The sequence below is a fragment of the Candoia aspera genome, chromosome 13 (assembly GCF_035149785.1).
Source record: "Candoia aspera isolate rCanAsp1 chromosome 13, rCanAsp1.hap2, whole genome shotgun sequence".
Classification (NCBI taxonomy): domain Eukaryota; kingdom Metazoa; phylum Chordata; class Lepidosauria; order Squamata; family Boidae; genus Candoia; species Candoia aspera.
The window spans coordinates 5,552,229-5,622,285 of record NC_086165.1 but is presented as its reverse complement, the minus strand read 5'-3'; the positions used below and the strand labels follow the sequence as shown (position 1 = coordinate 5,622,285).

The 70,057-nt window shown below is 45.7% G+C and overlaps 4 protein-coding genes across 6 annotated transcripts; 2 read left to right on the top strand and 2 right to left on the bottom strand.

Annotated features, from left to right (window-relative positions):
- Positions 1-4,540: 4,540 nt before the first annotated feature.
- LOC134504908 (cytochrome P450 1A5-like) lies at positions 4,541-8,636 on the bottom strand. Its single transcript, XM_063314341.1, is given in 5 exon segments — positions 4,541-4,689; positions 5,534-5,660; positions 5,964-6,041; positions 6,043-6,876; positions 8,613-8,636. Coding segments are annotated over 5 exon segments (1,212 nt in total).
- Positions 8,637-23,505: 14,869 nt separating this feature from the next.
- LOC134504702 (cytochrome P450 1A5-like) lies at positions 23,506-33,066 on the top strand. The gene is made up of 7 exons (XM_063314020.1): positions 23,506-23,694; positions 26,919-27,773; positions 28,339-28,465; positions 29,108-29,197; positions 29,293-29,416; positions 30,527-30,613; positions 32,236-33,066. Exons 2-7 carry the CDS (start codon positions 26,940-26,942, stop codon positions 32,522-32,524), a joined length of 1,551 nt encoding a protein of 516 aa, XP_063170090.1. The 5' UTR covers positions 23,506-23,694; positions 26,919-26,939; the 3' UTR covers positions 32,525-33,066.
- Positions 33,067-34,766: 1,700 nt separating this feature from the next.
- On the top strand, positions 34,767-46,787 carry EDC3 (enhancer of mRNA decapping 3). The gene is made up of 7 exons (XM_063313983.1): positions 34,767-34,823; positions 36,013-36,190; positions 36,811-37,121; positions 40,509-40,841; positions 44,742-44,895; positions 45,019-45,236; positions 46,265-46,787. The coding sequence occupies exons 2-7, from the start codon at positions 36,027-36,029 to the stop codon at positions 46,597-46,599; spliced, it is 1,515 nt and encodes a 504-aa protein (XP_063170053.1). The 5' UTR covers positions 34,767-34,823; positions 36,013-36,026; the 3' UTR covers positions 46,600-46,787.
- A 2,310-nt stretch (positions 46,788-49,097) lies between these two features.
- On the bottom strand, positions 49,098-65,740 carry CLK3 (CDC like kinase 3). Of its 3 annotated transcripts, XM_063314250.1 has the most exons (14): positions 65,684-65,740; positions 62,360-62,511; positions 60,053-60,119; positions 59,207-59,419; positions 56,862-56,955; positions 56,532-56,598; positions 53,698-53,814; positions 52,885-53,051; positions 52,310-52,404; positions 51,782-51,911; positions 51,420-51,502; positions 50,580-50,659; positions 50,152-50,242; positions 49,098-49,530 (listed from the first exon to the last, which is right to left on the bottom strand). In XM_063314250.1, the coding sequence occupies exons 2-14, from the start codon at positions 62,509-62,511 to the stop codon at positions 49,345-49,347; spliced, it is 1,542 nt and encodes a 513-aa protein (XP_063170320.1). In that variant the 5' UTR covers positions 65,684-65,740; the 3' UTR covers positions 49,098-49,344. The 3 variants fall into 3 exon arrangements, with proteins under 3 accessions (XP_063170320.1, XP_063170319.1, XP_063170321.1); XM_063314249.1 differs by lacking the exons at positions 60,053-60,119; positions 65,684-65,740 and having other exon boundaries at positions 59,207-59,423; XM_063314251.1 differs by lacking the exons at positions 56,532-56,598; positions 56,862-56,955; positions 59,207-59,419; ... (1 more) ...; positions 62,360-62,511; positions 65,684-65,740 and having other exon boundaries at positions 53,692-53,987.
- Positions 65,741-70,057: the final 4,317 nt, after the last annotated feature.

Below are 70,057 nucleotides of genomic sequence, written 5' to 3'. Positions count from 1 at the left end.
GGGATCCGCTGGAGCCCCTCTCCCAGCTTAGGAGCCTTGACTGCCCCTACCACCAGTGGGACCCCTTTGGCCTTCACTTTCCACATCCTCTCCAGTTCCTCCTTCAGGCCCTGGGGCTTCTCCAGCTTCTCATGCTCCTCCTTCCTGATGTTGCTGTCCCTTGGCACCACTACATCTATCACCACCGCTGTCTTCTGGTCCTGGTCTACTACCACGATGTCTGGTTGACTGGCCAGTACCTGCCTGTCTGTCTGGATCTGGAAGTCCCCCAGGATCTTAGACAGACAGATTCAGTGCTTTTGGTTCATGGGCAGAGGAAATAGACAGTTATGCAGCTCTTGTTGCATAATTCTTGGGAGGAGAGAAGGAGAGTGGAAGGGAGAAGAGGAGGAGGTGATGGTGGAGGAGGAGGAGAAGAAAGGGAAAAAAAGAACAAAAGAGGGAGGAAGGGGTAATGGAGAGGAGGACGAGGAGAAGAGGGGGAGGGGAAGGAGAGAAAAGGGAAAGGAGAAGGGGAAGAGAGAAAAGGAAGAAGGTGAATAATTTTTGAGACTCTATAATTGCCATTATTGTGATATTTATTTCAGCCTAATCTTCCTCCTTTGCAATTTAGAACTCTACACTGTATCTACCAGTATATATATATTTTCAAATCCTTGCAACTTTAGACAGTTACCGAGGCTGAAATACAATAGCCCGATGTTTCTCAACCTTGGCAACTTCAAGATGTGTGGAGCTTGCTGGCTGAGGAATTCTGGGAGTTGAAGTCCACACACCTTAAAGTTGCCAAGGCTGAGAAACACTGCCACAGGCAGTGTCATTAATGCTTTCTCGGATCAGAATATTTTTTACTTGTTTGTTACATTTATATCCCACTTTTCCTTCAGGAGCTCCAAGCAGCTGATTTGGATCCGGGCCATGAGGTTGAGAGGCCACCTGGAGTCTAGTCCATCTGAAGAACGTTGGCTGGAGGAAGGCTGCTGAAAATTCCACCTCAACAGCCCTCAAGGTTTTCCAAAATAAATATATTGATTGATTGATTGATTAGTTGACAGAGTTGATTGGCTTCTCTGGCCAGAACAATGAATTGTGTGTGGGGGGGGGCAGCCTCAGTGCATTATTCCCTTCTCACTATTTACCTGTTCTCTTCTGAAATAGTGTTTGAAGGGCGTTTTTTAAAGTAATTTATTTGCATTCCTCACATTCTAATCCTGGGATGACTTTTATGCTTTGCCATCGCTTTCCCCTGCTGTTTATTCACTGTATTGGGTGGTTTTTCTGCTTTTAATTTATAACTTCGCCAACCACCTGGAAAACTTTGGGGATGGGGCCAATCAGAAGTTTAATCAATAACTTAAATGGCCATCTGGCTACCATTGCAATGCAGTGGATCTGGCCTGGCCTGTTTAAGGTTGATGCTTTGGTATAGATGCTTAACAAAAGAAATGTTTTAGTGTGATGTGACTAAGCCCCCGCTGAAGGCATTCTGTGAACCACTTGCCCCAGAAATCTCTGGCCCCAGTCATTCCTCCCAAGCTTGTGTGTGTGTGTGAGTGTGCGCCCGCACACACACCCTTGGAATAGCTGTATAGGTGACTGGAAAGACCAGTTTGATGCCCCGGCCTTAAACCTTCCTTAAAAATATGCGTGCGCAAAGGCAGTTTGTCTGCTCCTTTCCAGCATGGGGACAAACCACTGTCCATCGTATATATTTTCTTTCATGCTTGCATCATCATTGCCCTTGGATGACCTGGACCTCACATTTACAATGCCACATCTTGCAGGAAAATGTGTTATTCCGGGGCAGAGGGTATGTTCTGCATAGAAGTGGTCTTGTGTTGAGTCCTTGACTTCTTGGCGTCTCCAGGCAGAGCTGCCAAAGGCTCATCTGAAATCCTAGTGCTGGGGGTGGGTGGGGGGCTGGGTGACCGTGTTAACCAGGTTAGTGTCAACGAGGTGCAGCTACTTTTATGCAAAAGCCTTCTGTGGCTATTCAGTTCCAAAGTCTGTCAAGATTCATTCATTCACTCATTCACTCATTCATTCATTCATTCACTGAATTTCTGTTACTGCCCATCTCTCCCAGAAGGGGGACTCTGGGCGGTTTACAATAAAACTGGGAGGTTTACTTATTCATTGGTGGCTTCTAGTCCTGCACTTCAAATGACCCTGATGCGAAAAGAGATGATTTTGCTCCCTTGGGTGGATCTCGGATGGGAAAGACAGAACATTGGGTGATGCCACATTGATCTGATCCTTTTGCCATGCACATGTAAGCTTTCTCACCCCAAAGAGTGGACCAGCTGTTCTTTGGGATCCAAGAACCTGAGCTGGAGTTGTTATAACCAATAACCAGCACAGCATGAGTCAACTTGTTTTCCAAACCAGTCTTCTTTAAATATACCCATTTCACACAACTCTGTGGAAGATGGCTGGTTCTTGCCAGTTGAAAAAGAAGTGGAAAAGAGACCACCGTTCCTCCCACTTTGGACTCTAGTTTGATCCATCACATGCATGTGGTCCCCACTAAATTGTGGTCCCTTCAGAGAAATGGAGAGAAAACAACAAACCCACAACCTCTTACTTAGGTTGTATTAATGTATGTTTAACAGTGGTCAAGAGCAGGATTAGACCATGTCCTATATTCTTCTTAGAAAGCCAGTTTGGTGTAGTGGTTAAGGCACTGGGATGGAAGCCAGGAGACCAGGAGTTCCAGTCCCGCCTTAGGCACAAAGCCAGCTGGGTGACCTTGGGCCAGTCCCTCTCTCTCAGCCCTAGGAAGGAGGCAATGGCAAACCACTTCCGAAAAGCCTTGCCAAGAGAACCACAGGGACTTGTCCAGGCAGTCTCCGAGAATCAGACACGATTGAACGGATTAAAAAGATACATATTCTTCTTATATGACATTGCAGGAGTATTATTTCTTTCTGCACTCCAGAATTGCTCCTTGTCCTCCAAACTTAATCTTGAAGCTGAAGGACCTGCAGTGTCCCCAGCCACCAGCCAGTGGCGCTGTTGATCCAGTCTGGCACGCCCAGGAATTTGGAATCCAGACAGCCTGCTGGTCCTTCAAAGCTTGCTTGATGTTAAAGAGGAAGGCTAACAATGCCACTTTTATTTTGAAAGAAAAGCAGAAGCTGAAAGGTGAGAGGAGATAGATGTACCCATTAATAGCTAGTATTGCGTAACTCCTCATTCATCCTGCTCTGCTGGGGAAACAAACAAATAGGGGAGAAAAAGTCCCGGGGAAGAACTAACATCCCTAGTGGCAGTATTGGCACCAACTGGGGGAGCTGGGGGGGGGGGCAGGCAGAACTGTGTAAGGAAGAGAAACCAGAAACTGCCCTAGTTTTCCCTCCTTGCCCTCTTTAGATAGCACAAGAGAGAGTGTTGACATCCCTCCCCCAAGAAGGAGGGAGCCTCATGACACGAGTGGGCCAAAAGCACGTGCAGACTTTTCTTTGGGTTGCTGTGTCTGATTCAATTGTTTCCCAGACTTCAAAGCAAGAGACCTCCAACATCCTCTTGTTGGAGGGAGATGGGCGGTGATAAAATTTGTTAAATAAATAAATAAATGGCCAAGAATGGCTTTGGGCCCCTCTAAGCAGGAGGACCAGGCACCATGTTGAGATGGGACAGTGGGAGGTGCCACCAGCCCATCCAGGAGCCACCAGGCCCAGGAAGTCTACCTTAAAGAGCAGTGGGGGGGTTTCACAGGCCTTCTTTCTCCTAAAATTCCTGCCCTGGCTTCCCGTCATCCGTCTCTTGTCGATAAGCCCTTGAACGTCTCAAATCCTCTCGAACCATATCAAGTTTTCTTTTTTTCTTCTTGTTGGCCACCAGGAGGTTATATAAGAAGCCGCCGCCACGCATCCAATAATAACAGGCCTCCCTTTCCAATTTTCCCTTGGATAAATGCCAGAGTCATTACCCAACCAGCCATTCAGTCTACGTGTATCCGTGCAAAGTCCCACACACCTCACGAGCCTGGGTGTTGAATCAACCCAGTTGCCTCTGGAATTGGAAAGGTAGATAGTAGCAGAAACAAATAACTTGGATTCCTTTGTTGTGCTAACCTGATTGTTCCAAGCCCATCGTGGCCAAGATACCAGAGAAGGTTTCCCTTAGAAATTTGGAAATCAAAGGAAGGCTGGTCTCCCATTTCCTAAGAGGAAGGCTTTCTATCGCAAAAGTTTGGGGCATTTTTGTTTAGAAGAAAAAAAAAACCTAGGGTGAAAGGAGTTGCAATCTAGGTTCAGAAACTCTGCCTGAAATCCAGGCCAGTCAATGTAGCTGAATGGTGGGATCACAAGGGATCAACAAAAAAAGGGTGTGTGTGTTTTTTTTAACTTAGCTGTAGCTATAGAAATCACAGCCATGACGTTTAGCCTGATGGCCGAGAGCTTTGTTAGGTTTAAACATGGCTACTGATTTTGGTTAGGTTCATAATGCAGCTTTTCCCCAGACAGACGATACAAACATATGCCTAAAAGACTGAGATACCTTTGACGGGTGGGCTGGCGATTCATCCTTTTTGCCATTAGTCCATTCTTTTTGGAAAACGCTGTTTCGCTTGGAGGTGCTTGCATCGCTTGTGCCTCACGGAGAGGCTGTAGAGAGGGGTCATGTCTACCATCACCCCATCAAGAACGCCGAATTGCAGTTCTTGCAGCAAAGTGGGTCTTGCAGCTTCCGGGTCCAATTCAAGGTGTTGGTTATCACCTTTAAAGCCCTACATGGCATGGGGCCAGGTTACCTGAGGGACCGTCTCATCCCTGTTACATTACCCGCCCCACCCGCTCATGCAGAGAGGGCATGCTGCGGACCCCGTCAGTAAGAGAATTCCATCTGGCGGGGTCCAGGAGGCGAGCCTTCTCTGCAGTGGCACCCACCCTCTGGAATATTCTGCCTCCGGAGGTGAGACAGGCCCATTCGCTCCCGGACTTCCAGAAGAACCTTAAAACCTGGTTCTGCCACCTTGCTTGGGGTGGGAAGGCCACCAGTTCATCTTGGGAGTGGCTAGTATTATAGATCTCTCCCCAACAAACAAGATCTGCACTGCTTGGATTTTATATTTATATTTTATATTTTATATCTATTTTATTTTTATAGATCTATTTATATTGTAATTTATGTGTTTAATTGTGATTGTAAACCGCCCAGAGACCCCTTTTCGGGAGAGATGGGCGGTGATAGAAATTTGAAATATGTCTCCCCCCTTTCCTTTTACACTCCGGAAAACTAGGGAGGGTCCCTTCTGAAATGCTTCCCATGCCCTCCCTCCTCCTGTGGGCCGAGACACCTTTTAGACGCCAGTTGTCCAGCCTGCGGCTCTCCCTCCTGTCTCCCAAGGTCATCCCCACAGGGCATTACAGAAACGCTCTTAAGTAGGAAATAAAAATGATATCTGTAGTTGGGGAATCTGTAGTTTCCTTTCAACATGGAAATTCTGCTGATTTTATCAGCATGGGTAACTGCTACTATAATACTTGTCTGCCAGGGGTTGGATTAGACCCTCAGGTGAAGACCTTACCAGCCCCCAAAATGTCATTGGCAAGGTTCACAATTTCTCTGGTTGGGAGCTGAATTTTCACTTTTGGGTCCACTTTCTGTTTCCGGCTTTGCTTGATCAGAGAATCAGTGATGTCACGGAGGTGGTCCTGAAAGGGAAGGTCAACAAAATTTGTGTTGGCTGTGCAATCACCACGTAAGATGCAACATCAAGAACAGCCAGCTTTTGTTTTGGGAAGCCCAGCTTGATAGAGATTTAACAGAGCCACAATTTTTCATAGAAGAGATGAGGGAGCAAAGGTTTGATTTCTTTCTTTTTAAAAAATGTACAACTGGTTGTTCATCAGATTTAGAGTGGAATTTGTATTAAGAGTATAGAAAAGGTTGACGATGATAATGGGGGTGAATTTATCAAACCCCAATAATGTCGAAATTCATATACCTGGAAGAGCGTAATGTCTCAGCTTTCTGAAGCTCTCATAGTGCTCTTTAATATTCTTCTGCAGGATGTGAATAAACCAGTTATTGTTTACATATCTTATACTTTTTCATGCTCCTGTTTGGAAGATACCGAAGAGCAGGGATGAAGTCACATAGGTTTCCCGAGGTTGCAGTTTCCACAATCTGGTCGCTGTGGTCCACAGTGCTAAGGAGCTCATCATTGTAGTCATAACGCTTGCTGAAGCATATGGCTAAAACCACATTGGCCACGGAGACCACAAGGTAAGGATAGGGGTCAAGACAGTTCTTTGCAAGCATCACCTCCTGCAGTTTTGTGGTCAGATAGTTGACCTCCTTGGAGACATGATCTTCCAAGAGGCAGGTGGAGATGGAGATGGAGATGGGACTGGGCGAGGAAGCAAAGGTTTTCAAGGCATCCTGGGCAAGTTTCCGATGGGCAAGCCACACCTCTCCAGAATCCCTGCTGAAAGACAGGCTCTGGCCATCTGCCACACTGCGGTAGCTGTAAATGTCAGAATGTCCCCTGAAGTCCTCTGCTTGCCTCACTAGAGCTTGCTTGATGGTCTCCAACCCACTTAGCACCAATATTGGCATTGTCCCAATGTGGATCATCAGGATATCTCCATAGGTCTGGCTCATTCAAGTCAAGCTGAGCTGGGGGTTCTTCCCCACTTCCAGAATGTTGCCAGTCAAGGGATAGCCCCATGGTACAGGGATTCTCTTTAGACCCTGAGGAATCTGTTTCTGGAAGGACTGGAGGGCAGCGAAGAGGAGGCAGAAAACAGCCAGGGCGATTAGGACCTCTGTAGCTGAAACTGTACCCAGGATTCCCGTGGGTTCAGTTTCAGCTACAGAACCCAGGATTGCCACATGACAAACCTGGATACTATAGTCTTCAAAACTCTGTTGAAATTGGAGAAAAGATAGGGCAGGAGGTACAATTAGGAAGGCGAAAGCAGTAATAAAGTCTAGGGCTGCTCCAATTTTCACTCTGGAGAATCAGTTCCGAAATGGACATTGATTGATTCGACTGAAATACTAAACCAAAGCAGAACTGAAATCATATTGAACGTCTGAACTTCTTCAGCTTCACCTCCGCTCCTGGACACCTTTTCCCCAATCAGTTCAATTTCAATGACTGAACTGGATTGGATTGGCATGAAGCCATGGACTGAACCTGATTGATTTCTCAAACTGAACTGGTGGGAATTGATGGCCTACATTTGCACAGGCGTCTTGGGGATCCCAAAGGGAGGAATACAAGGTTTTGGGAGAGGGGCAGATTTGAGGGAGAAGTGGGGCGAAGGCCTTTCTGAAGAATTTGCAGATCAAATGGGGAAGAACTCCCTTGTGCCATATTCGGTAAACAAATGTTGGTACGTTAGTGTTGCCAATTTTCATAGCCATCAAATTCCTTCACCAGATCTTTTTCTTATTTAGTAATAGCATTTCAAAACACTCTCTCATTCACCTCACTACTTCCATCCATCCATCCATCCATCCATCTATCTGTAATATCTATCTCCTTCCTCCCTCCCTCCCTCCCTCTCTCCTTCTCTCTTCTTATTTATCTAGCTGCTTACCTAGCTACCTACCTATCTAGAAATTCTTTGCAAAAAGGCACAGCAAGCATGATTAGCAAAATTTAGTGAGTGCCAAGGGGATAGGATGCATGGATATTGTTAAGGGTCTTTCTTTTTTTCCCCATAATCAGTTGGGGTGCTGGACTGTAGCCATGCCCAACCATCTACAGTACTTGAAGAAGAGAGTGTGAAGGTAGATAGATGAGAGAGAGAGAGAGAGAGATGATGGAAGATGATAGATGATAGATAGATAGATAGATAGACACAGACAGACAGACAGACAGACAGACAGATAGAGAGGGAGAGAGAGAGAGAGAGAGAGAGAGAGATGATGGAAGATGATAGATGATAGAGAGAGAGAGGGAGAGAGATGATAGAATATGATAGATTAGATAGATAGATAGATAGATAGAGATGATAGACAGATAGAGATGAGAGAGAAATTGTCCATTTTACTCTCTGTAATGGTGTGTGTGTGTGTGTGTTCTTCTGTAATCAATGTTCTACTCTGCGGGAATTGAAGTATGACAGCCTGGCACAATTCACAAAAGGTCTTTGTGATAGCTGCAATACTAAACTGATAAAAACCTTTCAGGCATGTTCCGTAATGTATGGACAATCTTCCAAACCATCTTCTTTCGAAACAGATGCTAAAATTAATTTGGAAATCTTGTAAGCAAACAGAAGCAAAACAAAGACAGGTAGCCTAACCTTTTCTAGGGAGGAATCTCACCTAACCTAAACTGTAGGCTGTAAAATAACAAGCACACCATTGAGCTCTTAGCGACTTGGAGAAGGACAAAATGCAGCTTCTTCCAGTGAAAGAAACAGAATGCAGCACTTTCCCAGCTCAAGAAAATAAATCTCCGTTTCTTTACAAGAGACTTAAGCCCAGATCATTGTCTGTAGGTTTGCAACTTGATTGCCTGCAACCAGATTGCCCAACCTGAATTCCCGAAATAGCACGTTCCCTTCCTCCCCCACCCTGAAAACTTTGGATGCAACCTCCCAAAAATTGCTATTCGATGGTAAGGTTTAACTCTGGAATGATTTTACCTGTGGAATGATCACACGAACCATGTTTAATTCATAGCCTTTTAATTAACCTAGACCAAAGTGGAGGGTTGTCCTGAGGAGTGGGCTTACTCCCTTCCCCATCCCACACGCCATTCGAAAGTTAAATACAGCCCACATTCCAGAAAAAAGCCATTTCTGGCCTCCAGCAATAAATACCTGGTAATATCAGGCGGAATAAGAACTAGTAGTGATGCCAACACGTTCCCTTGCAAGCCACTGTATGCCTTATAAGTAGCTTGAGAAGGTGTTTTATGATCTCCTGCCTGGGAAATGATTGTTTCGTCTACAAAGCATCTTGTCATAGCCAAGTCCAGCTGGAGAAAATCCAATGAAAATACTCCAGTTCATTGGCATTGGGCTAAAACCATGGCTTTGTGGCTTGCAAGAGAAAGAGCTAAAAGTAATAAATAATGGGCTTCTTGATTACCCAGATCGTTTCAGATTTTGCTGGTAATGTGGAGAAGGAGGCCGGATTTCTCTTTTGCATCCAACCACGGTTTAAGTACGGTTTATCTAATAACATCCAGTTGGCTGGATTGACACAACATGTTAATCTGTAAGCCTTTATGCTGAGCCAAAACAAACAAGGCCAAAGATGGTTCACAGTGCTGTGTGAACCTGTCAACCCTTCAAGGTAGACCAGACTAGGAAACCAGAGTCATGCTTGCTAATACTCCTTTTATTATAAGGTTCCAGTAACAGAATCTTGCAAGTCTGAATGCGCTTCCCCCCTCCCTCCCTTTATCTTCGTGAGAACTAGGGAGGGTGTCTGAGATGCTTTCTCAAATTACATTTCTGCTTTGGACTCAGGTTTCTTTTATCTGATTGTTGTGTGGCGCCGCTTCCTCCTGTTCCTCAAGGTTATTCCTGCTGCCCATTATAGAACCACGCCAGAGTGTTGCTGTCAATGTCAGGGCCGCAACTAGGGGGCGCAAGCGGGGCCTGTGCCCCGGGCGCTGTGCTGGGGGGGCGCCAAAATGAGTGCTGGGGGGGTGCCAAAATGGGCATGGAATCCATGTTTGCCCCGGGTGACACAGACCCTAGTTGCGGGCCTGGTCAATGTGGTATTTGATGACTTCCATTTCCAGCCAGCCAGCGGCTGGTCTTCTTCAAGGAAACTCGGACGAAGAGAACGATGTTAGTTTGTTTGCCGAAACGGATAGATTGTCCCTTCTTAAGGATTCAGAGAAGGAAAAGGACCTGCCTAATAGTAGACCCGGCTCCAGTTATGTTATTGGGCAACTATCTTTCCTGTGACTCCGAAGTGGTTCTGGTGAGGAGAATAGGATGACCTTAGTGGTACATTGGGGTGAAGTGTTTATCACTTGGTCAGGAAAGGACAGGCTCTGCTGGCCAGGCAGGATAAAATCAGGTTAAAGATTATCCAAGTTTGCGTGAGAAGCCTTTGGGAGCAGCGTCTTGCCGCTGTTCAGAGCCAAAGGAGAGAAAACAGACAGGGATAAGGGAAAGGAAAGTTCAGCCCAGAAGGAAGACTTTGCTTTTCTGAAATGACTCATTGAATGAGCAGAGCTTTTCAGAGGCTGCAAGGGCAGAGCATTCATTGGAGTCCCCCATCACTATTTTATTTATTTTCATTCATTCATTCATCAGATTTATACAGCCACCCATCTCACGAGAAAGTGACTCTGGGCAGCGTACCACAAGACTATAAAACAGTTAACATATAAAAAACAAGTATTATTAAAAAAATTAAAAATCACAAGGCTGAGAGAGGACATTAGTACTTCTCCCAATACCCTGTATCAACATCTCTTACTTCCTCCATTGTTTTTGCCTACTGAACTCAACAGCAAGCTGGAGAAAGGGGAAACCACAAAATACTGAAATCTCTTTTGGATGCTTTATACATTGTGATTTGTTCAACGAACAATATTGTTGCAACTGAGCCTTTCAGATCTTGACTTTCAGTAGAGCCCTTTCCATGCGTGGGGCCCAGGGAATTGGACCCCAGGGCTTCCTTCCCCCACCAAGGCTGTGGAAATGACCTGTCCTGCAGAGGGTTTGTTATTGTCAGGCCTTAGGAGATGAGCAGTCCTGGTCCCAACTAGAAATGGATGCCCAGACAGGCTCTCATAACAGATTCAGGTTCTGTTGATCATTGTAATCAAAGGGAGCTTGCCGGATCCTGCAACCCTGCATGTGGCAGTGTATACATTTCAGGGACCAGCCACATAATGTGATTTAACCCCAGTATATTTTGCTGCTGTTCCTGCTGTTCACATGCAAAAGGAAAAGGAAGCATTTGTATGTATTTTATCACTCATAGCCTTATGTAAATGTGTGTATCACACTGCATAATTAATTTGTTTACACTTAAGTCAGTTTGCCTGCTTTTGAAAGAGGAGAACATCTGCAGAAGATTATGCAGGTAGAGTAGCATCAAATGTCTATATAATCCTCAGGTACGTTCTTCAGATCATGCAGGTAGAATAGCATCAAATGTCTAACTAATCCTCAGGTACGTTCTTCAGATCATTGTATAAATGGCAGAGAAGGGGTGTCTCCCCACCACCAACCACAACCATCTTTTTGCACATGTAAGAATTTTTGCTCACAATGTCCATTTTCATTGTGATCCTTAGCTTCCACACCGTAGGTACAGATTGAAAAAATAATCGCAATAAAAATGTCTAGCCAAAAGGCATTCTCTAGAGTCAGAGATCACATCGTAAGCACTCATCTCAGGGAACAATTGATTGATTGATTGATTGATTGATTTTTTATCCCACCTTTATTATTTTTATAAATTAGCTGAATTCCTCTTCTTCCTATAGAAGGTCCATAGGTGAACGACATACATGGAATAATATCTTTTGTTAAATTTGTCATAATTTTAAATGCCTACCTACATGAACACCCAAACAGTTTTCTATTGACATGGATAAATTGGATATTCCAATTTGCTGTTTTATACATTCCTACCCTCTTCCTGAGAGCCAGTTTGGTGTAGTGGTTAAGGCACTGGGCTACAAACCAGGAGACTGAGAGTTCTAGTCCTGCCTTGGGCATGAAGCCAGCTGGGTGACCTTGGGCCAGTCACTCACTCTCAGCCTTAGGAAGGGGGAAACAGCAAACCACTTCTGAAAAACCTTGCCAAGAAAACTGCAGGGACTTGTCTAGGCAGTCTCCAAGAGTTGGACACAATTGGCAAGAGAGAGATGATAAAATTTTACAACCATTAACCAGGGAGGGCCTGATTCATGCTCGAATTGGAGACCATCAAGAAATCCTAAAAACTTTAGATTAAATTGGGAAGTTGAACAGAATATCCTAGGAGAAGGCAGCGGCAATCCATTTCTGTTCTGCTGCCAAGGGAAATCACACAAACACATTCATGAATTCACCAGGAGCTGACCTTGGCATGAGAGAAACTTCATCTTGTACAAATACTAACCCAAAAGGTTATTATTCTGAAGACGCTCTGTTAAATCTTTTATAAACAAAGGAACTTCTAAAGCATGTAGGGCTGCAAGCCAAAACAGAGATGTCAAAAGTTGTTTTGACTAAAGATATTGTCACGCATTGTCAAATACTATTTATATTATATCTCCTGAAATGCTGGGATAAGAGCTGGTAAACCAATTACCTTTGATCTCAGCAGCACAAGCTGTGCGATCTGTTTTGCGGGTGGCTATCATCCAGATTTTTCTCAGCCACTGGTCTCCCAAGAGTTAAATGACTCCTATTCCCATCAGCCCCAGGAATTGTGGCTAATGGTTAGAGATGAAGTATGGTCCAGCAGTCCACCCATTTTCGGAGGATCCAAGGCTCGGGGGTTGCTGGGCCTGTGGTGGAAACACACTCAACTTCCAGAGTCCTTAAGTGCACTGCATCAAAGAGACTCGTGAGTGACTGGATGGTCTACACCCGTATTGGAAGAGGAAGGGAGGGAAGTATAAATATTCATTAAAGTATTTTTTCCACATCTTTCTCCCACGAGTCCAAAGCAGCTAACATAAGATCGTGACAGCCACTTAACCTTCCTGTAATGCAAGGTTGTATGGACTAGGATTATGCTCTTATTTATTTATTAAAGTTTTGCCACTGCTCATCTCCCCCCAAAGGGGCGGGGGGACTCTGGGCGGTTTACAATAAAGATAAAAACATTAAAATACCATAAACATAAATAAATATCAGATACAAATATATGTAAGCATGAATACAGTATAAAATCCAGATGACGATGATAGTTGTGGTGCCGCTCATGTATATTCTATTCTGTTATTATTGTACCTCTTCAAATATTTCAAACGTTGATTCCCCACTTTTCTTCAATGTGTCCGGAGCAGCTAACAACACATTCGTTCAATAGGTAGGTAGGTAGATGCAGGAGAAGACGCTCCTTCAGGCAAGCCGATCCTAAGCCATTGAGGGCTTTAAAAGTCAAAAACAGCACTGTGAATTGGGTCTGGAAGTGGACTGGGAGCCAGTATAGAAGGCAAAGTACTGCATAAAATGTTCATATTCACCAGTCCTGGTGAGCTATATAGGCTTTTGAACTCTGATATTGGAGAAGACTCCTGAGAAGACCATGGACAGCCAAGAAGATGAACTGATGGATCATTGAACAAACACCCAGAGTTCTCACTCAAGGCACAAATGACCAGGCTCAAATTATCCTACTTCAGGCACATTATGCAACAACCTAGCTCTCTGGAGAAGGCTCTAAAGGGGGAAGGAACGAGAAGAAGAGGATAACCAGCAGCAAGGTGGATGCCCTCAGTTACAGTGGCTATGGGGCCACTGTTGGAAGACCTGAAGGACCAGGTTAGGGAGAAATCATCACGGAGAAGCTCTATGAGCTCACTAAGAGTTAACATCGACTTGATGACACCGAATCAATCAACCAATTAATCAATTACTGTGTTTTAATAGAAGAGCATATGTGGAAACGGAACAATTTTTGTCTAGGGGATTGTAATTAAAATGTCAATGTTGGGGGCAGAACTGGCCAAGGAATAGCAGGGAAGGAGGCAGGAGGCGGGGGAAAAATAAAGAAACGGTGGTATGCAATTCCATAGATTTGGCCAGGGAGCAGAATCACTTTGGAAGCCACGCTCTGAGAGTTGAAAAGGTTTGTGCCAATCTCTCTCCACCTTTGCCAGGTTGTGTTGACAGGTCTGAGATTGCCAAACCCAGCTGAAGCTACCTCTGGCCTTGTCTCCGTGTTAACGATTGCCCAGAGTTGCGTGCAAAGCTAGTTGGCCCATATTCAATTGGTTCTCCACTGCAAACACAGGGAGAAGGGAAGAAGCTGAGAGGGCACAGAAGGTCACAATCAGAGATCTCTGCTTGCTGGACTCTTGGGCTCTGTGTGGGCAGAACGGAGCCCTACATCCGCCAGTGAGTGGTTAGAGCACAGCACTGTCCCAGTAGCCCAGGACCTGTGGCCTACTTTTGAGTTCAACACATCTGAGAGACCCCAGGTTGAAACAGGCTGAGGCGGGCTCCATCCAGTCTTCAGCTGAAGGAAATCTCAGTGGTTCATTTAGAGCAGTGTTTCTCAACCTGGGCAACTTTAAGACGTGTGGACTTCAGCTCCCAGAATTCCCCAGCCAGCATGGGAGTTGAAGTCCACACGTCTTAAAGTTGCCCAGGTTGGGAAACACTGATGTAGAGCATCATGGGAGATGCTCTTTCCAGCTGAAATTAATAGGCTTTTTCTCCCTTGGAAAAAATTGTATGTGTGATGATCGGGTTTCTTAAGTTTGTGGACTGATACAGCGGGCTGCTTTTGAGAAGTGGGGAAGATACTAACTGTCACATAGGAATGAGAGGCTCCATGCAGGAAGTGTTGGCAATATAGAGGGGAAAGTGTGGTGTTAATGGAGAGAGGAGAGATATTATAATAGTGGTTTTTAGTTTGGGCTGTCTTGTTTTGTCCTATTTATGCTTTCAATTGTTTTAATCTAGTACAGGTAGTCCTTGACTTACGACCACAGTTGGGACCAGATTTCCATCATAAGTCATTGTGGTCATAAGTCGAGTCACCACGTGACCGGACCTGATTTTATGACCATTTTTACAAAAGTCGTTAAGCAAATCCAGCTTCCCCAATGGACTTTTTTGCCTTTTTTGCTGGAAACTGGCAAAAAAGGTGGCAAATCATGATCATATGGCCACAGGACACTGCAACTAGTCATAAATGCAAGCTAGTTACCAAGCGCCCGAATTACAATCACATGACTGCGGCGGTGGCATGATGGTTTTAAGTGCAAGTACAAGTCATAAAGGGGAGAGATGGGCAGTGGCAAAACTTGATGAATAATAAATAAAGCACTTTTTCTGAGGCCATCGTAATTTTGAACCGTCGTTAAACAAACTAGTAAGTCGAGGACTACCTGTATTACATTTTGTAAGCGGCCCACAGTCCACTGGAGTGGGCAGCTGTATTGAATTTAATAAATTCATAATAATAATCCATTAACAAAGCAGCTAGGAGCTAAACTTGGCTTGAGTCCCAAACAAGAAGATGGAATGTTTAAAAAGTCTCAGAGAGACACCCCCCTAATTCACAGGAGTATAAGAAAGGGAGGAGGCAAAGCATAATCAGACTTGGAAGATTCTGTTACAATAGTCCATCTTAATAAAAGTAGTTCTAGACTTCCCTGGAGTCTGTTCCTTGGTCTGGTCTTCATTGTGAGGCTGACAGCCCTAATGTGCTTCTGGACACCCCTCTTGGTGTCCGTCATGCTCTCTGTTGTCCCTGCCAGTGATAGCCAGCCCATTACAACACAAAGCTTAAGTTGCAACTATCTATTTACTAACATGCCCTCTGGACCCCACAGCAGACTTTGTTCAGAGGTCAAAATGCCCAGTGCTTGCTTAGGCGTTGCGCCCATCTTCCCAGAAAGCAGGACAACACAACCCAAATGGTGGAGGAGTCACTGGAATGGAATGAAAAGAACCTCATTCTGGACCGTCCTAATACAGGCATGTCTTCTTTTACCTCGCTTCGCTTATTGCGCTTTCCAGATACTGCGTTTTTTACAAATGGGAGGTTTGTGATAACCCTGTGTCGAGCATGTCTATCGGCACCATTTTCCCAACGGTTTAGCATTTTTTAGCAATAAAGTACTTTTTAATTAAGGTATGTACGTTTTTTTTTAAGGCATGATGCTATTACACACTTAAGAGACTACAGCAGTGTTTCTCAACCTTGGGAACTTTAAGACTGGCTGGGGAATTCTGGGAGTTGAAGTCCACACGTCTTAAAGTTCCCAAGGTTGAGAAACACTGGACTACAGTACAGCATAAACATAACTTATATATGCACCTGGAAACTGAAAAATTTGTGTGACTTGCTTTATTGTGATATTCGCTTTATTGTAGTGGAGGGTCCAAACCACTGTCCTTCCGAGATACGCCTGTTTAGAGAAGAATCCAAAATCCTCATGCCTACCACCTTCCCTATGTTTCAGAATTTTATAATGTCATTTCCAAATCCATGTATTTATATGTGTGTGGGTAGAAAAAGAGGCACTGTGAAATGCATTGGTTAAGGAAAATATGCCCAGAATACATCTGTTACAGAAAACGTTTCTTTGCACTACTAAGACAATGCTGCCGGTAAGGCGTGTGCAGGGGCCCACAAATGTGCACATTCCAAGCGTGCCCCAAAATCGGCCAGGGTCTGTCTTTTGGCCACGTGTCAAGTGCAACTAGAGAGGGACCCCAGTGCAGTTGTCACTGATAGATCTGCAAGAGAAATTGTGGCTGCAGCTCTGATGTCTTAATCGAGATGGGTAATCCTGAAGGTGGTAGGAGAATTTCTGCCCAAAGGACAGGAGCAACCACAACCTAGAGCAGCCTTTCTCAACCTTCTGACCCTGGAGGAACCCTTGAAATATTTTCCAGGCCTCGGGGAACCCCTGCATGTTCAGGCTCAAATACAGGCCAGAGGTTACAAAATTATTGTATTTGTTTCATGGGTAGGCCTTCATGTATGCATGAACAGTGTTCTTAAACTAAAAATAAAGAAGGAAACTTGCCTCTTTCATGTGAAGTTGCCTCAATCTGAAATATTTTTTTAAATAAATCATGATCTCCCAGGGAACCCCTATTGACCGTTTGGGGAACCCGAGCGTGCCATGGAACCCTGGTTGAGAAACCCTGCCCTAGAACCTGAGGCTACAGAATGCATGCTGTGCCCTTCAAGTCGAAAGGAGCCAAAACACGAAGCCGTGTGTCTGGGAATATTTTTTTCACATGCAAATGCAGCATCCCATAACATTCATTGGGAAAATATTCATGACAAAGAAAACTGAGAACGAAACACCTTGCCCAGGCCAGGCTGGGCTAGGAACCATCCTTCTGGCTGCAAGATCCTTGCGTGCCAGGCATCTGTAGCATCCGTGCCCTTCCTGGACACACCCTCCTGATCTTGGTCGGAAAACCTTGCCTTCTTGAAAGCTGCTCCACTTCCAAAACAGGTGGCAGGAAAGGGGGCTAGCTCCCAGCCAGCACACAGAACCCAGCGCCTACCCATCTTCCCTTAGCAGAGAGATTCTTTTCTCGGAGGCACCATGTGGAAGGACAGGTGAGGCAGCTGTTCCTTTGGCGCACACAAAAAAGACAGGATCGAAAATAGGGGTGACGTGGGGAGGTTGTCCCCTGGTTTGCTCGGGCTTTGGAAAGGGTCAAATGGAAATTGGGGTGTCCTCACTGTGTGGTCAAAAAAGTCAAGATGGCAGCTTACCACTCTTTTAGCTTCAATGGCCCAATGGCAGTGGCCATCTTGACTTCTTTGACCACCCCCTGCCAACAGTGTGATTTCCCCATTGATTTTGCTTGCCAGAAGCCGGCTGGGAAGGTCGAAAATGGCACTCACATGACCACAGGATGCTGCGATGGTCATAAATGTGTACTGGTTGCCAAGTGCTCAAATCATGATCATGTGACCATGGGGATGCTGCAACAGTCGTTAAGTGTGAGCACCGGATGTAAGTCGGTTTTTTTAGCACCATCGTAAGTCTGAACTGTCACTAGACGAATCATCGTTAAGTGAGGACTACCTGTATGTCCTTGACCCTAGCTATGGGCCTGTAGTCACGCTCAGATAGGAACCAAGGTGTTGTTGGAGGGTTATTGGGGTCGGTGAGATTTTACTGGATGTGCAGAACTGCAGCTTCTCCCAGTGTTTAGATCCACTTCATGTTCCTGCTTCACTTCCATGTTTAATTCTCCCATCCAACCCTCTAGGATTGCATTTTTTTTTCAATGCTGCCCTTGGATGAGATCTTTCCTCTTACACTTAAAGAACAGCCCGTATCTCTGATGTGTTCTTTTCCCCAAAGTTCAGGGGAAAAGATGGGTAGTAGCAAAAATTTGAGAAACAAACAAACAAACAAATTTGTTCTCGCTGGGCAGGGAGGATGACATGGGTGATATTCCTTGCTGCGCAAAAGAACAAACGCCCCTGGGCAGGATGCCTTAGCAACATGCAAGACCCTTGAGGGACAGCAGCATGTCTGAAACGGTGGTTCCCTTGTTCCTCCCTAGCTGGAAATGCCTTCCTTGCTCCTGTTGTGGTTGTGGTTGTGGGTCACACGCACAGCCCTTCTCGCTGGATGTCCTGTCTCCAGAGGACCCCAGCATCTTCCCTTCTCCCCCAGGCCCTGTTTGTATTTGCACAGGAAAGTCACTGGACTGTGGCCACACAGCTTCTCACGCACATGGGCAATCTTTTGCCCTCAGGGAAACAAAAACTCTTCCTTTCCTGCTAAAAGCTGGGATGTTGATAATCTTTAACCTCCAGCCAATTTGCACACACGCATACAGGAGCCCACATGAAACCAAGTAACTTTTTCCTGCCTTGTTATCTCCTCTAAGGCACCGACCGTCCAAACTTCCATTCTGCGCAACCATAAAGACTGCTTTTAAAAATGGGGAGCGGAGTTTGGAATGATCTCCCTCTTCCTGTTTGTAAAACACAACCGAGCCCTTTGCAAAGCTAAAATACAATAATAGCAACAAAGCAATTATACAGATGCATGTTTCGGGGGGGTTCTTTTTATTTTTTAAAAGAGGGCATCAAAATATTGAATTTTTTTTAAAAAACCCGCTTTAATAAAGAAACACCAAAATCAAAAGCCGCATAAAAGCAAACGATGGGGAGAAGTTGTATAAGCAAATACATTTGTAATCTTAATGAGAGACTAATCTTTATACATCTCTGTTCAATAATTCTGCCAAAGAGAGAAATTGGGAAAAGAGAATTATAGCTTACAAATTTAAAATCCAAGTGTATTGATAAAAAGCAATAATAGTTAATGTTTCTTGAAAGGCAAGTCTTTTTCCTTCCACGGTGTGTCACAAGAAAGTTAAGTTGCTTATTTATTTATTACTTTGACCTACAAGCTATTCCATTCCAAAGACTCGAAATGGCTTACAAAGTATCTGTCTAATGGGATTAAAATTGATTGATTGATTATATGCTGTTTGATTTTAGATATTTTTATTAGAATGCGTGTTTTTGTAAAGTTTTTCTCGGTTTTGCTCTTGAATTTTCCTTTATAAAGCAACATTATAAACATAAACAATTCAATATTTTTATCCTTATGAACCTCTTTCAGATCTGCCCCTTTTTCAGGTTGGTCCTGTGTTTTTTCCAAGAAAATATGGCCACTGTAATAAAACCACATGAAACACATGCACATCATCCTTTCAAACTCCGCTATCTGAACCAGCTGCCTCATTCCACTTCACGGTAGAGCTGGCCCCCGCTAAGCACTTGTCTGCAAGATGGAGACCGCTAATCCAACTTTTAAAACTTAGATTTAAGAAATCAGATTTAGGAACCATTTGAAGCTAGATCTCTACCCAGGCTTAGCTTGGAGTAGGCCCTGCTGAACAGAACGGGGGGGGGGGGGGGTACAGCTGAGCAAACATCCAGAAGATCTGGGGGCCACTGCTGAGTTGGAAGCTCCGCCAAAGAAGCCTGTTGCTCCTGGGGATCATGAAGTCAGCTATATTATGTGGCCTTGCGTGCCAGGCTGCTGTGGCATCTCACGCACCCGAACACACCCTGTTTCCTGCACCTGTTGCCTTTAGCGCTAGGTGGAAAGCAGGCAAGGACTCTTACACCAGGTTGAAGTAACTGTGTTCCCTAGAGGAGAGCTGCTACCTAGATCCTTTAGCAGGAATACGGAGGAAGAAATCTCCTTTAAGACACCCGGAATCAGGAGAGGTCAGGAAGGACTCTCTGGGGATCATAAATGTCTTAGTCTTGGAGGCGTTCATTTATTTATTGCTGCATACACACACACACACACACACACACACACACACTCTCTCTCTCTCTCTCTCTCTCTCTCTGAGCCATTTGGAGGGGAGCAGCCCCAAACAGTGCTGCTAGAATATTAAGAATCTAAGCATATTATATAAATATCACTGTATATAACAGATGTATATATGTATATATATTATATATATCAGCTGTATAAAACATATGTCATATATATATACACACACACACGTATATGTATATATATGTATATATATATATGTATATATGTAATATAATAATATTTATATCTATACACACACACACAAACACACCTTGAAAATACCGTGAAAAATGCGCCGCCCGCAGATTAACCGACCCGCATTTTTCATGGTACTTTGGTTAAAAGTTCAGGGGTCGATTTATCCGCGGATGGGCTTATCCGTGAGTATACCGTATACGGGAAATACGGGCACGTTTACAAAGTATTGCCGTATATACTCGCGGATAAGCCCATCCGCGGATAAGCTGAACCCGATTCTTTGAGTGCATTTTGGCACCTAAAATTATCCACAAGTATATGACGTAAATTGAATACGGAGAGAGAAACCCCCAGTTGCATTTAAAGTGTTCACCTACAGCAGATGGGGCGGGGAGGGAGGAAGGAAGGGAGCGGAGCTTTCGATGCCATCTAGTCGGGTTCGCTTCAGCCCGCCCCTCGTCCCGTCCCCCCACCCCACCCCCGGCCGGGATGCCAAGGAGACGGGCGAGCTCCGCGGCGCAGGCAGAAGTGCGTGCCAAGGGCGAAGCAGCCCGGAGTCCCCGCCCCGCCCCGCCCGGCCGCTTTCGCAGGCTGTGCTCCGCACGCGAAGAGGGGTTGCCGCCACCGCCGCCGTGCCTGCCACGCCGCTCGCCGCCTCTGCCTGGGAAGGAGGCGCCCCGGCCCGGCCCGGCCCGGCCCGGCCCCTGTTCCCGGGTGTGGGACGCGAACGAGGCACGGCGAAGCCCGGCGCCCCATCGCGTGCCTGCCCGGCTGGAAGCGACCGGGGCGCCGTGGCGAAGCGCGGCCGGGCTCGAGAATGCGATCGCGGCGGCGCGGCTGCTTCTCGCGCCACCGCCTCCGCCCCGGCTCTTTCGGGAGGCGAGGCGGCCTGGATGCCAAGCTCGGCCCTCCCCGCCTGCCAGCCTCGGGTCTCCGCTCGGCTAAGGTCACTTAGTCGAGTCACTTCGCCCGTTTGCCGGCTGGTTTTGCTTTTCCAAACAGTTGCACCTTCAAGGCGCGCCCAGCTCCGAGAGGCAACTTTAAGATGTGCGGACTGGGGAATTCTGGGAGTTGAAGTCCGCACATCTTAAAGTTGCCAAGTTTGAAAAACATTGGCTTACACCCATCATAAATTAGCTTCTGGGAACTTACCAAGTTAAAATAAACAGGTTGGCGATGTGGCAAGTCACACAAACACATTTGCTGGGGGAGCCACAGGATTCTCCAATTCAGTTGCAGGCCCCTTGACTTGGGGCTGGGGCATGTGCATTTGTGTGTGCCACTCCTGGCCCAGGACCTGCCCTGCGTGCCACCGCACTGGTGCCCTCTTGTTAAGGAAGTTCAAGACCCTCCTTTTCCTGGCCCTGATGCTCTGATTGCTTCCCACTTTTGTTTCCCCGGAAAAGACACCAGACACAGGGGGCAAGGCTGGCGCTGGTGCTTCTCACGCGAAGAAGCTGAGCAGGCATCTAGTCTTCCCTCCCCCCAGTTTGCTCCAGGGCTGGACAAAGGGGGGTTCAACAGTCCTACCTCAGGGGTGAATCTTATTCTAACAGCATGAAAAGGGGAAGCTTTAAGAACTAGGAAAGATAATATGTGTGGATGAGTGGGGTGGGGGGGTGGGGATCTTTCTAAGGTCGACTGAAGGAAACAGGCAGCTGTGGCTTTGCACAATGGTTAGACTGGAAACTGGGTATTTTCTGGCTTGCAAATGCAGTGGGGTGAATCATCACTTTTATTTCATTTTTTGCATGCTCTCAATCACACTATGAGAGCCAGTTTGGTGTAGTGGTTAAGGCATCTGGCTAGTCCCACCTTGGGCAGGAAGCCAACTGGGTGACCTTGGGTCAGCCCTAGGAAGGAGGCCAGGGCAAACCGCTTCCAAAAAAGCTTGCCAGGAAAACTGCAGGGACCTGTCCAGGCAGTCTCCGAAACTTGGACACAACTGAACGATTTAAAAATCGTATTACAGTTTATAGTGCCAGTTTTGATTTGTTTGCTCAAACACTGGCTATTCTTTGCACCCAGCAAGGGAGCTTTCCTATCCTTGCTTTGTTGCATGGATCCTTACCTCCCCTTCTCTTTTAGTGTGTTGCATGAACCAAACACAGCCCATGATCGCAACCACAGTGATTTCTTAACCCTAGTTGATGGTTTACTATGCTGGGCCAATACAACCCAAGAGAGCATGCTGAAATCCGAGGCTCTGAAGGTGCCTTGGAATTGCAATCCCTGTCTCATCCAGCCCTGCTGGTTGGGGATGATGGGAATTGTGATCCAATGCCCTTTAGGGCACCCTGTTGAGGAAGGCTGGCCAAAATGTTATTAGGGAAAAACAGGAGAATGGAGCTAGCTGGTGGTGGTGGTGGTGATCTAGGAGCTGATCCAGTTGATTCTTTGCGGCACCAAATTCACAATTTATGGGGGAGATTAGGCTGAAATGAGACTGGAGAAACTCCCCTGGAGTTTTCTGCGCCTGGCTCATCACCTGCACCGTTTTCCCATACTGGCCCTGGTCGGGTACAACCCTACAGATGATCCCCGATGAAACTTTCTTCTGGACCGATCTGCCGGATCACCCCCACTAGAGATCGGTGGGATATCCATGGAACAGCGAAAGAACCCAATCCGACGATTCGGAAAAGGCTGCATCCCGAAGCCCAGCTCACTCTCTCAACATTGGCCAAACGGGCTAGGGCTGTTGGTAGCCCGTCTGACAGATTCCCCAGCGGGAGCGCATTGAGGCTCCTGATCCACCAGATGGACGACCAAGCTTGCACCTTCCTTGATCTACTTGGCGCGGCTCCCCGCAAGCGCAGCTAGGTTGAACTGGACGCTGGGCGGGCGCAGCAGTTCTGGGGAACCTGCCGTTTTTGCAGGCAGATGTAGAGTTGAAACGTAGACTGTCAACCCCGCTGAATGCCCGGGGTTTTCTCTCAGGCAAGCAGGGACCGCTTTGCACGCGTCGGGGGCGAGAGGGGCGGACCTGCGGGTCGCCTTTGTCGCTGGGGGATAAACGGGAGGCGGAATCCAACACGCTTAAAAATGGGATGTGCGAATAATAAAGAATGTCACCTCTCTCTCAAGGGAGAGAGAGAACGAGCTTTAATGTAAAGTCCCCAGGAAGCGCCCGGAGAACAGAAACTGCCTTTACTGGAGAGTAAACCCATTCAGTGCCATGAGACGTGAGCCCCAGCACTTGAGCGCCATTCCAAACACACCAGAAACACGCGTCTCCTCCCGCTGGGAGCCAACCTGGGTTTGCAGAAGTACCGCTGTCACGTGACGCGAAAGCTGCCGGCCAATGAGAGCAGCGAGGGGCATATAAAGCTGGAGAGTGTGGCGCTGTGGTTTAATAGCGGGCATCCTCGCCGGAGAAGCTGGGCGAAGTGGAGCGACGTCGGCCTGAAACCCTTCTCGGGCAAGGCGAGCGAATCCGGAGCAGCTCGGGGGTCCGCGCCCCGATTTCCCCCATTTTTCAAAGGAGGGCATGGGTGAATAGCCGTGTATCCTCCTGAAAACCCCTTTAGGCTTCATCCACCAACTTTTTTCTGGTAAGTCTATGCTCCCGGCTGTGATCGCTTATTTTATTAAGTCTGGATTCTGTGTCTCTTTGTAGATGGTGATCTAGGATTGGCACCTGTTATAGAACAGCTGAAACGGTCTTTCTGTAGGGTAGGGTGTCTCTCTATGAATGTCCTAATGTAAGACTCCTGAACATGTGCAAAGGGTCTTTCAGATGCCCTGTGGAAATACCAGGGTTGTGCAAATGCAACGCAGGGGGAGAAATCCTGGTTACTTATTTATCTGGCACCATTGGAAATCTGACTGAATCCAGACAAACTCTGTCTTGCATGCCTCCCCCCTGCACCCCCTTCTTCTTAAGAAAAAGAGGGTGAGATCTGCCATGTGCTAGACAATAAAATTTCCCCTGTGTTGCTATTCCCTTGGCCACGCTGGGCAATTTGTATCCTAACACACCAGGGGCAGGTGAGATGGGGAGGGGGGCTGACTTAGCCCAGGGGTCCCCAAACTCTTCAGCTCATTGACCCCTTCATGAAGTTTCAGATTGTTCATCGACCTGCCCCCCCCCACATTTATTATAGGAACATAATTTAATAAACACTAATTTAACTATTACTACTACTAACAGCAACAATAATGGATAGTCCCATCAACCCTTGGGGGTCGATACTGACCACTTTGAGGAACTCTGATAGATGGAAAGCAGTTTAAGAATATATGAGATATACACCCATCTCTCTGCTGGACAAGAGTAATCTGTGTAAGTATGACCCAGGTTGCCATCGTCTTTCCCTTCCTGGGGAGGACATATCAACCAGGGAAATCACATTTTCCCAGTATTCAGACAATGAGCTGCTGATGTGAGAATGCAATTCCTCACCAGCTGCAATGGCACTGGGATGCTGTTTGGTGGTGGGAATCTTACATTGCTCCTTCCTTGCCCCACTGAAATGTCCCATCAGTGGTGGACTCCTGCTCTCCTTGTGCAGTTGTACATCTTCCTGGGGTTGAAGGAACTACCTCAGCTAGTCTGGGGAAATAGGTCTCCAGGAACAATCAAGTCTGCATAGCAAGACTATCTTCATTTGAGGACTTCATAACTGAGACTCGTAGCATGCGAAATCCACCCAGGCCAATGCATAGCGTCGTAGAATCCTAAGGTTGGAAGGCCTATGATTCTATGATTAAGAGATCCTCATATGTTCTCGGACAAATGGTTGTCCAATCTTTCTTGAAAACCTCCGGCGATGGAGCACCCACCACTCTGGGAGGCCAGCTGTTCCACTGCTTAATTGTTCTCACTGTCAAGAAATTCCTCCTTATTTCCAGCTTGGCTCTCCCTCTGACAAGCTTCCACCCATGGCTTCTTGTCCTACCATGCTGCCCTCTTCCCTGTGGTAGCCCCTCAAGTACTGGAAGACTGCCGTCATGTCTCCCATCAGTCTGCTCTTTGTTAAGCTAAACATACCTAGTTCCTTAAGCCATTTTTCCTAGGATTGAGCCTCCAGACCCCTGATCATCTTTGCTGCTCTTCTCTGCACTCTTTCCAGGGCCTCAGCATCTTCTTTGTATTGTGGTGACCCGAACTGAACGCAGCATTCCCACTGTGGTATACTCAGAGGCACCATCAAAGTAAGACTTCACTGCAGAAGTCTGGGGCCATGCACAGCAGGAGGCCCCCAGACACACCAAGACTGATTTTGTCAGAAACTCCCGGATGGGTCCTCAGTGACTGTTCCCATTTTAGAGATGCAAAAGGGAAGCTGTTTTAGAGAGAGGCAGCTTCCCAAGATAGTTGAGTGATGATTGGACTTCCAGAGACCTGCTTTCTGCAGGCCAGACCGGTTCAGAGTCTAGATTAGCACTGTGCAAAAAAAAAAAAAATCTTCTGAATTTCCCCCTTACCCTTTTGATGAAAAAGAGCTCACTCCATGGTCAGCCAGGGGCACAAATTTAGATCTCTCTGGTCCTGCTTTCCCAGCTTGGATGCCCTCTTGATGGGTAGAGACCAGCTCCCAGATTCTCAGCAATTATTTTGTTGGCTGTAGCATCTCTCTCTCTCTCCCTCTCTCTGTGTTTGATTGAAGAGCTTTTTACAAGGTTAAAAAGTTGAACACAAACAATATAAAGAAAGAGTTAGAAAAGAGAAAAGAGGAAGAAAAAAGTGCAAAAGCAATAAAGAGGAAAAATAGAAAAAGGAAACAGAAAGATAGTTAACGGGGCAGCTTCCGATCTTCTTCACAGCAGTTATAACTTTATTTATTTTTATTTATTTTTTATCCCGCCTTTATTATTTTTATAAATAACTCAAGGTGGCGAACATACCTAATACTCCTTCCTCCTCCTCTTTTCCACACAACAACAACCCTGTGAGGTGGGTTGGGCTGAGAGAGGGACTGGCCCAAGGTCACCCAGCCAGTTTTCATGCCTAAGGCGGGACTAGAACTCTCATACCATGCCTGATTGGCTCTTGGGCTGAGAGAGAGGGGCTGGCCCAAGGTCACCCAGCCAGTTTTCATGCCTAAGAAGGGACTAGAACTCTCATACCACGCCTGATTGGCTCTTGGGCTGAGAGAGAGGGGCTGGCCCAAGGTCACCCAGCCAGTTTTCATGCCTAAGGCGGGACTAGAACTCTCATACCGCGCCTGATTGGTTCTTGGGCTGAGAGAGAGGGACTGTCCCAAGGGCACCCAGCTGGCTTTCATGCCTGAGGCGGGACTAGAACTCTCCTACTATGCCTGATTGGCTCTTGGGCTGAGAGAGAGGGACTGGCCCAAGGGCACCCAGCCAGTTTTCATGCCTAAGGCAGGACTAGAACTCACAGTCACCTGCTTTCTAGCCTGTTGCCTTAACCACTAGACCAAACTAGCTCTCAACTTTTATAAACAGTTATAAACATACTGAAAACTGTTTCTCCCCTTCAAAATTATTTAACATGGTTCCCTTCTTCCCATATTCTGCCCTTATTAATCAGGAAATCCATTTTTATCCATTTTCAGCAAAAAGCCCATAAAGGGTTCCCAGTCTTTTATAAAAGTAGTAGTTGTTCCCTCCCTAATCAAATGAGTCAGTTTAGCCATTTCTGCAAATTCAGCCATCTTCACCATCCCTTCTTCCATCATAGGTATTTATATTCTTCTGTTTTTGTGCATATAACAACCTTGCTGCTGCTGCCATATATAAAATCAATTGGTTGGCTGTAGACTTCTGGGATTCACCATATTCCTTTCTTCTCTGCTTCTTTGCTCACCAGGGGACCATAACATTTAGGAAGATGACGCCTGCGTTGATAGGAAGCCAGAGCATTACCTCTGTCTCAGAAATCCTCATCTTCATTGCTGTTTTCTGTCTCGTGCTGGTTATCCTCAAAACCAGGCAACGGATCCCACCAGGACTAAGGAAGCTACGAGGGCCAAGGGGGTACCCCTTTATTGGAAACATCTTGGACCTGGGGAAGAATCCCCATATGTCTTTGACACAGCTGAGCCAGAAGTATGGGGACGTCATGCTAATTCATCTTGGGGCCAAACCGGTGCTGGTGCTGAGTGGGCTGGAAACTATTAAGCAAGCTCTGGTCAAGCAAGGGAGTGACTTTGTGGGACGCCCAGATCTCTACAGCTTCAAGTTAATTAATGATGGCCAGACCTTCACCTTTGGTAGGCTTTCTGAGGAAAGCTGGCGCGTTTGCCGAAAGCTGGCCCTGAATGCTCTCAAGACCTTCGCAACCTCAACCAGCTCCAACTCATCGACTTCCCTGCTGGAGGAACACATCTCCAAAGAGGCAGAATACCTGGGCATGAAATTCCAAGATCTGATGAAAGAGAAGGAGAGTTTTGAGCCTTTCCAGTACATGGTGGTCTCTGTAGTCAATGTCATCTGTGCCATGTGTTTTGGGAAGCGTTACAACCATGGGGATCAAGACCTGCTTAGCATAGTGGACATAAATAATGATTTCGGCATGGTGGCTGCTTCCGGGAATCCAGCCGATTTCTTCCCGATCCTCCAATATTTACCCAGCCGCAGCATGGAAGCTTTCAAGGAGGTGAACCGGAAATTCAACATGCTGATACAGAGGCTGGTTGAAGAACACTACATCAGCTTTGACAAGGTGTGTCATTAGGCACAAGACATTAGGCCTATGTCCAATGTCTGGGGGCACCAAACAAGTCTTGGAGGTGGGGGGCATATTTGGTGCTAGTGGCTTAGATTAGTGTTTCCCAACCCCAGCAACTTCAAGGTGTGTGGACTTCAACTCCCAGAATGCTGGCTGGGGAATTTGGGGAGTTGAAGTCCACACGTCTTGAAGTTGCTACAGTTGAGGAACACTGCCTTAGATTGATCGCCTCTCGTTTACTGAGTTAACCACAATGACTCAGTTTGCTCAACATGCTAAGCAAACCAAACTAGCCACAACATGGCTTGATGTGGTTTGTGGATCCTACCACTGGTTTGTAATATGACTTGAGTCAGCAGAACCTGTGGACCCAGCCAGTCCTGGCTTATTCAACAAACCACTGTTAACCAATACTGAGTGAGAAGGATCCATAATGATCTGCTTGCAGGAAGGTGGCTGGCATGTGCTTGTCTAAATAATGAGGCTCACTCTCTATGAAATTGAGAGTTAGTTGTGCTGGAAGTTGGTATCACGTCTGTCCTTTTGGTCTGCGTTCCAGAACAACATCCGAGATATCACTGACTCGCTCATCAGCTTCTGCCAGGATAAAAAACTGGACTCAAATGCCAATGAAGCCCTAAAGGATCTGAACATTGTCGGTATCGTCAATGAACTCTTTGGAGCTGGTAAGAAACCCTTATCCTAAAAGCAAACTCCTGATTCTTCTTTCCCATGACCATCTCAGTACCATCCATTTAACATGCAGGTGTCGGTGCATTTAAAGAAGATAAATCTTTGTAGCTATCAAGACTCATATCTGATCCACATTTCACCCCAATGTACAAGCCAGGTCCCAGAGCCTCAAGTTTCTTAGCCATTATCTTCCCTCGTTTTCTGGCCAAGACATAGTTGACTGATGGGAAGGAGATAAGTCCTCTTCTTCCTCCTTGGTATTATTGCAAATGATGCTGAAACTCTTAACTTGGGATGCTATATGTATTTCTCCAACAGAGCACTCCAAATTCAATTTAACCATATCAGTTGAAGACCCTTTCGATGCTGTTTGGTTATGTGATTGCAGGCTGGAAGCCTTTGGCAACTTGCAGAAACCATGCCATTCCCTCACACCACCTCCTGGCCATGCTTGATGTGGTTCTGCAGATTGAGCTAAAGCACAATGGCTTAGCAAAATGTTTGAATACAGCCAGCATCAAAGGCTTGCTCATGCTTAAAGGAAAGCATGGTTTAACATCACACAGGGAACCCAGGTACAATTTGCTGTTCTGCATTTGATGCTTGAATGCTTTCTTCTCTTTATCTCTGTCCAGGATTTGATACTGTGTCTACTGGTCTGTCCTGGTGCCTTCTGTATCTGGTGACTTACCCAGAAATCCAAAGGAAAATTCAAGAAGAACTTGGTAAATGCAGATCTGTTTACTTTTAAAAGTCCCTTTCCAAGTCTGGCCTTCCGTCAATCTTCTTTTCTTCTTTCTGTCTTTCTCCTGACCCACAGACCAAATCATTGGCAGAGGAAGGACACCCAAGCTATCTGACTGTGCCATGCTCCCTTACTCAGAAGCTTTTATCTTTGAGATGTTCAGACATTCATCCTTCGTTCCCTTCACAATCCCGCATTGGTAAGGCTGGACCAGCTGGAGAGTAGCTTACGTTGGATAATCAGAAGTCAATGTGACAAAGGGAGTTGGCAGGGGATCCAGGGTCATCTGAGGTACCTTGAGGTTCCACCATGACTTTTGGATTTTTTCAGAGCATTTGTTCAGCCTTGGAACAGGTGACTAGGTTTTTGTGCCTCTAAAACACCATCCACAAGCTCTTCAACCCACATAATTACTAGCCAGTATAATCCGGGGTTATGCTGGTAGAAGTTGATATTGAAAGCGCTCAGTGGATCATAGTGCAGAAGGTTGGAAAATCTGCTAAAAGCAGTTCAAATGTTTAATGGAAATATCCTGAAGGCTCAAGAAGGATTGAGCAGCTGACTTTATCGCTACCCCAAATTTATTGTGGATTAGACTCTTAGTTTTCACCTTCCTTGAAATCTTATAACTTGCTTTGATAAGGTCCATGTCAGTTCTGGGTCATTCAGAGTGGGTACAATGTTGGTACTCAACAACCATGGAAATTCTTCATAATTAGAATTTCACAGAAAGTTTTAAAAATTAATATGGCCTCAATCCTAACCTTGCTATTTATCTAAGGTAAATAGTATTCAATTCAATAAAACTCTGAGTAAATATAGATCTAATTCATATAACATAGGGAGGAAGTCCTCAAGGTTATTTGATAATGCAGCAACCTGTCCCAACTTAACCCAAAATATTGGGTTAATGGTAATTAAACCATTATTCAGTGAAGCTTAGATATTCATCATGTTGAATGAACACAGCTACTATGTGTTCTTTTAGCTGAATTGTGGGTGAACTCAAATAATTGTGGTATATTTAGTAAGCCAGACTTCAACAAACTATGCCTTAGTGTGATGTGTTAACACAGCCCCAAGGTGACTCGGTTGGTAACTGAAAGATTATTAATGACTAGCAAGAGATAGTAGTTTGTCAGCTGCTAGGCCTGCTAAGTGCTTAGCGTCCACATTGTAAAAAAAACAGTTAATTAAGTTTCTCGAATCTTACCAAAAGAACTGATTTTCATGTAAATACCGTATTTGTGTGGTTCTGTTAGTAACAATCAGCCTGTTACCTTGGTACAAATATTTTCTTTCTCTTTAGCACCACCAGGGACACAGTACTGAATGGCTTCTATATTCCTCAAGATACCTGTGTGTTTGTCAACCAGTGGCAAGTCAACCACGATCCGTAAGTATTGCTAAGAATAGCTCTTTCACAGATTGCCAACAGGAGCAAAAGGAGAATTCTTCATGAAGTCGATTAAAATCTGTGTTACATTTAGGGCCATGCAGTGCTTCAGACTTGATTCCAAAGAGGAGAATGTCTGACACAGCTGCTTTAAAGAGTTGCAATGAGGGCTACCATTGTACTCCTGCACATTTAAAGGACCTACCATTGGTCAGTGACTGTAATAAAATCAATTGAATTGAAAGGACCTACCTTTGTGGACCATAATCTGAGGCCTTGTCCAGCCCTATAGCAGCCTTCAAGATGGGGAGCAGGCAGTCTTTTTCCATCTGAGTGCCACATCTTAAGGGTGGTACGCTGAGGAAGGGGTACAGGTAGTTCTTGCTTAAAGAGCATAATTGAGACCCAAATTTTGGTCGCTAAACGAAGCAGTCATTAAGCAAAGCCAACCTGATTTTACAACCTTTTTTGCGGCGGTTGTTAAGTGAAATCACCATGAGTGTTAAGCAAACCACATGGTTGTTAAGTGAATCACATGGTTCCCCATTGATTTTGCTTGCCAGAAGCTGGCCAGGAAGGTCAAAAATGGCAATCATGTAACAATGTGATGCTGCAATGGTCATAAATGCGAACCTGTCGCCAAGTGCCCAAACCGTGATCACGTGACTGGGGGGGGGATGCTGCAATGACCATAAGTGTGGGGACTGGTTGTAAGTCAGTTTTTTCAACACTGTCGTAAGTCCAAACCATCACTAAACGAATGGTTGTTAAGCGAGGACTGCCTGTACAGTCAGGTCAAGCAAATAAGTGGGGCCATAAAAATTGAAATAAATATGTAGAATCAAGGCTGTAACATAACATGTTAAACATGAATTTTAGATTTAACTTACAGTTTCAAAATTAAGCCTTAAAATTACCTTCCTTTTCATAAAAATAAATATTTGGGACTGAATATTAGTGGCAAATGTAATGAGGAGTTTGGAGGCTTCCTAAAAGCCTTGTGGGGTGGGCAGGGGTGGGTATGCTGTCTGTTCCTTCCCAACTTTGTTCTTGATCCATGTTTCCCAACCTTGGCAACTTCCAGGTGTGTGGACTTCAATTCCCAGATTTCTCATCAATGGCCATACTGGCTGTGGACTTCTGGGATTTGAAGTCCACACATTTGGAAATTGTCACGCTTGGGAAACAGTGTTCTAAAATCAAACTCAGCCAGTGTTTTTTACTGAGGCATTTATTTGCTTTTTAGCTTCCTCCTCTCAACGGCCATGAAATTATTTAAATTTAGAGGGATTGCGGGAGTATGCAGAGTCGATGTTATTCAAATCATTCAACTGAAGGTCTCTTCAATAGGAAGTGTGTGTAATACACTCACAAAAAGATCTATCCATTTTGCAGTTCAAAGATCTGGCTCAAAGGGGGACTGGATGAACAGAAAACCTTAGTAGGTTCCATATAGACTACCTCAGAAGGAGCAGGTTGGCAATTTTGGAAGTCATGTTCCCGCACAGATGTAGTTCTTTTAATCTGGCTAGGCAAAGGGCACCTGAACATGTGTTTTCTCCTAATCTGCCTCTGGGGTTATATCAAAAAATGATCTAAGATGGTGTGTGTGCTCTTTTCAGGAAACTTTGGGACGAGCCCTCTGCCTTCAACCCTGAACGGTTTCTTGCTACTGATGGGACAGGAATAAACCGTGCCGAGTGCGAAAAGGTTATGATTTTTGGCTTGGGCAAAAGGCAGTGTGTGGGACAGAACATTGCGAAGAAGGAGGTTTTTCTGTTTCTGACCACTTTGGTGCAAAAGCTGGAATTCACCCTGTCTGGCCCAGAGATGGTGGACGGGACTCCCCAGTATGGCCTGACCATGAAATACAAGAAGTGCGAACACTTCCGGGTCAAACCGCGTTTCTAGCAGGTGGCATCTGGAACGAGCAGAGGCTGACTCTTGCCCAGAAAGGGGGATCTGGGGCTACTTACTCTGACAGGATTTATTGTTTGCTATGGGGTGGCTCAGCCACCCAAGCCGAGCTTGAGCAAAAACTTGCTTGGTGACTTTGAACTAGCCCATATCTCTTATATTAATCTACCTCGCAGGCTTATCGTGGGAGAAATTGCAGGAAATAGTATGTATACTCCTTGGAATTCCCAGAGGAAAACTGAAATAAAAATGTAACAAAAATGAACTAAACATGGTCATATTAAGTATGGTGACTGGGAAATTATGCTTGATAAAGGTGCTTCAGATTATTAAATGCCCTTTCTGTCTCAACCATCTGCTTAAGAGCCCTGATTCTGCAGAAGACTTTGACCTGATGTATTTTGTCCAGTTCATCTGGGGATGAAGAAGAAGTATGTGTTAAATTCCAGAGTAGAGATTAAAACTTGGGTGATCCAGAGAGTCTGTTAAGTATTATGTATATAATGAAGAATAAATAAAAACAGCTTTCTATGAGATGGGATTTTTATTTTTCTTTATTTATTTTCTATCCCACCTTTATTATTTTTATAAATCCCTCAAGGCGGCAAACATACCAAATACTCCTTCCTCCTCCTATTTTCCCCACAACAACAACCCTGTGAGGTGAGTTGGACTGAGGGAGAGGGACAGGCCCAAAATCACCCAGCTGGCTTTCATGCCTAAGGCGGGACTAGAACTCACAGCCTCCTGGTTTCTAGCCCGTGGCCTTAACCATTAGACCAAACTGGTTTGTCACTGTAATCAATGTCTCTTTTACAGGAAAATCTGAGAATACTTTAAAGGGATGCAAACCTTTGGGAACACAGTAACAAAAAATGTATCTAAATAGTACATTGGGGATTTGCATTTACACTTTTTCACACTTGCACTGATTTTTGCTAAATTCCAAAGGAGCTTCCCTAGGAAGTCTTGGCTGCTTGACATTACAACATTTCAAGATCTGTACTGTACTAAGCAGATTTATTGCTTAATTAAATTTTAAGCTATGCGGGTTAAACCGCTGAGCTGCTGAGCTTGCCGATCGGAAGGTCGGCAGTTCGAATCCGTGTGACGGGGTGAGCTCCCGTTGCTAGTCCCAGCTCCTGCCAACCTAGCAGTTCGAAAACATGCAAATGTGAGTAGATTAATAGGTACCGCTTCGGCGGGCAGGTAACGGCGTTCCGTGTAGTCATGCTGGCCACACGACCATGGAAGTGTCTATGGACAAACGCCGGCTCTTCGGCTTTGAAACGGAGATGAGCACCGCCCCCTAGAGTCGGACACGACTGGACTTAATGTCAAGGGAAACCTTTACCTTTACCTTTACAGTATCTCAGGGGAACTGGGCTGTCAAATCCAGACAACTGCCGGGTGGCAGGAAGGAGAAATGCAGCTCAAACTCCACCGCCATTTACTGTTCATCTGGATTATGACAGCCAATTTAAGCAACTGTGAAGATTAAAGCACCCATTTTATTCCTATTCTGTAACAAAACAAAACCTTTCTCCTAAATATTTTTTCTGCTATCTAACCACAAAAGGTGCTAAGTCCCTGCCCTAATTCATGGCTTCTTTCTAATCATGTTTCCTGAATACATCACAATTAGCAGGGTTTGCCCAACAAGCCTCAAACAAGCCAAAGTGAGAATCTGAAGCGCCTGTTTGTAAATTCTGCTCCTAACCAGAAAAAACATTGCCTGAGACGGGGAGGCTGTTGAAACAGCAACCGGGTTGGACTACAACGCCCAGCAGAGACTTCCGGGGTATGGTCTAGCTCAGTGTTTTTTAACCTTAGCAACTTTAAGCTACATGGACTTCAACTCCCAGAATTCCCCAGCCAGCATGCTGGCTGGGGGATTCTGGGATTTAAAGCCCACAGCTCTTAAAGCACGCTGGCTGAGGAATTCTGGGAATTGCTGCCGTCTTAAGAGTGGTCAAGGTTGAGAAACTCTGGGCTAGCTTCCCCAGGCAGCAAGCCGCAAGCAGCAAAGCGTTTCCCCCTCTCTCCAACGCGCGTGCCCAGCTGCCCGAGAGAGCGAGCCCGTTCCACCTCCCTCGCGCGCATGCGCCCCTAAGGAGCTTCCCACGGAGGCCACCGCTTCTCTGCCTCATCCCTAGAGAGCCTCAAGGAGAGGCGGAAGCGGAAGCAACGCGTTGCTTCCTCCGCTGGGCGACATTTCCGGAGCGCAGGAGCCTGAAGAGTGGAGAACGGGGTGCAGGCGGGAGCGAGGGGTTTCTTGGCTCCCCTGTCCCAGGTGTGGAAGTGGCGGTGGGAGGCCTGCCGGGGACCGCGGGTGCCCCTCTCTGTCCCTCCGCGTCGGGGGCTGGGCGAGGGTCGCTCTCCCGCCTGGGGCTGTTCAGGCAGGGCGGGGAGGCGCGAGGGGAGCCTCCCCCTGTGGCCCTTTCGCTCGGCCCCGCCCCCTTTGAAAGGGGTGTGACGTCACTGCCCCTCCCTTTCATGTCCAGTTCGTGGACCAGAATTAAGGACCTCGTGGAGGAGAGGTTGGGGTGTTGGCCCCGAAGGGGGAGACCTGGGTTCGAGTGTCCACTCAGCCGCCGTTGCCATGATGGTCCGGGGTCTGGCTCTCCCTCCCTCCCCGGTTCCGCTAAGCTCAATGGGCGAGGCTCCCCTCCCCCGCCATTTTATCCTCCCCCTAACAGCCCGGTGAGTAGGTCGGGTTAAGAGAGGAACTGTCCGAAGTTATTCGGTGGGCTCTGTGTTCGAATTCAGGGTTTCTCAATCTCAGTAAGTTTAAGACGTGTGGACTTCAGTTCCCAGAATTCCCCTGCCAGCACATCTGTCTGTCCCTCTTCCCATCTGTCAGATAGATAGACTGACAGACAGATGGGCAGACTGACAGATAGACAGACTAATGGATGGGCAGGCAGACAGGTGGATGGACATACACACAGATTGCCAGAGGACAGACTGGTGGGCAGACTGATGGACAGACAGACATGCTGGCTGGGGAATTCTGGGAGCTGAAGTCCACAGTCTTAAAGTTGCTGAGGTTGAGAAACCCTGCACTGGAACACAGAGCCCACCGAATAACTTTGGGCAGTCACTGTCCTGACTAGCAAGGACCACGCCGAGATGAGGAATAGGTCTCTAGTGCTTTATTACTGCTATTGTAGACAGAAAATCCTACCAAACTGAAGAAGCGTGGGAAAAACCCAGACAGATAAACCCCAAAAGTCAAGGCGGGTCTGTTCTGGGTTTCTTTGAATGACAGCTCAGAGTCTCTAAACTTCGCATGCATTTTCCCCCCTGGATAGGGGCCCCCTCCTGCTCACCATCAGTAGTCCTGACAGTCACTGTCTTAACCTGACCTACTCACTGGTCTGTTAGGGAGTGGATAAAATATTTATCCTTACAGACAACATATTTCGAGAATTATTTCAGTGCAATATATGTTTGCTCATGCTCTCTTTGATTTTTTGCAGCTATCAGGGAAAACATGGCGACAGATTGGCTTGGAAGCATTGTCTCAATCAGTTGTGGAGACAGCTTGGGAGTCTATCAGGGAAGAGTGTCAGCTGTCGATCAAGCTAGCCAGACAATTTCACTAACACGGCCTTTCCATAATGGAGTGAAATGTTTGGTACCAGAGGTTACCTTCAGGTAAATGCTCCTCCACCATTCTTTGTTTAGGCTTGAAAACTGAATGTTGTAGCTGTTTCTGAAAATGTACTGTAAGCGGAGGCATTGCAGATTCTTGGTACATGCAGTTTATGCTTCATTTTTCTATCCCATGCTGGCTAGCAGAACAGGGTGGAGAATGCTGATGAGAAGCAAAAACTACAGGTAGTCCTCGCTTAATGACCAAAATTGGGACCGGAATTTCAGTTGCTAAGCAAAGCGGTCATTAAATGAATCTGACCTGATATTACGACCTTTTTTGCAGCAGTTGTTAAGCAAATCACTGGGGGTGTTAAGTGAACCATGTGGTCGTTAAGTGAATCACATGGTTCCCCATTGATTTTGCTTGCCAGCCAAGAAGGTCAAAAATGGTGATTGCATGATCATGGGACACTGATGGTCATAAATGCGAACTGGTTGCCAAGCATGAAAATTGTGATCATGTGACTGTGGGGACGATGTGACGATTGTAAGTGTGAGGACTGTCTCAAGGAGGATTTTCCAGCACCGTCATAAATCCAAACCATCACTAAATGAATGGTTGTTAAGCAAGGACTGCCTGTATGGCAAAGTAACATCTCTGTTCCTCTTCCTTTGCTTAGGGCTGGTGATATTACTGAGCTGAAGATCCTGGAGATTCCAGGCCTTGGCAATAATGGACAATGTGGAGACTTTCAGCACACTGACCTTGGCATTCCTAATCTTGAGTGTGCAGGTGGTGCCAGTCAGAACGGCACTGGCAAATTGCTTAAGAAACCTAGCAGTGCACCCCAGAATATCCCCAGGAGAACTGATGTGAAAAGCCAGGATGTTGCTGTTTCTCCCCAGCAGCATCCCTGTTCTAAGAGCTACATGGATCGACACATGGAGTCCTTGAGCCAGTCAAAGAACTTCCGCCGCAGGCACAACTCATGTGAGTCTCTTAGGACTTCTTTTGGGTTTTCTCAGTTGTCCCACTGTGGTGTAGCTGTGCTTGTGGCCTCTTACTGGAATTTTTGCATCCGTGCTCTGCCTGCTTCCTCTAAGAGATCCTGCACTTGGGCCAGGAGGCTGTACAGTGACCGTCTTTATGCATATAAGGAGGTGTGCTGATATCCAAAATGGGTGTTAGTATTGGTTCCCCTGTTGTGTCCTCTAGGTCAGGATTTGGGAGGGCCGGAAATCTTCCACTCAGAATATCATGCTGACATGTCCGGTGGTAAATTACAGACCGAGGCTCGAGTTCATGTCATGTCTGTGCCTGTCCTTTACATTACCCTGAAAAATAATTGGGGTTAAAAAGTCCCGAGAGGGAGGAGGTGGAGAAGACACCTGTGGCTGCAGGATGGGCAAGTAGAAAAACAGCAGAGAGGGTCACAAACTAAAGCTTATTACAGTGTTTTTCAACCTTAGCAACTTTAAGATGTCTGGACTTTAACTCCCAGAATTCCCTAGCCAGCCATGCTGGCTGGGGAATTCTGGGAGTTGAAGTCCAGACATCTTAAAGTTGCGAAATACTGGCTTATTGACTTCTATCATAGCACACATGACCATGTTGAGCAATCTGGATGGGGAAGTCACAGGCAAAATTATTTAACTCCTTGTTTTGAAAGTTAGTGTGACCACTTGCTTTTTTTTTTATTAACAAGCAAATCGCTTATTATATTCTTAGTAGATAGATCCCTTGGTCCATCTGGGAACAGTGAAATCTTTGATACACAGAATCTATCCAGGCACATTTAAGGAGCTTTTATGATATCATCAGGTTGGCCATAGAGTCTGGTTACCCCTTGCCTTATGACCAGATACCCATTTCAGAGTATTTCTGCTTGCAGAGCTGTTTGATGTGCAGTGTCTTAGGTGAGATATTAATAGTTTATACCCAACCACAAGGCTAAGGAACAGAGGTGGCAAGCTTGCCAAATTAATCTTTTCAGTTTCAGAACATAGTAACCATCCATGTGTTTCCATACTTAACTTGCAAATTAGTCTATTTTACTCTCATCTCCATGATGGTAAAAATTCTGGGTGTTGCTTTGCAATCAGCCACTAAAATAATAACGATAAGTGTGTTAATATCTTTCTCAACAGATTTGCCTAGCTTCAAAGGGTAAAATGTTACTACTTTCAATTTAACTGGTCTGATTGAGCTGACTTTGTAGGAGAGAATGTTGAACGTTTGAACAAGTGTGTGTGTGAGATGATGGGATAATGGAGAAGAGTAATAATTCAGCAGTAGAGCATATGTTTAGTGGCAGAAAATTCCTGGCATTCAGTTAAAGGGATATGTTACCTAATATTACATCAGTTAAAAGGATATGTTAGATGATATTACACAAGGTTACATAAACTAATATCACAAGTTTCCCATCAAAGCTTATGCAGTAATATGTTCGTAAGTGTTTAGGGTGCTGCAAAAGGTTTTGTGGCTTTAGTTCTCAGGAGCAGAACAGTCTTGCCTGCTGGAAAGCCAGTACCACTTGGAAGAGACAGTAGTGAACTAGATGGATGAACAACATGACTTATTCCTGGAAACTCTCTTCTCTGAATAAACCAATATTAGGTGAATAGAAACTACATGGCCTCTTGACTTTGTTGCCCAATTGCAGTTTTTTTAAGATGGGGATTTTGGAAAGGACTTGTGATGGGGTGTATAAACGTCTTCGGGGTGCTCCACCCGTTCCTTTGCCATCGGTGTCTGAGCTGTATGGTGTAGGCTGGGACCTTGGGCACGTAAATAAGATGGTGGAGGATCTCATAAGGAAGATGCGACTTCACTGAGCTGTTGGAGATGATGGTGGCCTTTGGATACCCCTGTGGTGTGCGAGCTGAAGTCCAGGCGGGGCGCTCTGTAACACCGGCTGTAAACGGAGTTGGTAAACCATAGCCTTTTGGGTGGAATAGTAACAGGTGACATGCTTGGGAATGGGGGAAGAGATGGATGGCCTTTGGCTCTTTCCCCCTAGCCCTAGTAAGTTAGCCTTGAAAGGAATTGCACAGAAAGGCAGCCTGGATGTTGGTTGTCACTCATGGCTAAATCGGTCTGGGAGCCCTTGTTTATCTTGTCCAAGGGAGGGTCTTCTGGCCTACTGGCAGGCTGCCAAGCATGCTCTCAGCCGAACGTGGTCTCTAATACTAGACTGATTCTAGAAGCAGGCTGGTCCCTACAGTGTCAATCAGCATTTATACCAGGTATCATATTGTAGAATTGTGGAGTTGGAAGGGACCACAGGGATCCTATCATCATCATCGTCGTCATTAAGATCTGTACACCACCCGAATCCCAACAGCTCTGGATGGTCCTAGTCCAACCACTTCTAGTCCAAACCCCACTGCATTGTGCAGGAAAGCCAATGAAACTATGTTCAAAAAGTGGCTCGTAATCCTCTTCTTCAACGCCTCCAGAGATGGGCTGCTCTGCTGTTGTGTAGATCTGATTGTCAGGAAATTTCCCCTTATATTTAAACAGAGCTTAGGTAGTTGAAACTTGCCTCCACTACTTCTGGCCCTAGTTTTTCCGGCAATGAAAATAGTTTCTGGCCTTCTTCCCTCCAGCGCCCATTTGTATCCCTGAATACTGATATCTTGTCTCCCTTCAGTCTTCTTTTCTCCAAACAGAGCATCCCAAGTTCCTTCCACCTGTCCTCGTAAGGCATTTCCTCATGTCCCTGGATCATCTGTGTTACTGTCCTTTGAACCTCTTCTAACCTATCAATATCCTTCTGAAGATGTAGTGCTCAGAACTGTGCACAGTCTCTAGGTGTGGTCCGGCTGGAGGGAAACAAAGACTTCACAAGTCATTATACATTACATGCGCTGATGTAGAATGTTACTGTGGAGCTTGGCACCACCACCTTGACTGACTGGTTCAAAATGTGCGTATTAGGGAGGGAAGGAATTTTGAGAGAGCCAGCCCGGGCTGGGGATACCTGCTTTTAAAATGGGCCTAGTCAAGCTGACTTCATTCGTTGTGCTAAGCCATAATATGGTTTCCATGGTTCTAGCTTAGCATGGTGATTGGACCCAGCTACTGAGGTTTTGCAAATCATGGTTAATGGCTGAATTCAATGAGGAACCCGGCTGATTATGTACCGTATTTATGGTAAAAAAACGAGCAGTGGCTTAGTGCAGTAGTTTTCACATGCAGAGGGTCTTAAAGCCTTAGGATAGCGTAGTCCACCCTAAACGTTTTGCAGCCAATGGTTAATGACTTAGAAAGCAGTGCTTGCAATGCAGTTCCTCACCACCCAGCAAAGTACCCTAGAATCTGTCCTTGTAAGTAAATACCTGGTTCTCTCGACTACGGTGTCCTTCCACCCAGGGTCGTCCAGTAGCCGTCATCCAAACCAGGTCACTCCAAAGAAAAGCGGTGCGAAGAACGGCCAGATGAAGAACAAGGACGACGAATGCTTTGGGGACGACATCGAAGAGATTCCAGATACAGATTTTGACTTTGAGGGGAATCTGGCCCTTTTCGATAAGGCGGCTGTGTTTGAGGAGATTGAGACCTATGAGAGGAAGAGTGGGACCCGCTCCAGAGGCACGCCGAGTGAGAAAGCCGCCCGTTATCGCCACGATGAGAACATCTTGGAATCTGAGCCCATCGTGTACAGAAGAATCACCGTTCCCCAGCCAAGCAAAGAGTTCTGCACTGGTAGGTTAGGCTTTTGAAAACTAAACGTAGCAGTTGCTGCATTAGGAAATTATCTGGGGTAGCGCTTTGAAAGGGGAGGCCTCGTGCAGATGTGGTTACTCTCAATCTAACTTGGATGTTTTCCACAAGGGGGTCCTTGGAGAAAGGATGCAGAGGACGTATCTGGCTGCCGCTGTTCCCTTGTGCTCCTGCAAACTGTGACCCGGTGGCCTTCAGCAAATCCACTTTGGCCTCAGAGTGGGGCTGTGATTCTCACACCACCCGTTTCCTTTAAGGATGACCACAGTCCGGTGGAGAAAATGTGGTTTGTCGAGGGAGAAAGCCAGTTATTGTTGCAGGCAGCCAGTGGAAGCAAGCAGTAGTGATAAGGAACAGGGCAAATGTGTCGTGACAACGGCGGGAGGTCGCTGGAATAAAGGGGTGGAGGAAAGAAGGTAGGAGCCCAAGAAAGGGAAGCGTAAATGCCCCTCACAAAGCTGCGTTCGCTCTGTCTGCCTCTGTGTTGGCAACTGTTGTGAAATCCTATCTGGACCTAAGCTGATTCGTTGTCATTGCTTTGCTTATGGAATTGCACTCTCCATTTCCCAGCCCAAGCATAATTTAAATCTGGCTCGGGGCCAGCCACCGTTTGCAACTCTAATTACACACACACACACACACACACACACACACACACACACACATATTCATTCAGGTTTACACGCTACCTTTCTGATTGCCCCCTTTTCTGTGTTTATTTAGGACAGTCTGGTTGCGATAAGCTGGTCTGACTGGTTGCCCTTGCGTGAGTGAGGAGAAGGGAGGGGAATCCTCTTGGAGCTCTCACGCTCCCGCCAGAGAGCAATTAGCACAAGGCACCATACAGTGCTGGCCTTGCCTTGCGTGCAGCTCTGCTGCATAATCTCACACGTTATCTGTCTTGTGTTTCCAACGAGATCCCCTTCAGTGAAGGGCTGTTAAGGGCCAGGAGCTCCAGAGGCACGCGAGGCCAGCAGAATGAGAGCATGAGAATGTAGAAGGAGGCCTGTTGCTCCCCATTCACCACCCCTAGGGCTCAGGGGCAGGACCTCAGCCTCCCCCACTGGCTGTATTTCAGTACCCATAATTCCCAGCCAGTGTTGCCTTCATGCCCATGCATCCGGGGCAAGCTGTAGTGCAGAATGCTAGCTGCACCCTTCACAATATTCCCAGCTTCTTGGAAGTATCTGTTGGGCCACTTGGGGTGGTCAGGAGCCGGGGTTAGCTGAACAGCATGAGGCAGGGTAGGGCGCTGCACAGAAGTGTACTGAACTCAGGTGCAAGATGTGGAAGCTCAAGAGGAACTTCACAGAGAACTAACAAGCAACATAGAGCACCGACTGCAGAACTGACAGTGAGCTTTATTGGATCTCAGATGAAAGAATAATGGTTCACACAGCCAGGAATATTTTCTCTCGATCCCAGGACATGAGTCTCCCTGGTTTGCAGTGAGCGTTCTGGCTGATGAGCTAAACACTACCAATGGCCTTTGAAGGCACTGTAGAAGGAGAGCCTCATGGCTGGCTGGGGAATTCTGGGAGTTGAAGTCCACCCATCTTAAAGTGGCCGAGGTTGAGAAACACTGCTCTAGAGTATCCAAAAGTCGGGAGGAGTCTGGTAGCACGTTTCCTGACAAATGCATTTTCTTAGAATTTTGGGGCTCGTGAAAGCCTATGCCTTTTGATAAAACACGTTAGTCTGAATAGATGCTACCGGATTCCTGACGAACCTCGCATGACTTTGGATGAGAAAGAACTAAGTGGATTCCAGGCAACTGCTGTGACCAGTGCTAGTATCTCTGTGACCTTGAACGTGTAGGATTGTGGGGGTGTTTTTTTTTTTGCAGTAAAGTTATCAGCTGTTTCAGTGTGAGTTTCAAGAACAAAGGAGCTTTAGCATTGATAATTAATGTAATAAAGCTGATAAAGATAAGGCAGTTCCTTTAATTGGCTGTGAACATGCAAGGTCAAACTATACACAGCTTTGCCTCTCCTTTTCTGCAATAAACTTGTTACGGGAGACATTAAACAACTTGACATTGCCAGTTGGATTCACAAACAACGGGAACCATGATTTGGTTGAATTTACCCATCCCCCTGAAGCCGAAAACAAACCAGATGATGGTTGAATGCATTATGTGAACTCAGATTGCCTATTGAGGTGGTCCCCATTTGTGGGACCCTGTGCAACAGCTCATTTCTGAGTGGTGTACTTAGCCACTTTTCTCACAATCTGATTAAATGCTGACTTGGTTTTGCTTTCTAGCAACAGCGAGCTAAATTATTCAGACACAGGAAGAAGATAAATCACTGGTATCAAAAGAAAGATGCCGATTAGGGTAATAGTGGGTGTGCATCACATGGAGTCCCTACTAGCTAAGGAGACAGCACTGGGCTCAGGAGAAGCAGTGCTCCAGTTCTCACTCCTTGCCTTATGCGTACCTGTCTTCTCATAGCAATAAGATGCTCCGCTCTTTTCAGATTTGGGAATCCTGCCTGGGCTCCTGTGTGAATATAAATGGGTGGCAAGATCTGGATCTGGATCTGGATCTCCATCCATATTTTCTCACCGCTGTGCGTTTGTGGGATTAGGTATAGCTTAGTGAACTGGAGGGTCTGAACGTTTCAGAGACTTTGAATTGTCTCTCCTTTTGCCAGCATTCTTTTCCGTAAGGAATATCCCAGTTGAGAGGCTGATTTTCTGCATGGACAGCCTTTAAATACCATGGAAAGGGTTGTATCTGGGCAGAAGAATACTTGTGCATGCAGAAAGTCCCAAGCCAAATCAGTTAACAATTGCATTAAGTCCATCTCCATTTAAAAGGATCTTAGATTGCAGGGACAAAAAGATTTCCCTGTTAGTTCATCAATATTGCAGTAGATAAAAATTCATTAGGAAAGCCGTTGGCTTGATTTGGGTATTTCTGTATCTTAGCAGCTTCAGATGTTTAGGGAAGGATCATAGATAAAGCAAAGTGGCTGAAAAGTCTCCTGTGCCTAAGGCAGTGTTTCTCAGCCTTGGCAACTTTAAGCTGTGTGGACTTCAACTCCCAGAATTCCTCAGCCAGCATTGCATTCTGGGAGTTGAAGTCCACACAGCTTAAAGTTGCAAGGTTGAGAAACACTGGCCTAAAGTGATCAAGAGTTACCGCCCACTGGACTAACACAGCACTGAGATAGGTAACTCCTGTGAAGCAGTTTCCTGAACAACCACAGCTTCTGAACTTATCAAGGAAGACCAAACACTGATTATAGTTCTGTGCCTTGTGCCCCATTTCCATAGCACTTTGAACTTTGCAGGTTTCCATCACTATTAAAAAAAACACCTTGTGATTACAGAGGTAGGGTCTCATCAAGGTTTGGCACTGAGACTTTAAATCCTGAGCTTTGAGAAGAATAATCTTTTTTCTTCTCTGTAGCTTTAGCACTCTGCTTGAACCCTAAGGAAGGGATGAGATTTTTGAATGCCTCCAGTTGCTGAACAAACTCCCAGGAGCTCCCTTTTTAGCATGATGAAGATGTTGGCAACTGTAGTTCAGCAACATCTGGAGGACCTCAACCTCCCTGCTTCTTCCTGAAGGTGTGGATTCTGTACATCAGCTTTGAAACCAGGTTAAGGCTCTTTTAGGCTTGTTGACAGGCTGATGTATAGAACTGGGAGCACTGATAGTTATTTGAGCTTTCTATGAATGATACAGTGATTGACTGTGTCCGTGTTCCCAAACAGCTCTGGAATGGGATGACCAGGTTTAAAACAGCCAAGTCCTGTTGCTGAAACATGACCTTTCTTTGGATGGCGACTTAGGTTATGGATCTGAAGACCCATACTCCCTTTGCTTCCTCGGGGGTCTATTGATAACTCTCTCCTCATTCTGCATTTCAGACTCTGGGTTGGTTGTTCCAAGCGTCTCTTATGAGCTACACAAAAAGCTGCTTTCCGTGGCTGAGAAACATGGTTTGACTCTTGAGCGGAGGTTGGAAATGACAGGCGTGTGTGCCAGCCAGATGGCCTTGAGTTTGCTCGGAGGACCCAACAGGTAAAGGTTTGGGTTTTCCGTTCTGTGTCTCCTTCCTGGACCTCAGTGATTATAATGTACCTTAGCATGCAAATTCACACGTAATGAAACTAAATTTGAGGCTTCATCCTTCTTAACTTTCAGGCTGAACCCTAAAAACATTCATCAGCGACCTATTGTTGCCCTGTTGTGTGGCCCCCATGTGAAAGGGGCCCAGGGAATCAGCTGTGGTCGACATCTTTCCAATCATGATGTGGATGTCATTCTGTTCCTTCCCAACTTTGTCAAGATGCTGGAATCAATCACCAATGAACTGACACTGTTCAGCAAGACACAAGGCCAGCAGGTGTCCAGTATTAAAGGTAACTGCAAATATGCTTTTTACATTTCTATCTCATCTTATTTCCAAGGTCTCCAGATTGCTAATGAGTAAGCCCAGAAATCATAAACACGATAAGGGCAAGAATAAAATATAAACTGAAAGTCAAGGTAAAATTTTAAAAAGCCACCTGCCACTAAAAAATTTCCAAATCACCACCTGGATTTTGCCACCACCTAAAAACTGGAAATTAGGCTGCCTGATTCAGGCTGTTCCAGATACTCCATAAAATGATCCATGCGGTGGTTCAAAAGTTGGATCACTTTTGGAATCCTCCGAACGTCTGGTTCGAGGTGGTCATGGCTCATTTCAGTGTTGTCTCATGCTGCAGTTAATGCTTTGTACGCCCTTGACCCTGAATGACATGCCTCAGGAAGGGAGGTCAACAGCTGGATGTCTTGAAAGAGTCTGAAGGCTCTTAAAACCAAGTGTCTTTGTTTTAAGATAAGGAAAGGCTTAGGAAGAAGGTAGGATGATGAAAATTGTAATCCAGCATGCCTTGGGGGGTGGCAGGTTTGGCATATTTTTTGCTAATTTCAGAGGGGCAGCTGAGAGAGGCAAAGGAAGTGGGGGTCCACTGAAGCGTCTAAGAGATGTGAAAATCATTAGCTGGTTTTGGTTGCCTGTTACATTTTGAATCTGTCAGCTCCATCTAGCGGTGAGATGCTGGTTTGTTTTTCCATCTCCAGAATATGGCCTGAACAGGTGAATTGGGTCACACACACAAATGACAGATTAGACTTGAAGGGCCCAAAGTCCTTTCCTTAGAGACTGCTAAGCCTTTTGAGAGGCTTCTGCAAAATCTTCTGTGTTAATGCTTTATTTATTTGTATTCCACTGTTTGCGGAGGGTTTCCATTTTGATCTCCACAGCAGTGCTATGAGAGAGAGGAACTGGCCCAAAGCTATTCATGACTGGGGTTGGACTTGAATCTGGATCTCCCATCTTAAGCATGACACCATACCATACCAGCAAACACATAAAGCCCTCTTTTTCTCCCTCTCCCCTTAGATCTTCCAGACACACCGGTTGACTTAGTGATAAACTGCTTGGATTGCCACGAAAATGCTTTCCTGAGGGATCAGCCTTGGTACAAAGCTGCAGTAGACTGGGCCAATCAGAACAGGGCCCCCGTCCTCAGCTTAGACCCTCCTGTGAATGAAATGGAACAAGGAATCGACGCCAAGTGGTCTCTGGCCCTGGGGCTGCCATTGCCACTGAGTGAGAGGGCTGGCCGGCTCTATCTGTGTGACATCGGCATTCCGCAGAAAGTTTTCCAGGAGGTGGGCATAAATTACCACTCTCCTTTTGGCTGCAAATTTGTCATCCCTCTGCACTCAACCTAAAGTGGGGAAGCCTGACCTCTTGGTCCAGGAGAAGACAACAAGGAAAGAACAGCCTCCAACTATCCAATGGATCCTAACCATATTAAACATTTGGATGCCTTAAGGAAATTAACTTCTGGGCTGGGTTTCTTCTCAAAGAAACATCGATACAGTGTTAAAGAGAATCGCGAGAATTCACGTTCCTCTGAGCCATCGATACTCTTGTGCCACTGCCTAGAGGAGCATAAGGCAGCTCACGTCTTCAGCCAGTTCACTGTTGGTGGTGGGAGGATGAGCAGGGTGTCCACTTACTCCAGGAGCCCCTGCTGTGTTCGGCTGTGTAACAGACAAATGTGATTTTCTTTTAAACGTTTGTTTTTTCAGGACTAGAGTGGGGAAGGTAGCTTGGGTGCTGCCCTGGCCTTCCACAATCATGGGAGAAACAATCACAGTTCGGCTGGGTTCCTTCTTGTGTGGTGATTGTCCCTTCTCTTTTTTTCAATGGACAGCTCAAGCTCACGTGTCCTTGGATTCCCATGTTTGGGAAGCTGTGGTGAGATAACTTGCTCTCTTCCTGGACCAGCACTTGTGTTTCTCACTCATTGCTAGCTAGTGTCTGCTTCCTCCTTTTTTGCTCGTTGAGTGAACGGTGTTTGGGCGTTGTAATCAGTGGCTTGGAGTGATTGAGGAGCAGATGGGATAGTGCCAACATTTAGGTTTCCACCGCAACTCACGTCCTGCCATCTTACTGTGAAGATCATATGGCTGATGGCTGTTCCTTCTCCTTTTTTTTTTGTGTGACTATTTGTTTGCATGAGACAGAACAAGGAGTTCTTTTGGGCCCATGCTGTTCCCACTGGATACAGAGGCCCAGGATGGCTCAAGTGCTTGGCTCTGGCATGATGCTCTACTTCCCTGTAGGATAAGCACATAGCGGTGCTTGCATGGAGCGACAGAACGGATGTAAAGTTGTTGGGTAGCCCAGAACGCCATTAGGAGGCAATGGGCTTAGAACAAACGTGGTCAAGCACTGAAAAGCCTGTGGGCCACTTGTTTCTGCAGGCACTACGGTACCCATGCTTGGTCCTCTTCCACATTCCCTATTTTTGTTGGCAATTGTCTGATGTTGCTCTCTGGGGACCCAGTTCTTGCTATAGGCGGCTTGTTACTGCCGTCCCTAAACAAACACTGTCTGGATTTCGGGGGCTCGATGCGTTTTGAAGTGGAAGCTGAAGAGCTGCTGGCTTCAAGAACCCAACCACGCTCAAGCCTTCTTCTCCAAAGATGCGATGCAGAACTCTCGTTAATCACAATGATTAAACTGCGGCGACGCAGCTTGGTTGCCAAGTCATGTTCGTTTCCACCCGCCGCCTCAGTGGGAAAGCATGCCTGCTTCTGAAGTTGTGGTTGGTCTTTTGTTCCAGAGCTGTTGACCAGATCGAAGCCACAGAAGTTACTGCAATAAATCAGTGCATCTAAGCATAGCTACCATGTTGGTTAATTTAGGCTTAAAATAAATTTTTAAAAAATTTTAAATTGGAGACCGGGGCAGAGACCTACCTGCCCAGATTCCTGCTATTGTGTTTACAGCTGGGCCACGCTGTAGCTTCCAACTTAATGGAAGTTGGGTATCCTCAGGATCAAACTGCAAGCGTGGGTTGAATTGATACAAGATGCCGGACTGGCTTAGAGTTGTGTAAATCTCTGAAAAGCAGACCTTTTGCATAAATCTTCCCTAGGAATGGTCAAGCGGGCCTGTCAGCAAATGGTGCAATGACGACGCAATAGACAATCACATCAGCATTTTTCTGTAGCTCATTTCAGTTCAGGCCTTGTCATGATATCGTATGGCACTGAAACCATGCCTCGTATCAGGTAATTCCACTTAAAGCTGCTCATCATCTTCAGGTGTATAGTGTATGTAAACAAAAATATATAGGGTAAATCAGGCCTCGTAAGAGAAGTCAGGCCCCAGAGACAATTTATTATGTAAATTAAATGTTTGAATTGGTTGCCATTTTCTTTTAAATACTTTTGTTTGATGCCTAACCTTTGAACATTCCTAAGTACAGAACAGTCTCTCTAAAAAAAAACAATAAAACACGTTGTGATTGGCCTATGGGGCCTGACTTTTGGCGTATACACACGCGCGCTTTCTCCAAAACAATTATTTTTAGTTAAGCTTTGCAGGTTGACAGTGAATATTGGCTTAGGTTGTTCAGGTGGTTAAGCTGCACTTTAGCTTCATGCTTCTTTGAGGTCATCTTTCACAATTTAATGCTGAATTAGCCACAAAACGTGGAGTGACCAAATACTCCAAAGCACAAGACCTTATCTCCATACTTGGATGTTGCTCTTTACAAAGAAAAAAGGGACTTAATACACAGCCAGCAAGGGAAGAAACTACATTATAAATTCCCGGAACAGATTTGTCGCAAGATTAAAAAAACCACCATTTTATTGTTAAATGTAGAAGCTCATTCATAGGAAGTCAAAATAGCTAGACACAGTCATACAAGTAAATTATCAAACAATATGAAACACTTTATTTGAACTTTACAACATATAAATATGAGACAAATCTGTGCTTCTGGGCTGCAGTCCCACTCCCCTCTCCTGCCCGGTGTCCAATCTGAGATCGCACCAACACCGCAGTCCATGGTGCTATGCGGGGATTCTTGGAGTTGGAGTTGTTCCCCACAGAGGTCAGACCAATCTCAGCGTATTTACATGTCCTGCTGTGACCGCCCCTCCTCTTCCCGGCCGTCATCTGCTTAAATCGCGGCTTGAATCTCTGCAAGTCAGCCGCCTTTCCTCTGGAGATAAGCCGGCAAAGAAGGGGTGGAGCAGGGCTTCGGCGAACGTGATCCGCTGCGCAGGGTCAAACTCCAACATTTGCCTCATCAGACTAAACAACTGCAGATGTTCAGAGGAATCGTGGAGCGTGTACGTCTGGGCAGAGAGAGAGCATCCGGGTACGTAAGTGCTGTTTGAAGGGCAGGTGCGTAACCTGCAGCCCCTTGAAATACTGCAATTTTGTGTGTGTGTGATACAAGGGGAATTATAATATATAGGGAATAATCCCCTGCTTTAAAAATGTTACAGTAGTAACAGCAGGCAAGATAGGAAGTTTTCAGTGAGGGAACCTTTAAAGCAGCAAACCAGGACCTCACCTAATGGAATTGGGCAGGTGATTAATACGTATAATTTATACAAGCCTATCTTCTGGCTTTCAGGGCATAAGAAGCAAGATGTTTAATTATCACTTTCAGCTCATTTTAGGGTGTACAGACTTAATATTTACTTCTGAATTTACAAGACATTCCCGGCCAATGGACCCCATTATCTGCCAGCCTAATATTACCAAAAGGTTCAGAAAAAAATGAGATGTAAGCAGCACTACTTCCAAATCCTTAATGGTTTCAGAAAAGTAAACATCTCTGCTGGCTTTCCTGTTGCAGGGGCGTAATGAAAGACAAATTCAGGTAAAAGTCCATTGTTTTTACTTTTCTTGAATTAAGGAAATTGTTTCCTTAAAAGCTTTTTTTTCCAACTGCAGACCCTGGCTTTTACCTGTAGTGGTTTGCAGTTCTCTTGCACGTATCTTCCATCAGAAGAGTTCTCATCCCATATTAAAACTCCTTTGTGAAAATACTTCTGTTTCCTGATTGCAAACAAAGGAAGAGAGAAACACACAAAACTACCTTTAAGGGAGGAAACAAACAAGATTGGCTACCTCTCGAAAGCATGCACAAAATTAATTTTTTCCCAAGTGCTTACAACCACAGCAGAAATTGTCCTACAACACACGAAGACTACATTGTGTAAACAAATCTGTCATCTACAGGTCTGGTGCTTCCTCATAGGTGTGTTGCTTTTCCAGAAAACCTTGACAAACATCTGATGTCAACAAATCACCTCTGGCTGATCTACCTGCCCAAGATGATGACTGCCTACTTCCTGCTCCTGAAAAGACCAAACTTAGAATCAAGCAGTCCTACCGAGTTTTGCGGATCATGTGCTGTGGGATTGGGCCAAGGATTTTCTCCATCATTACTAGATGTTCTCTATTCTCATGAGTCTGTGAAGGGAAACAAAATAGTCATTTCTACTCAGTCAACACAAAAAAAGCAGGCTCAGCGTATTTTTCTTTTCTCATTTGCTCCAAGAAAGGAGATGAAAAGACAAGCTCGTCTCTTCTTCATGTCCAAAGTAGACAAGAGGATGAAGGCTGCCAAAGTCAGCCGTATGACACCAAAACAATGGATACAATACATATATCCTAGCAATTGATAGGCAAGGACAATTACAGGTAGTCCTCGCTTAGCGGCCACTCGTCCAGCAACTGTTCGAAGTTATGATGGTGTTGAATGAGGGGTATTTATGACTGGTCCTTGCAGTTGTGGCTGTCAGTGTCCCCATGGCCACATGATCGCGATTCAGATGCTTGGTGACTGGCACACAATTATGACATCAGAGCACCCCATGGTCACATGACTGCAATTTAAGACCTTCCCAGCCAGCTTCCAACAAGCAAAGTCAAGGGGGAAGCCGGCAGGAAATTGGAAGTTGCAATCATGTGAGGTCCTTACTTAATGACCCACAGCGATTTGCTTAAAAATGGCAACCAGGACTGCCATCACAGAGTGACGCAGTCATGTAACATTGCACTTTGTGACTGCATCGCTTAGAGATGGAGTTCCCGGTCCCAGTTACTGTTGTTATGCAAGGGCTACTTGTAGTTTACAAAACACTATTAAAAATGTGTCAAAATGCTCAGCCGTTAACATAGAAGAAAATAAATAAATTGAATGTATCCAAAGACACTGACATTCATATACCTGAAAAAGTGTGAATCCCCGGTAATACTCAAAGAGGATGCAGCCAATGCTCCAGACGTCACAAGGCTGTGCCCAGCCCAGCTCTGCAAAAGATATGGAATCAGCACTTGTTTTTCACAGCACCTTTTCACCCGAGCCTTAGTTAGTGAACGGATGTCAACTTCCATAAACCAGTGATCACAACCGATGTCTAAAAAGGTGGTGTTCCCTCTCTGTCCTACTCAGTCTTTATGTCCAATTGCTCCCGTTCTTTTTATTTCGGGTGCTTTGCTTCCTGCTTTTGTAGATTAACTATTTAGCAAACTAGCTTAATGCAAAAATCAAAAGGAAAGCGAGTGCCACATTCTTCACAGTCAACTCACCCAAAATCACCTCTGGGGGGCGGTAGTGCCGAGTCGCCACTATAGTGGTGTGATGCTCGTGGTCAAAAGTGGCACTCCCAAAATCCGCTACCCGGATGCATGTGTTCCGGATGGATTTCTCCTCACAGTTCTGTAAGACAAGAGAGCCCACCGGCCCATTCAGTCGCCTTCTCAAAAGTGTGATATTCTCAAGGGAGTGCTCTATAAATAGCCACTGTTTTTCCTTCTGATTCGGTGGAAAATGACCATCTGCTGCCTGGATTATACAAGTCCCCAAAGCTAACAAGATGTTAGATGGCTCAATGTTTGAACGTCAGGGGAAAAAAAAACCCTCCTATATAGTAAGAATCAGAGATAAAGGGGGAGGGGTGGCAACTTTACATAGCCTTCAAAGCTTCTGAAATCTGGGAAAGTTGCTGTTATGAATATGAGTGTCCTGATAAACCACTCCCAACTGCAGCTGCAACTGACATTCCTCGTTTTCTAGTAAAAGCAACAGGCTGATCTTCATATTTAAACAAAACCCACCTTTTTCTCATTGTACAAGCTATCATATTCCGAGTTTACAAACAAGATGTTTTCAGGTTTGAGATCCGTGTGGGTCAGCTGGTTGTCGTGCAGAACTGCAGGAAAATGGGAGGAGACGTTTCAATAAGCTCAGCTTTGTAGTTACAGACTTTAGCCCAGAGCTGAATCCTTTATATGAGCTTAACTCCTGGAATATCTATTTAGAAATAGCTGCCCTGCGGACAGTTTTTAAAGACACTGTGGAGCATTTAGGTGCTTTGAAAGAAAACCATACTTGAAAGGGCGACATTCAGCCTAGTTATCATCCTAAAATTATGAAACTTTAAGAGACTGAGTTTTTCTTCCCCTCCCCATCTGGTTTCGCGGTGCGCCTATTCGATCTTATGCCATCACGTCCAGGTAGACAATCTCCCATGAAAACCTTGGGGTGACTTTTGGTCCATCGGCCATTATACTTAGAACCCTGCCAGGTACGCAGGATGGACTGGTGAATAGCCCAAACCCCACTCCTCCCAAGCACAGAGAAGACCAAGATCTTTCTTTTTTCTTTTTCCTTAACCACGGGTAACACTTACATTTCAAGGCATGGCAGAGCTGGTAGGCCATGTGCCTTATCTGTGGAAGGGGGTAGGGCTGGAAGTTATTCTCTTTCAAAAATTCAAAGGTGTTCTTGCCCAGGAGCTCAAAAGCAATGCACATGTGGCCATGGAAGTTGAACCAATCTGACATCAAGACACACAAGCTGGACCCAAGGAGGAAAAGAACAGAGGGGGGGTGGAAATTTGGCTGCCAAAGAAGCAGTACTGCCCAGTTCTTCCCAATAATTAATTACCATCTCATCTTGCTCTAGGGGGTTGCCTTTAAGAATTCACCCCCACCCTTCACTCCATCAAAGAGAACCTAAAGGTTAATGTTGGTGGGAAATTGGGGAGAAGTAAAATCAACTTAAATGTAGCTTCTGTGAGAGGGTGGGCGGGACTTACTGCATAAGAATAAAATAAGAATAGAAGGGTACAAAAGGTATTTATGCATAAGCATGTAAAAGTATCTACTTCCTCAGCAGCTAAAATCAAAGGAATTGATAGAATAAGCCAGTGTTTCTCAGCCTTGGCAACTTGAAGATGGGTGGGCTTCAACTCCCAGAATTCTGGGAGTTGAAGCCCACCCATCTTCAAGTTGCCGAGGCTGAGAAACATTGGAATGAGCGCTACTTGATTCTAGTTTCCAGCAATCCATGAAGGGGGGCCATTCTGATTCTCTCCTTCCACTGCCCGGTTAAGAGAGCTGCCTCATTTCATGTTTCTTTCCTCTCCAATTTTCCTGAAGTTTGTCCCAGCCTCCTCCTCTGGAAAAGAACATGCAACATATACTCTAGCAGCAACACTTACTGTTTATTTTCCTTGTCTTTTTCTTTAATTTTCTTTAAGACATTAATTTCTAGTCTGGCCGCTTCACGGTATTTGCCCACATTTCGAATGATTTTCAAAGCTACCAGAGATTTGCCTCTGTGGAGCAGGTGGAGAAAGAGGAGAGAAAGGGGGATCGTTAGATAATAACAGCAGAAATCCCTATAAGGAAGCGGCTGCAATTAAATTTGGTGTTTTGGTTATTCAATAAAAACTCCAAACAAGAGAAACAAATCCCTCTTCCCTTTCATTCAGTTCAAGCTTCCATGGCGACAGAACAAAAAATAAAAGGTCAAGGATCATAATTATTAAATCATAAAGCTCTGACAAAGGGACTATGCTTTAACTATTTGTCTACCTCACTGCCAGAAGGCCCTCTTCATATCCTTTTGAGGCCCGGAGACATTTCATGTGACTTAATGACGCTGTTTCTTTATGACGAAGCACTCACAGATGGGAAAGGTAATTGGATTATTTCATTATTTTAGTATTCATTTGCTAGCATTCAAATGAACAGTAGCAGGACCATCCACCAGAGGCGCGTCATCTTAATGTCCCCAAACGCCCTGTTGAAAAGCTGTGTTTTATCAACCCTGTGGAAATTCAGGGTGGTGTCAGTCCAGAGGTATGAAGGCAAGCTGTTGCACTGAGGGGCCACCGCTGAGAAGTCAGCTAAGGGGGTCCCTGCAGTTAAAATTCCCTCGAGGTCAAGATCCTCAGCAAGCCGCCTCTCCATGGACAGGCATATTCACCTTGGAGAAGGGGGCCTTGAAGATACTCAAGCTCTGGGCTATGTAGGGGTTTAAAGGTAACAACCAACACCTTGTATTGCCCACAGAAGCTGACTGGTAGCTAATGCAACTCCAACAAGGTAAGTGTCATGGGGTGAATTTAGATGCCCCCGTAGCTACATGCTATACCAATCTACATGGACTTCAAGGGCAGCCCCATGCAGGGCAAATTGCAATAGTCCAACCGTGAGGTGATGAGGACGCTAGATCCCACATTGTGTCTCCTGGTTCAAGAAAGGACGCAACAGGTACACAAGGCGTTATTGCGCAAAGGCTCTCCTGCCCACAGCCTCCGTCTGCTGGTCAAGCAAGAACTGTAAGTTTAGCAGAATCGCCAGGCTGCAAACCAGCCTGGTATGGGGGAGCAGACCCCATCCGGAGCGAGAGGCAGAACACCTCTGGGCACGGAAGGCCTTCGATCCACACCCACCCCATCCTGCTCAGGTTCGAGCTAAGCTCGTTCCTCCTCATCCAAACCGTGGATTGCTGAAGAACAGCAGTTCTTTTTCCACAGGTCACCGATCAGCTGAAAGACAAGAGACTTTTTGGCTTTCCTCTGGCCCGCCTTTCCAGGTTCTGCTCTCTGCTAATTTTCACTGTGCTTGGCCCAGATTTACTTGGGTTTCACATGCACTGCTCTTTCGGTCCACCTATTTGGCTGTTTTAATTATGGCAACTTTTGCACAGGTTTTATGAGTCTGCTATATTTCTTTAAAACCCACCAACCAACCTGGGATAGAAACCCTTTGTAATATACTATTCTTGCCTGGTTATTATTTTGCTGCCCCTCTCCGATTTTTATTTGATACGGCACCTTCTCCAATTTGGTACTCCCCAGGTACCTGGGAACTACAGTTGGAAAACCCTGTGAAAGATGTTCTCTATTTACCATTTCCCCCCCACCCCCCCCACACCTTCTAGAGCCAAGGTCTGTCATTTTCTTTCAGTCTAACCCCATTATCAGAAACATCGTAGCAGGGTTCACCCCGTGCACTTACCTTGCTCGTGGATGGGCTCCGTGTGTCATGTAAATGCCAGTATGAACCAACTCTGGGTTGGTTTTCACTTAAAAGGGCCTCCCCTGTCAGCCAGGTCATTCACATGACACAAGCCAATTCCACTGGGTCATGCCTCCAAGAAAAAGAACTGGAGTTATAGAGCAGCAGAAAAACAGGGTCCCGGTTACAGAAATGACTACCAGAGTCCTGGCAGCTGCTGTACCCAGTCTAACAGTCGCTGGCTGCAGAGGTACACCAAGCCATCTCCTAAACACTGAAAGCATTAACAAGCACCCTCATATGCTTGGGGATAGCCCTGCTTTCTGCTGCCTTGCTCTGGGGGGACTGCCATTCCTGGCTGTGGATCCTGACACCGGGAGTATGCTCTCGACTGCCTGCATGCTTCCTTTCACTCTCCTTTCTCACTTCCCAGACACGTCTCCCCTGAGGGGTGTCTTGGGACCGCCTCCTTCACTGCGGCTCTCCCTCTTCATGAAAGGCCAGCAAGGAGGGCGTGAGTGTCTTAGTTCTCCTGGGACGTTTGGGGTCGGCTGATCTGAGAATCCGGGGGAAAGCTGTGAGGGCAAGTTTTGTGGCACACTCTCTGTTGTCCTGTGGGCAACAGAGGGAGAAAAGTGAGGCCAAGCAAGGGCCAGTAGGACAGAAGTTGTGTTGTGGTGGGGTTTGGCAGGAAGATGCCAACAGCGCTTGGGTGGGGGGCCATCAAATTCACTTGGAAATGCTAGTTCTGCTTGCAGCACTGCCAATTTTCTTGTTCCCCCTTTCCCTGGGATGCCCAATGGGGAAGTGGCCGATGACGTTGTGAAGCCTTGCCACTCCTTTTCCAAGGCAATGGTGAATGTGCTTCTGTGCCGCTCCTGAAGAAATAAGGGCAGGTTTGATGCCAGCTGGTGAGACTGTGTCCCTTCAGAAGCGTCACGAGAGAGATCCGGCTGGCTTCAGCAGGGCAAGAAAACGTGGCCATTGTAAGTTTCAACTCACTGAGACCAGGAATCCAAGCTCATACCTGGCGTGGTCCACGCACTCCACCACTTTGCCAAAAGTCCCTTCACCGAGGCTCCCAACAATTTCATCTAGGAGAGAAAACAAATGCAGATGTGAGCGCTGGGGATGGGCAGGGCTGAGGTCCTGCAATTTCACAGCATTCAAGTCTCAAGAAAGGCTCTCACTGCTACACTCTTTAATACACAAGTGTCTATTTTCTGCCTCAAGCAATTACTGTTCAGTCCATTTATAAGCAGTAAACATTAGAGACCCCTCCCGTACACTGAGAGCGATCTCGTCTAACATGGGGATAGAAAGTAGAGAGGTAAAGTTTTACGAAAGGTGGCTGTACATCGCTCTTGGAGCCAATCGCCGATCCTGCACACCAGGTGACCTTCCTTGTCATCTTCCACGCTCCTGCTGCGCTTATTGCTCTGTTGGCTTCTCTGTACACACCGCCCCCCGAAACGCCATCCGACCAATCGCACACAGCGGGCAGTTCCGATTGGCAGATTGAGTTGTCATTCAAAGGCGGAGAGACGACGATGCGTCGGTGGTTGGATTTTCCAGATCCCAGCATTTCATAAGGCACACAGCATATATAACGATAGGGATATTGCAAGGGACACGTCAAGACACAAACCGACTTCAAAACAAAGGTTAAAAAAAACAGCTACAGGTATGTAAAGAAACTGATTAGCTATGGAAGGCAAGTGCTGGAGCCTCGCAGCAGGAGTGCCCGCAGTTCGTGAGCAGGGAGCAGCAGCTGGGATGTGCCCAGAGACTGGGCATGCTCCCAAAGGCATCAGCTGCCACCTCTTAATCACTAAGGGAAGATACAGCGAGCCGCGCAGGAAGGAGGATTCAATGAGAGCAGCTTCTCCATCGTCAACCGTGATAATGGGCAACCCCAAAACATGTCAGCAGAAGCCTGCGTTGCCCCCTCCTATCCCAGTGGCTGCTCAGTTTTGCAGGGACCCTCCAATTCCAGCCTGATCAGATGGAAACCACTACAAGTCTGGTCTAATCCCTTGCTTGCTTTCAATTCTGAGTAGAAATCAAGCTTAGAAGAAGTCTAAAGACGGTAGCCATGTCCAATGTGGGAATAAAACATTTTAAAATGTTGCTGATGACTGTTCTATAAAAGGACCAAAAGCCAACTAGGTTACGGAAGATCAGCCCCACACCACCCAATTCTCAGGAAAGCTTCTGACACTCTTGAAGAAGAAAAAATGGAAAATGAGTCCTTCACTGTTACTAGGTTCTACTGAAGGAATGGGGAGAAATAGCCAAGCAAGAGTTCCACTATTATTAAGAATTATCCCAATCACCATTTTATTATAACCTTTCAATTGCAAAAGGTTATAGCTTGTTTAGACTGAGCTGCAGAAAGAGGTTACAGGCTCCAAGTCTGCACTCCCTTGTTTCCCCTCCCATCCCCTTCCACTGAAGAACAACTAGGCACATTGTCTAAGACAAAGTGGTTGGAACAGAGAAAAGCTGAGGTAATCTTAAGATCCTTAAGCATGTTAAAGAAAGTTAACAAAATAGAACTGTTTAGGTCACACCAAGCAAACTCCATAAACACTGCAATCATACTTATGGGACAAATTCCAAGAAGAGGAATCTAGAGGAACAGGGGAGACTTACAGTGATTAACCTCAGGTTTAAGATATTAGCAAGTGTAATTGAAAAACAGGATAAGGAAAGATGACGGACTGCTTCAAACCATCAACAGAACTCCCTTCGTTTGCTATGTGCTTAAGAGCACATAGCAATTACCGCATTTCCAGCTTTAGATACCTGTGAAGTATGTGAACCAGTAAAGCAGAGTCGTACATGCGCCTTAATATTCACTGCTCTCTTTTGTTGCTAAATTACTTGTTTCCTTTCTTTGCAGGTTGGTGGGTACAGCCAATACATGGATGAGATTTGGGAACTACTTCTTAATTTAATAAAAATAACATTAAATAAGAAGATAGTTGTAACCAAAGCTAAAGCCAGGAAACCTGGACGTATGTTTCCAAAACCTCCCACAAGCTGAACGTACGCTGTAGCCTGGTATTACTGCCCAGCAGGTACTCAAATTCCCACCATCTGGAGTTCTTTGAGTCCTTGGTAGGCTGCCATACATAACTAGGAGGCTGCGTGGGTCACAAATTATTCAGGCTTGTTATATGCTCAGCAGGATATAGAGTTCACCAGAATTATCACCAAGAGGGCTGCATGAGAAGAAGTCAAGTTTTTCAGCCAAGTCCAACACAACCTGACTGTGGCCAACAAAGGCTAGAGCGCTGGTAAAAATGTCCTTTTACAAAGGCAGAGAGACAGCCTGGGTCCCTGAACGCAACTACCAAGCGTCACCATGCATATTATCGAGTAGACGCTTAAGGGTGAAAAACAAAGGATGCAGTACAGCCGTTCTGAATCACGTGCACAAACACCCCTTGGATCATCACCTCCCACTTCATCTTGAAAAACACACACTTGATCCTCGTCCACTGCAGCTTTTCACAGCTGTGTCACCAAGCCTAACATAACCAGGGTCGCCCAAGACAAGAAACCTTAACTGAGAACCATACTGAAAGAAAAGAGATAGCGATTAGAAGTACTCACCCAATGTTAATCAGAGCTGAAAAAGAGCTAGAATACAATTAGACCCTAGACATTCCTGAACCCATTTTGGATGCTACTCACCGAGGAGGTACTGCTACAAGACCTGGTCCTGCGTTTCCGACAACGATGCTGGTGCTTCCTGGTCCGGTGACGCTCTCGGTCCCGAGATCTCCGGTGATGACGTGAACGACGGGCAGAGTAATAGTCCTCTACAAAAGACGGGCTTTGCTCTTCAAACTTGTGGACTTCGCTGTCGGTCCTCTCTCGGTACCCTCTCTGGTAAGGCAATCTCTCCTGGCTGAATGGCAAACAGAAGTCTGATTACAAATAGAAAAGGGAGGGAAAAATGGCAACCCTTGACACAGGATGTTACTTGCTGCCAATGCACTTAGAGCAGCTGCCCAAAATAACTCTCACACAAAAATCTTACTGCCTGCTCAGCAGATGCACCCGCCAATTATGTAACACTTAGGTCTCATGACATCATTGGATGCAGCAGCACGTTTTTGTAACCAAGCTGGAATTTGGGGGGGATATAATTAATTAATCAATCAATCAATCAATCAATTAATTCTGAAGTTGTGGTTCTATTAAAAAAACTATCCTAAGCAAAAACAAAAGAATGGCATCCAGCAGCACCAGGGAGGTATGCTTCATTGGGATTATAAGAATGACAAGCCTTCCTACATTATTCCTCTGTTCTCCCATTTCACCTGCATATATTTCCTCATGCAATAAAATCAGGCCTTTCTTTAAGTTATCTATAATCTTCTGAGGTCAGAAGGAAGTTAACTAGCAACAGGATCCTTTCAGCTGTGGCAGCTTATCTCTAGAAAGTTCTGCTCTGGGAAATACTTCTCACGTTATTGTTTCTGCAGGAAGACACCTTGAAGCCATAATCAAGTGGTAGAGTTTAATGGTTAATACTTGCCAATAGCAGGTCAGAGGAGAGACGGCCAGACTGAGTGGGCAGGCAGGCTGATTTACGAAGCAACTATACAACAGAAAAGTAGTAGGCCTAAATATAACTTTCTCCCTGTTTAGCTGCTTTACATAGATGTTAGGATGTAGCACACAGGACAATTAACCAAGATTTGGAGAAGAGCAGAGCTTAATGGCCTATATGTACAAACCCATGCCCTATTTGGACTGAGGCTGAAGCTAAAATTTCAGCCTCCTGAATCAAGTGGGCTCTCCTTTTTTCAAAAGTTTCTATGTACAGAAATCTACTGCTTAATGTGACCACTATTACATTTTTCACTCATGAAAATAAGTTTCTGGTTCAGAAAAGACATGTGCACAAAACGAGGTAGAGCCTCTTTGCTTTATTATAATTTAGCATATTTCATGGTACCAAGCATTTTTCAATTCTTAGTCCTCATTCTCCTATGAAGGAAGGCAAAAGAAAATGATTCTAAATGAATGGGTTCTGAGGCAAAATAAAGCTTTCCATCAAAGTGCCTCATGCACAGGCTTTTATTTTAGTTTATCACAAATAGTGTTTGTACTTTTTGATAATAAACAATTCGCTTATTATCCACATCAGTGTTTCTCAACCTCGGCAATTTTAAGATGCGTGGAGTTCAACTCCCAGAATTCTCCAGCCAGCATGCTGGCTTGGGAATTCTGGGAATTGAAATCCACGCATCTTAAAGCAGCTGAGGCTGAGAAATACTCTGTGGTTGCTAAGAGAAGACACGGACATGACGGCACATAATCAGTCAATTTGAATCCTATTAGACTGATACTTCGTAAGCTGCTCCAAGTCTTTGGAATGGAATAACTTGTAGGTCAAAGTAATAAATAACTTAACTTTTCTTGTGACACACCATGGAAGGAAAACAACTTGACTTTCAAGAAATATTAACTATTATTGCTTTTTGCCATTACATTTGTATTTTAAATTTGCAATTTATAATTCTCCTTTCCCAATTTCTCTCAATTTCAGGTTGAGAAACACTGAAGACCTTGTTTACCAGAGGCAGCGGTGATTTGAGAGATATCCAAAGGCTTATTTGCCAATTTCAGTTAGTTCAAGAGTCCAAGCAACACATACAAGTGATACTGGTAATTCAATGCGCACTGCTAAAGTAGCCTCAGGCTGGCCAGGCTGTAATTGTAGGCCACTGCTGACTTTTGAGCTCCCTTCTTTGATTTCATCTCTTCCAGCCCACGCTCTGCTGTGGAGGAGCCCAATTGTGTCCCATGCAAGGGCAACCCCTGGCAGCATTGAAAGCTGAGCACAAAGTTGCCTGGCTCCTCAGTTCCATAGTAACATGCAAGGGCACGAGTTGCTATGATTCTTAATCATGACATATTTCTATGCTGAAGCAGCTGTTGGGGTCAACCTTCCAGCACCTCGAGACGGTGCTGCCAAAATCTGAGCCAGCTGAAAGAGCGGGAAGGGTAGCAGACAGCTCCCCAGGAGTACCTCATTCTCATTCCGCTTTTTAATTCCAACCCCATGGACCAAACTACAGATGGTATGGAGAGGTTAAGAGTGGGAATGGCAGTGGCCCACTGGTCTATTTCCGTTGAGAGGGCAGGAAGGTTCACTTAGGAATGTCACAAGCTTTCTGGTATACACCATACAGCGGTGGATACTCACTAATAGACTGGTTCTAAATAATATACCTAGGCTTTCCCAATCCTTTTCATTTTATCCAGAAAGCTTCCTGGTGCTTCCTAAATAACCTATATGTTGTCTACCCAACCAAGAACTGAGATAACCAGCGTTTCATTATATGCTCTGCAGTTTCGATACAAAAACAGAGAATGCAGGTAAGAACCCTTATCAGAATTTATGCTCAAAAACCAACAATCTAAAACAATCAGATCCAATGACAAAATAGCAACAGTGTCCTCCTTTGGAGCATTCGAGACTCAGTAAGCTGTGGGTTGACCTAAGAAAGCGATTAAGAACGCAATGGCAGTTTTGCTGGGACAAGCCAAAAGTCCGCTTGGCCGAGCATTCTGTTGCCTCCAGCGGTGACACGATCCTGCGAGTCTCTCTGCCAGTCTCGCAAAACGTGAAAGCGAAATTCCGCAGCTGCATATAAGCCCGAGAGGGTTTGTTACGCAGCACAAGGCACGTACGAATACGGGCAGATTCTTTTTCTACTATCCTCGAGAGAGACTTACATAGAAGATAAGGAACCTCTACGCAAACATCTGTGGTTTCTGCTTTCAGACCACTGTCAAGGACCAATCGAGCACTTGTTTCAGGGAGCTCACCTTCTAGAACGCGATCTCCTAGAAAGATCCCGGCGGGCTGGATACCGCGGTCTTCCTTCGTGGTGCTCTCTGCTACGGGACCGCCGCTTCTTCCATCTGTGGCTCATATAGGGCTCCGGCTCCGGCGAGTGGTAACGTTTGCAGTGATGCATCTGAATGCACAGGGGGGATACTTGTGTGAAGGCAAGAACAACCTCTCCAGCAGAACACCCCCATAATATTCCACACCTTTTTGCCACCTTTCACATACCTCAAAGTCCTACCACGCTAAAAAAAAATGTGTGAGGGTGTCCTCAAGAAGTCAGAATAGCGCACCATCAAATTCAGGAATATTCATACCAGTGGCACTAAAAAGACCTTTATGACATAAGCAACAGACAGACTGTCTAAGAGCAGTCATGTTAAAGGAATATTACCCATTTACACAGGGTTCTTTTGGAAAGGTTACAACCTAAGCATAACTGACACCAGATAATACGTTTACTGAGAGTCACCATGTACACCACAAAGACACGGTTCCGCCTAGATTCGTTTCCATACAGTAAGTCTGTCTGAGAAATAAGCAGTAATGCAAGCAGCTTCTAGGACTGCAAGTCAGATCAGCACAATTACTGTTTTGAGCTGCTAAAATAAATACAGTCAGAAATTTCTTAAGACAGTATTTCCTAAACTGATGCCCTCCAAAGTATACTGGAATTACAACTCCTAGAATTCTCAACTAGCATGGCCAACCAATATTTTTAAGTAAAGCAAGATCACGGAATTATTCTGTATTACTCTTGCCCTCTTTTCCTCCGCTTGTCTACGTTTTAAAAATGGCTTCAGACAGTAAAACACCCCCCAAATCTATTGCTTCAGTTTATCTGGTTTTATTCTAAAATATTAAACTCCAGTTAGCCTTAGCCATCCAGTTTTCATTCTTTTCCAATTTCAGATCAAAATGGAGAAAAAAACCGTTCTTTTCCTACCTTACTAGGTAAGAATCAGGCAGACTAAAGAACAAAACTCTCTCATTGTAATTCTACGTGCAACTTAATTGTGCCCAACAAAGTTGCCAAACAGGAAGTGTAGAGTGTGGCATTCTGCGTTTATCATCTTGATTTTTTAACACAGATTTCAATTTACAATGACCTAGAAAAATCAAAAGATATGACTAGCTGCAGAAGTCTTGTACTAAAAGGAAGAAATTAATAGTAGATAAAACTATTTAAAGTAAGTAAAAATTACTAGTATCTATAAAGACAAGCAGTTGTATGGGTCTAATGTTAAAAGACAGAAATTTTATTCTAAATTTTAGGGCCAGTCATCCAAAAAGAGAAGGAAAAAAGGAAATAGTTACTCATATAGCAAAGCTGTCTCTCCAATCAGCTGTTCTTCCATATCAAGTGTCAACAAAACAATTATGTTAAAAAAAATTCCACCACTCCCAATGAGAACTAAGCCTTGGTAATCAGATTCTAGTTTCTAATTTATTCTCAGGATCTCACCTGCAGAGAGCTGGGGTTAAATGACTCCGAGATAAAACTAGCATTTTTGAAATAGCGTCCTTTCCCTAAGATTTTCATTTCCCCCCCCCCCGAGAAATGTCCATACCCTTACAATAAAAGCTTACATAAAAACCAACAACAAAATAGTAATCTATGTATGATCATAAAATCTATAAATCTGAGAAGCCAAGTTTTTAATTTTTATTATTATTAAAACAGCATGTAAGATACGGATTTTTATGTATTTGGCACTAAAATAACAAAATGCACCTTTGTGCAAAACAGATCTCCTGAAAAGAGCAACCACTGTTGAGACGATTACCCTGGTAGTCAACCACTTTCTAACAGCCTTCCCAAAACTGATGTGCATCAGATGGGCAAATTACACTGGTAGTTTCACTCACCTGGATGGTTTTGGGGAAGGCTGAAGAGAGGATGAAGTAAGCCATTTAATTAAAACAGCCAAAGGCCGAGTTCAGACAAATGTGAGTCACTGGTTCCCACTGCACAAAGCAGTAAGTCGTGTTTCAGAGACAACAGTGGCTGTTTGCACAAAGACAGGCAAACCCAACTAACCACAACATATGGTTCTGGAACACCTAGTAGGCTGGGCACGCCACGGGTCCCGTCAGCCAAGGAATGTCGGTTGGCAGGGACTAGAAGGCGTGCCTTCTCTGCCGTAGCGCCTGCCCTCTGGATTCAGACATCAGGATGTCCCCGACCTTGTGGGCCTTCCATATGACCGCGGAGGCCTGGTTATGTGCCTGGCCCTGGAGCCCCGTGTGTGTGAAGGGCTCCGTTTCTTGGCTATACTAACGTCTATGGGTTGTTTACTTGGCAGCCACGTGTATTTATTTTGTACTTTTGTTTTTACTTACTTTAATTCTTTTATGGTTTTTATGACTGTAAGCCACCCAGAGTCACTTGTTGAGACGGGCGGCTATAGAAATTAAATATAAATATAGAAATATGATGTGGCCCTATAGAAATTAAATATAGGAAAGGAAAGGAAAGGAAAGGAAAGGAAAGGAAAGGAAGACGTGGCCCACCAGCATCGCTTTTATAGCTTCCACAGGGAGCAAGGTGAAAAAAAAAATGCGGGGCGACGATTGCATTTATATATTTAACATATTAGTATTATTATTTTAGGCAGGTTTAGGAGCAAAGCTGCCCTACGCCCTGCAGAAGCCAAAGGCACCCATTTTACCCCCGAATACGCCCGAAGCCCTCTCCCCAGGGGGTCCTGGCGCGGCCCACTTCCCAGGCGAAGCCCGGCGGAGGGATCCCCGAGGGGGAGGCAAGGGCCGCGCCCGTCGGACGCCTCTGCACCGGCAGGCGAACGCAGCCAAAGGGTGGGGTTTCGGACGGAGAGGCAGCTCCACGCGGCTCCTTCGGCCCCCTTACCTCCTCCTCCTCCACCCCCGCTCCCGGGCGGGGGTCCCGGGCGCGAGCGGAACCGATCGCATCCGCCCTCAGGAAACGGGGGAACGGCCGGGGGGCGGGAGGGACCGTCCACATCTGTTGCCAGCAGCGAAGCCCCCATGTTCCCGCGAGACTTGGGCGGGACCGCCGCGCGACCGAGTTCGTGGCAGCCCCAGAGCGCGGGTGGGGGGGCGGCGGAATAGAACGGTGAGGCCCTGAAGGGGCGTGGCCGGCTCTCCCGCAAGGGAAGCCAAGCTCCGCCCCTCCTTTCAGGCTCCCCTCAGAAACAGCCGGGCCTGGCCTACGCTGACTAGGCTCGCCGCGACAGGCGACAACCTTCCCACTTCTTCCCCGCTTTCGGGAGTCTCCTCCGCCTCCCAACCGCCCCGAGCAGCGAACAAGCCCAGGCCCTCACCGCAGTTTCCGGCCCCTCTGAGGCCTCCGACTGGAGTTCTCCACCACCGACGACGACGATGAAAACGACACTGCGCGCAGGCGCACTTGGCCGTTCTAAGCGCCGAAGGGGCGGGAGGAGAATCTCTGTGGCTGCCGTCGTGCGGGCTAGAGCGGCAGACGCGATGCCCTCCGCTTGGCCGGACGTCGCTCCTGTCGATGGCGTCAGCTGCTCTAGGCGTCCGACTTTGTGGCATTGGAGGACTGCGGCAAGGAAGCATAGGCACACAGGAGACGTGCTGTTGCTGTTACGGTTGTTACTGGTGCAATTTATAGACTGCTGAATCCCTACGGACTCTGACAGCTTACAGAAAGACACGCAAGGACAGTATACAAAGTGTGCAAAGGAAAGGTCTGCCCACTAATTAAAAAGGTCTACAAACTAATTAAAATATAGCATAAAATTACATTAACTAAGGCAAACTATAACCAAAATAAGATGGGACCAGTGCATAGATGCCCTCTGGAAGAGCTCTGCTTTGAACAGCTTCCAGAAGGCATTTGGGGTAGGAGTCAACTGGGAAGCCATTCCAATATTATGGAATAATATTATAAAAATAAAAAAAAAATTAGGATGTTGGATGGCTATCCTACTAAGCTATTTTTTTTTAATCCATTCAGTTGTGCCTGAATCTTGGAGACTGCCTGGACAAGTCCCTGCAGTTTTCTTGGCAAGGTTTTTCAGAAGTGGTTTGCCATTGCCTGCTTCCTAGGGCTGAGAGGGAGTGACTGGCCCAAGATCACCAAGCTGGCTTTGTGCCTAAGGTAGGACTGGAACTCACGGTCTCCCGGTTTCTAGCCTGGTGCCTTCACCACTGCACCAAACTGGCTCTATACTTAGCTATAGGTAAGCACCGTTCAAGGCAGTAGGGCTTAACTAAATTCTGCTGCGAAGTGTTTCTGCAAATTTGTATCACGCTGTCCCCATTCATTTATACCATTTTTACAGTTTGCAGACAACTTTTCCCACTTGGTGCAATGGCATTCCTTCTCCTTGGCAGAGCACAACAGGCTAAGCCGCACTGGCTCTATTCAGACTGGGCAAAAAGAAAGATGATGAGCTTGAGGCTCTGTGGTTGCATTCAGACACCACAGGCTTAACCTGGGTGCTGAATTAACTATTTTCTGGGTTTGCACAATATGCCCAACTGTACCTGAACCAATGGTCTTTGTCTGCACACTAAGCCAAGGTTAAGGCTAACTAAATTTAGCACATCGTATGAACACAGCTGCTAAGTCCTTAACTCATGAAATGTATTCTGTGAATGAAGTCTAGCTGGCATGGTTAGTTTTACTCTTAATACTCTTGTGACTCCAGACAACTGGGTTAACTAGCAATTGTGATTCAGCTGACAATGGATTGGCCCATTGTGCAAACGTAAACCGTTGATGTGATTGGCTTGGGCTTAATATATGAACGCAGCTGTTTGATTTCTAAATGGCTCCATGCCATGTATGATCCCTGCCAATTGTTTATTTAACAAACCATGTTAAATCCCACCAATTGTTTATTCAACAACCATCTTAAACAAACTATGGCTTAGTAATGACTGAACTTGTTCTTTATTTTTTCCTCCACCTCCACTGTTTTTGGAAGCTTTAATAATCCAGTCTGCTAGCAAACTTCACTGAACTCAAAACTTGTTTATTCCTTTGTGGCTTTTTAGTTGATATGCTGACACATCATGCCGTACAATGACTTCTGATTGTTTTTCTCCTCCTAATGAATGAGCAAAGCAACTGCTATTTAACTGCCCTTCTTCACAGCTACAGGAGTGGCCAGCAGCCAGCAAAGTTTGCCTTTCTCCTCTTGGCTCTTTTCTCTTCTCCTTATCTGGCAGGTGACTGTGTTTCACAGCCACCAGTTTCCTGAACAACTGAAAGCAAATGAGGGCTGAGATTGGTTGCCACCACAGTTTCCATAGCAGCAACTGCCCTCTTCCTCTTGGCATGGGGAAAGTTAGTGCATACTAACCAGGGTGTTCAGGTGGGGACACTCTTGCTGCTCAGTCCCCACTTATATTTGAGACCTCCACTTGGCAGCACTGATCGTTAGGAGGTAAGCAGGAAATATAATCTCTTTCTTTAATCACTTTAATTCAGGGTTTCTCAACCAGGGTTTCATGGCACCCTAGGGTTCCATGAGAGGTCACTGGGGGTTCCCTGGGAGATCACAATTTATTTAAAGAATTATTTCAAATTCGGGCAACTTCACATGAAAGAGGTCAGTTTCCTTCTTTATTTTCCAGTTTAAGAACACCGTGAATGCATATGGACAGGCCTACCCATGAAACGAATGTAATAATTTTGTAACTTCTGGCCTATATTTGAGCCTGAACATGCAGGGGTTCCCCGAGGCCTGAAAAACATTTCAAGGGTTCCTCCAGGGTCAAAAGGTTGAGAAAGGCTGCTTTAACCCCTTTCTTCCTTGTGACTTCCCCTTTAGCACAGTGCTGGGCTCATTTGCTCAACGCGTTGGACCTCTGGAAAAACTTAGCTTTCTGCACATCTGCTCTCTGATTGTGAAATGTTCCCTCTACACATGCATGAGCTTTGGCTGGATGTGTGAACCTGTTTCTTCCTGGGGTCTCTTCCCAACAGAGTCAGTAGTTTGAGATGGGCGGCAATATAAATTGAATGAATGAATGAATAAATAAATAAATCTCTGCTACCTTACCTTGTTTAATTTGGGCATTCTATTTCTTTCTCCTCTTTAGCAGAACTTTTCCAAGTAAAACTCCCACAGGGCTCACCTTCTCTTTTTCACGTCCACCAAAGGCTGCTCCGTTTCCTCAGGTTTTTCATTCTTTCTCTTCTTGTCGCTTTCTGCACGTTTTAACCCTGGATCAGCAAATCGTTGTTTTGCATTTTTGGCTTACTGGGCTTTATTGTATTTCAGTCTGTTGACGTTTTCCCTTGAAATGAAGAGAGAGAGCTTGTTTACAGCCAAAAGACCCAAATAGCAAAGTACAAGTATAATCTAAAATTTGGCATTAGAGAAAACAGTTCAACGGATAAAATAAATTGATCAGTATTACATAAAACATTTAAAACCCAGACTTACAGATGTGTTACTGAAGGTCCTGTTTTTACAACCATAGTTTAAAAATTGGCTGAATTACATGATGCGCTATCATGGAGCATTTAATAAATTGAAAGGTCTCTTTTATACAACTGCATTGCAGAGAAATGACCTAACTGAAGCCATCTAGTGAATTTATGACCAACTTTAGGAAATTAGAATCAACTGCCTTATAGATCATGGCCTTAATTCAGTCAAAAGTACGTTACATGAACAAAGCTCTTGTACATGAGGGAGGAACATACGAACTTCGGAACGTGGTTATTGGGGAAACGAATTTGGGACTGTTTTCAATGTCCTGGTTGTGAGACATTTCCTTCTGTTCTGAAGAAACTTCCTTACGCGTGGGGAAAAATGCTAGTTTTTGAAAGGCTTTCCCCCCCTTATTTTGGATGATAGATCCTTCAGATTCTTCATACCGGATTCAGCCGGCTCCTGCTGCTGCTAACCTCAATCAGTCGAGACTCCAGATTGGATCACCACATTGATCCCTGCATAGTGCTCAGGAAAGAGCAGATTTCCTGGGATTCTCAACATTTCCTTAAATGTTACTCCGTAAGTGGGGTGGATTTCGGAGTTTACCTTCCCGATATGGAGGCCTTGATGGAAGTTTCCAACATAGCTCTGTGCAGACAAGAGTCTCGGATCTTCCCAGCCAAGAGGCAGAAAATATCAGGGGGAACCCCGTGTCCTTCTCTCAGTCACTTTCAGCAGCAAGGCTGGGGAAGATTGGTGGAGATAAGGTCCTTCCTTCAAAGAGTCCTTTTCCATCCCAGGTAAGTGCTCAGGTACCTACCTTTTGCTGACACTTACCTTTTCAGCTCAGTGTACTTTTATTTATACCCCATATTTGTTTTTCAAGGGAGTGTACGTACTAATGCTGCCTCCCTCCTATTTTCCCCACAACAATGACCAGTGAGGTGGGTCTCCCTTGTCCCAGTCTGGTGTCTCAATCACCAGACTGTTTATGCATGTATTTATCGCATGCTTTCTCCCATCTTTTCTCTAAGAAGCTCTGCTCTCCCCTTGTTCTTTTTAATCCTTTTACCTGTAACAACCTGGGCAGCTAGGTTCATTTATTTAATTTTTATCCCACCTTTATCATTTTTATAAATAACTCAAGGCGGCGAACATACCAAATACTCCTTCCTCCTCCTCTTTTCCCCACAACAACAACCCTGTGAGGTGAGTTGGGCTGAGAGAGAGCGACTGGCCCAAGGTCACCCAGCTGGCTTTCGTGCCTAAGGCGGGAGT

Excerpts from the sequence above, each read along its gene's own strand:
- LOC134504702 (XM_063314020.1), top strand. The coding sequence starts at position 26,940 with ATGACGCCTGCGTTGATAGGAAGCCAGAGCATTACCTCTGTCTCAGAA. Across the intron at positions 28,466-29,107 it reads CAATGAACTCTTTGGAGCTG|GATTTGATACTGTGTCTACT; the intron begins GTAAGAAACCCT and ends ATCTCTGTCCAG. Across the intron at positions 30,614-32,235 it reads TGGCAAGTCAACCACGATCC|GAAACTTTGGGACGAGCCCT; the intron begins GTAAGTATTGCT and ends TGCTCTTTTCAG.
- EDC3 (XM_063313983.1), top strand. The coding sequence starts at position 36,027 with ATGGCGACAGATTGGCTTGGAAGCATTGTCTCAATCAGTTGTGGAGAC. Across the intron at positions 37,122-40,508 it reads CCGCCGCAGGCACAACTCAT|GGTCGTCCAGTAGCCGTCAT; the intron begins GTGAGTCTCTTA and ends CCTTCCACCCAG. Across the intron at positions 44,896-45,018 it reads TTGCTCGGAGGACCCAACAG|GCTGAACCCTAAAAACATTC; the intron begins GTAAAGGTTTGG and ends CTTAACTTTCAG.
- CLK3 (XM_063314250.1), bottom strand. The coding sequence starts at position 62,511 with ATGCATCACTGCAAACGTTACCACTCGCCGGAGCCGGAGCCCTATATG. Across the intron at positions 53,052-53,697 it reads AAAGACAAGGAAAATAAACA|CTTGTGTGTCTTGATGTCAG; the intron begins GTAAGTGTTGCT and ends CCTTGGGTCCAG. Across the intron at positions 51,503-51,781 it reads CCCCCCAGAGGTGATTTTGG|AGCTGGGCTGGGCACAGCCT; the intron begins GTGAGTTGACTG and ends TATCTTTTGCAG.